The 72,089-nt window shown below is 36.9% G+C and overlaps 1 protein-coding gene across 1 annotated transcript; it reads right to left on the reverse strand.

Moving 5' to 3' along the window:
* Positions 1-9,537: 9,537 nt before the first annotated feature.
* ALB1 (ALBINA 1) lies at positions 9,538-45,551 on the reverse strand. Its single transcript, XM_089136291.1, has 15 exons — positions 45,241-45,551; positions 38,424-38,602; positions 36,138-36,222; positions 35,735-36,051; positions 32,961-33,084; positions 20,701-20,793; positions 17,239-17,334; positions 16,665-16,799; positions 16,349-16,561; positions 15,890-16,045; positions 15,135-15,242; positions 11,343-11,477; positions 11,109-11,270; positions 10,895-11,015; positions 9,538-10,772 (listed from the first exon to the last, which is right to left on the reverse strand). The coding sequence occupies exons 1-15, from the start codon at positions 45,502-45,504 to the stop codon at positions 10,687-10,689; spliced, it is 2,274 nt and encodes a 757-aa protein (XP_088992417.1). The 5' UTR covers positions 45,505-45,551; the 3' UTR covers positions 9,538-10,686.
* Positions 45,552-72,089: the final 26,538 nt, after the last annotated feature.

Here is a 72,089-nt window from a genome sequence, read left to right on the forward strand (position 1 = left end):
CCTAGACAATCAAGAGGGCGCCGCTTTATAAGTTACCCACCATGAACACCCTCCCGAATCTTGTAGAGGAAGCTTCCTAATAGGAAGCAACTATCGTCAGGACAGTGAGGGAATCGTGAGAAGTTCGGTAACTACTGGCACCCCCGAATATTCAAATAAAAACCCTACAATTGGACGGTAACCCGTAAAGATCACAAATTCATCCGACGATCGAGAATCAAGGTAAATCCTATAAAAACAAGTGATTGGTTCAAGCAAGAGGTATCTGAATTGTTTCCCTACTATTTTCATTCAAGTTTATGCTCTACAATTAGCCAGAGCTTTTTGTGATCAGTTCAGCAATTGACTTAAGCTTCGGAGGTAGCCTCCCGACCCCACCGGTAGGACCACATCTAACCCTATTTTGCAGATTATCTTACAAATCCGGAGGCTTAACAATTTCTGGATGCATCACTATGTTTGTATGCCAAGGTCAGGAAATGGTGTGACGGATGCCTTGTTGAGGTCGATCCTTACTCCTTTCATTGGAACTACCATTTATTTGGTCTAATATCAATCCTTGTTTCCTGAATCTATATAATTAACAAGTCATTGCTCAAAACAACATTTTTGTTTCTTGATCAATTTTCTTCTTACCAAAAGAAAAAACTCTTCAAATTATTTTACTTTATCACTTCACAAATTTATTTAGATTGAATTTTAATATGTGAAGTAGAGGATAATTTATTTAATTGAATACAAAATTTGATTCCAAGTAAATTGCTCACATGACAAACAACTGGGTCATTATTAATCCTTTATTGACAATTGTTCTCCTAAAAAGTTAACTCAAGTTGGAAGAACAAACAAATCAAGTTTGAGCTCTTTAATTTTCTTTTCATTGTGGTGGTACAATGAAGAGGTCATGGTCATGGATTCATTTTTTTAAGCCTTATAGAAGTGCTTTCTTTATAAATACTTTTATATGTTTTTCCCCATTGGGATAGTTTACAGGTAGAGCTTGTGAAGAATTTAGTGAGGAAGGTTTATTCAGATTTAGATTTTTCATCCAACCCCATTTGGTTAAAATTTTCTAAAATAGCTCCTTTTTTTTGTCGTTTAAAATTTTAAATTACCTCTTCCCACGGTCCCACCTAAAGAAAGGAGTAACCTTATAAACTACCAGTGAATACCAAAAGCATCTTATGTTTGAGAAAGGGATTGGATGTAATTTTTTTTGTTGGAATGCAATAATTGGAAGTACTTTTAGTCTGTTAGAATGAACATTGAAAGGGTTTGTATCCTCATCTAGTAGTGTTAGTTAACTAGTAATTTTGGATCAAATGACACTATATCGTTTGGGATTGGCCATGATTGATCCCTTGATTTGAAATCTCTGGATTCACGTAACCAAACATGTCCTAAAATCATCATGAAAAAACATCTATCGATTCGTGGTTCAAATGTTTAGCATTTTTATAGTAATGGTCAAAATCTCTGGATTTCACTTCATATCCATAATGAAAGACCATAACGGATCTGTTATGGTTTAAATTTGATTTTTGAATTCAAGTTTTGAATTTAAGTTTTTTAAATTTGAATTCAAGTTTTTAATTTTGAATTCAAATTTGAATATTGTAAACGAATCTTGTACGACAATCATGTTTATTACTCTACTGAAGGGTCCAGTCAAAGATAAATTGTATTCCTTTTCGGCTAATGCTGTGCCTCCTTTGGCTCTTTATGGAAATAAAGCTCCTTCTGATATTTGTCATCGCCGGCTGGGTCATCATTCTTCTGCAGTTTTTATTCATTTGAGAAATAGTGTCTTATTTAATTCTTTTGACACACTTAAATCCAATAAAATTTGTGATGCTTGCCAACTTGGCAAACATCACAAATTACCCTTTACTATTTCAGTTAATAGAACTACTCGACCATTACAGCTTATTCATTGTGATTTGTGGGGTCCCACTAAAACTTTGTCAATTAGTGGATTCAATTCATATATTATTTTTGTTAATGATTTCAGTCGATTTACTTGGTTCTATCCTTTGCGATTTAAATCTGATGCAATTTATTGTTTCAAGCATTTTTAAAATATGGCTGAAAACTTGCTTTCTACTTCTATTAAATTTTTTTCAAAGTGATGGAGCCTTAGAGTTAACAAGGGGAGCTTTCAAAAACTATCTTGATGAATGTGGCATTGTATCCAGGATTTCATGTCCTCATACTCCAAAACAAAACGGAGTTTCAGAAAGAAAACACAGACACATTACAGAGATGGGTTTATCCCTTCTATTCTAAGCTCACATGCCCAAAGAATATTGGTTAGAAGCCTTTACTGTTGTTGTCTATTTAATAAACCGGTTACCTACACCAGTATTGCAGGGAAAATCTCCTCATGAAGCATTGTTTGGTTTCAAACCAGATTATTGTTTATTGAGAGTTTTTGGCTGCCTTTGTTACCCCAACTTGACACCCTACAGAGAAGACAAATTATCGCCAAAGTCCAAGGCTTGTGTCTTTCTTGGTTATAGTCTCTATCACAAGGGTTATAAATGTTTAGATAAGGACACTGGCAAGGTATATTTATCCAAACATGTTATTTTTGAAGAAAAGGAATTTCCCTTTTCAAATCCCCCATCACACCAATCATCAAACAAACCACCAGTTGAACTTATTTTTCTACCTGTTTTCATCCCACACACCCCACCAAATGTGCCTCCACTCACTTCTCATTCTTCTTCACCTATTTCAAACAACCAACCATCACAAACAACCCCTACAACATCATCACTAGCCATATCAATGGCAAATCCAACCCAAGATGTTAATCAATCCCCACCAACAATAGACCAACCACAGCCCCAACCATCTCATCCTATGATTACTAGGAGTAAAACAAATTCCGCCAAACCAAAAACCCCTCTCTCTTTACTCACTATTAGACACCCAATACCTCAAACCTTTCTTACCACCATCTCCAACATCCCAACTGAACCTAAAACCAACAAATCAGCCTCAAAAGACCCAAAGTGGATTGATGCAATGCAAAAAGAATACAAAGCCTTGATAGACAATCAGACTTGGAACTTGGTGCCTTATTCCAAGGGTATGAATATTGTAGGTTGTAAGTGGGTGTACAGGATCAAGACAAAAAGTGATGGTTCCATTGAGAGATATAAGGCACGATTAGTGGCCAAGGGGTTCAACTAGCAGGCAGGAGTGGACTTTCATGAAACATTTAGTCCAGTTGTAAAGCCAGCCACCATTCGGACAGTATTAACCATTGCACTCTCAAAGTCATGGCCAATACATCAATTTGATGTGAAAAATGCTTTCTTGAATGGCAACTTAGCAGAAGATGTTTACATGGAACAACCACAGGGGTTTGTTTCCAGATCTAAATCAACACATATTTGTCATCTACGAAAAGCAATTTATGGTCTCAAGCAAGCTCCACGAGCTTGGTTTCACAGATTCAAAACATACCTACAAGGAGAAGGTTTCAAGCAAAGCGTCACAGATTCTTCCATGTTTACACGCAAAACCCGAGGTACAATGATAGTATTGTTGTTATATGTAGATGATATAATATTGACAGGAGCCAATGAAGCTGCAATTCAAGAGGTTATTCAAAACCTGAGCAAAGAATTTGCAATGACAGATTTGGGACACTTGCATTACTTCTTGGGAATTGAGGCTAATCGAAGTTCAGATGGTCTTTTACTCACTCAAAGTAAATACTCCATTGATTTATTAAAGTCTACAGGAATGGAGACTTCAAAGCCATGCACAACCCCAATTGCAGTTGGAACAAAGTTATCATCAACCATAGGTTATCCTCTACCTGATCCAACACCATACAGACAATTAGTAGGAGCCTTACAATATCTGACGATCACTAGACCAGATATCTCCTATGCATGTCAATCATGTGTGTCAGTTCATGCAATCTCCCACAGAAGATCATCTACAAGTAGCAAAACGTATTTTACGTTATGTCAAGCACACTATTGGTGCTAGTGTTCTCTTGAAACCAACCCAACTTTCTTTAATAGCTGCTTACACTGATGCAGATTGGGCAGGATGTCCAGACACACGCCGATCAACTAGTGGGTTTTGCACTTTTCTTGGGGATAATTTGTTATCATGGTCTTCCAAGAAACAACCTACAGTATCTAGATCAAGTACGGAAGTTGAGTACAAATCCCTTGCTGTCACAGCATTTGAGTTACTATTGCTTTCTTATGTTCTACGTGATTTGCAAGTAGAACTTCCAAGAGGAATGGACATTTATTGTGATAATGTGTCTGCAACACAAATGGCTGCAAATCCAGTGCTACATGCTCGCACAAAACATATAGAAGTGGACTATCATTTTGTCCGAGACTTGATTCAGAACAACACCATAAAAGTGCACTTTGTTCGACCAAATGATCAAATTGCAGATGTGTTTACTAAGGGCTTAACATCACAAGCTTTCTTCAAGCATAGAGACAAACTCTTGCACCTGCCAATGCAGAGTTTGAGGGGGGATGAAAAACCATAACGGATCTTTTATGGTTTGAATTTGATTTTTGAATTCAATTTTTGAATTCAAGTTTTGAATTTAAGTTTTGAATTTAAGTTTTTAATTTTGAATTCAAATTTAAATATTGTAAACGAATCTTGTACAACAGCCATGTTTATTTATAAATACATAAGACTTACCCATCAAGGTAAGCAACCTACTTATCAAAAACAGAGTTTTCTTTGCATTCTTTTACATAAATTTATAGATTCACATTTTTAATGCAAAAAGATAAATCCTTAGATTTCATGAATCTAAGAATTCACACAACCAAATGGGTATAAATCTCCCATTTTAAATCTCTGGATTCATGTAACCAAATAGGCTCTAAAGGAATTTGAAAATTACACTAAATGCTAACCAGACCCCAATGAAATAAACGGCAGAGATATGATTGATATATAACTTGAAACATATATAATGTATACGTAATAGAAAATTTCCAAGGGTATAAACGAATGGTTTATAAACCCAAGGCACATATATCTATTTTGCTTAAATATTTTTAAAATTGATTTGATTTAATCCCAATTTTGATTTTGATTTTATAGCTTCTAAACATGAATTAAGTTTAGGAGATTTGAAAATTTTCAAATCCGCTAGAAAAGAGGGGATATTACCTTCTTTCTTTTCTTCTTCTTCTTCTTCTTCTTCTTCTTCTTCTTCTTCTTCTTCTTTCTTCTTCTTTTTTTTTTTTTTTTTTTTTTTTTTTTTTTCCCTCTTTTTGGTACATATACCTTTTTCTAAGTAGGGAAACTATAAAAGAATACTTAATACTGAAGCCCATTATAACATAAGCAAAACAAAGAAATAAGGATAAGGTGACGATGACAACGGGAAAACATCCTCTGCTTTGCGCATCTCTTTACTGTGCACTGTAGTACACATTTATACCAAATGATTGGCTGAGAACACAAAGTAAATACAAAATTATTGAAGATTTTTAAATTTAAAATTAAATTTTTAATCTCAACCAATCATTTGGTATAAAACTATACTACTATGCAAGGTAGACAGAGGTGCACAACATAGGATTTTTTCCGATGACAACAGGTTTGGATTACCAAATCCAAAACTGCTAAAAAATAGGTATTAGAAATTAGACAAAAAGGCTGCTAATGGAGAATCCACAAACCTCTTATCACTATTTTCTTTTCTTTTTTTATGTATATGTTATTTTTAATAAATTATAGGGATAATTATTGATGTCCTTCGTACTTTAATTTTATTATTACTTTATCCCTTTGTTTTTTTAAATTATTAATCCAACCTTTAACTTTGTCCACAATTACTAGTATGCTCTCTTATCGTTAAGCTGCGTTAATTTACTGATGATGTGAAATTTATATATTTTTTTCAAAATTTTAAAAATAACCTTAGAGTTATCTCTTTACTTATTTACCATTTTGTCAAGTTGTAATACCATCCTTAATTAACTATAGCAAAAAATAAACTTTAATTCCATTTTCTTCTCTAAAAAGAAATCACTAAATAAAAGAAAATTGTTATTTTTCTTTTCTAAAAGGGCGACCACCAAAAAAATGAAAGATGTGATTGAATAAAATTCAAAATAGAAACTAAAGATGAGGAAAAATCAAATTTAATTTAAACTTGAAAATTAAAAATCACCTAATATATGTAAACCATTGTGCATGTTACCAAATTTCCAATCTAGTAACGTCTTATATGGTAGTTTGTTTGTAAAACTTCTATAATTGTGATTGCGAAAAATTTTAAATCAAGTTTGAGAGTTTCAACAACTTAAGCATGTGGTCCCACCATTCTCTGAATTAAATTCTGAGAAGAAACAAAAAGAAAAATTATTTTAAGACAAAGCTACCATTGAAGATGAACTTTACCTGAAAATCCATGTGATTTATTTTTTTTAATGCAACAGTGAGATCTTCATTAACAAGTATCATGCTACGGCATAAATTATTGTTACATTGTTCTTGTGTAAATTCCATGAATTACAAAAAACATACACAGATTCATTCATTCTCTTTCAAATCATTGATCTTGCTGGCCCCTTGGGGAACCTGGCGAACCAGAAAATTTCGCCAATATTTTGGGCGAAATATTGGATAGTTTCGGCCAAATTTCGACTCCCATTTCAGGGGATATTTTAAGTCATTTTAGGCCAAAATTTGGTGTCTAGCTTCATTTGATGCCAACAAACACATTGGAATTATTGGTTTGCCTAAAACCTCACCTAAATTGATGTTCAAATGAAAAAAACCCCCCACAAAACTTCTAGATCTGTGTGAAATCTCGATTGATTATTGCAAACAATGTTATATCTGTCAAGAATGAAGCGAAATCTATTGCTATATGTCAAAGAGCAAGGGAAAATATGGTAATAAGTAGGAGAGAGAAGCTCTGGAGAAGAGAGAAAATTCATGAAAAATAGGTTGGAAACATTTGGCGATTTTTTTTGGTTTATATTGCCAATTTCTCAGGAAATTCGGCAATATTTCACAAATCTATGATTTTTTGCGAGATATCTCCGATATCTCACCAAAACATTGTTAGTTTCGGTTTCGATTTAAAAAAAAATCATAGTTGCCGAAACGAACGAAATTCAACGATTGCATGGTAAAAACTAGATCACATGACCAGAATAACTGGCAAGAGTGGACTAACTAATTCGTGAGTCGAATCCTAATTGAATATATTATTAATTAGAACCATACAAGTGTCTTTGATCAAAGGGAGAAAATTCTTCTTAAGAAATGGAGATCAGTCATAGTTTGAAAACCCCAAACACAAATCTTGAGACCGTTTGTTGATATAATTAGATGAGTTGGACAAAAAGAGGAGGAAAAAAATTAAACTATTCTTAATGATTCCAAAAGTTAAGTGTCTTCGATTTACTGGAGTTGGGAGCCTATTTGTTGATGCAACACTAACTTTTTCCTTACATATCCTGAAACCTTTTGTTTGATTAAATAAAATGGGATAGACAAAAAGGTGTCTAGAAATGTATCATATTTGGGAAAATAAAGATGCCTCAAAATAAATAGCAAAAAGCATAGATAACTCACAAGTATGTCAAATTTACAATTGCTTTCTTTTTACTCACTTTATATTAGACCTGTAAATGGATAGCCGAAATCCGCCTCCGAATTCGCATTCGTATTCGTTTAAGGGTATCCGTATCCGAAAATTTTCTTACCGGAAAATATCCGTATCCGTCCGCTAAGCAACCAGATTCGGATTCGGATAATTGCTTATCGGATCGGATAATATCCGGATAGAGTAAAGTATTTAACATTTTTTCTTTAAAAATAGATGAAAATCGGATTCGGATACCGGTAATCGGATTCGGATAGCGGTATTCGATAATCGGAAATTAGAAATCTATAATAAAAAATGTAAAAAAGTGACAATTATCAATCAATAATCGGATATTTTATCGGATCGGATTATTATAGGATATCCGATAAAGTTTCGGATTCGGATGCCTTCTCTAAATTTTTGCCGGATTCGGATTCGGATTCGGATAGCGGATTTGCTAATCGGATTCGGATTCGGATACTGGTGTATCCGAGCCGAATCCGGTCCGTTTACAGGCCTACTTTATATGGGTCCCACATTTTGGAGGGAAAAAAATCATCTGTTGTGCGCACAGTGCACTTTTAAATTACCAGGTAAAGTTTAATTCTGGAGGCCAAGAGCTTAGCCACCATTATGTGAGAGACATTACATAGACTAATTGGTTTATAATCTGTTAAAAAACAACATTTCTTTTTGGAATGAATGATAACAGGGTAGATTTCTTTAGGACTGCTTCATTACCAATTGGCACTAATAGAAAGAAAACTTCGAAATCATGATTGCGTAACATATTTAAAACTTCTACCATGTTTGTCATTTATACTTTTAAGATTCAAATTTACTTTATTTAAAAAGAAATTTTATTACAAAATAAATAAATAAATTTAACCATATTTGACATGTTTTGAAATAAATAAACCACTTCTTGTGAGGTAATGACTTTTAGAGTTCCCTTTGTCGGGTTATGAAGAACCCACCGAATAGAACAATCAGCAAATAAGAGAAAAGAAGAACACAATAATAACAACTAAGAGAAAAGAAAGACACAATAATATATGGGCAAGAGAGAAAACTCCACTATAAATAAAGAAATATCCAAGAGAGAAGAAACAAACAAACCCCCCAAGGAATTTTCCTTTTCTGATGTGGAAGCTCAGACTATGCTGCAACCACAGAGCATACTTCAGAAAAACCTCGCTCGATACCAACTGTTGGGTTCTTCATAACCCGACACCCTCTTCAATGCAAGTTTGATTCCCCTTCATCAAACAAAGCCTTGTATGTTTATCCAAAAAAGAGCCTTGTAAGATTTAATCTATAAATAAGATGGGTTAAATTGACTTAAAGAAGTCCATTGCAATAAAGTGGAGTCCTTTGCAAATAAAATGTTGGTGTGAACGATGATTGTGATGGAAGGAGACGATATTATTTCAAACTTGAAATTGAATTAAATTGACTCCATCAAGTCTTGAGTTAGATCATTTGTTTTTCAACCAAATTATGATGCAAGAATGATCGCGATAGATTTTTATTTTTCGGTATGAGAGGATATTAGTTCAAATTTAATAATTAAAAGCTTAATTTAATAGACCGAACATCATGATTCAACAAGGTTAATTATTTCGTACCTAGGGCAACTCATGATAACTATTTGTTTCGAATCTAAGACTCATCCAGCCTAGCTTATGAATATCTCGACTACATTCTCAAAGTAACTTTTATATGTAATTTAATATACAGTAGAGCTTCACTTTTGATTTCACGAAGGTTCGAACTTTTAACTCACACCAGGTTCGCCTTTTTGTTTTGATTATGAAGTAACCTCAATGAAATGGTGCAAATTAACTTCAATTTTGTAACTCAACACAGAAAAGGAAAAAAGAACTTCAATTTTGTTTCAAAGGGGCACATCATGGGATGTATTTTTCTAACATAGTGGGTGGAAGATGTTGATTGAACCAAATTTTTTAATCCCACAACCCTTGCAGGATATTAAAGAATTAAACAATACTAGAAAAGGATTCTCTTGATTTATTCATAAAACAGGAGGAGACACTGACTGAATAATAAAATATCCAATTGATTCACTTGCTTAGGTAAACATCATAACATGATGACCTTTTTGTTGGGTTTCTATCTTCCTTTGATGGAATTGTCTAGTCATCAACCCAATCCAACTACGACTTGTAAGGATTGATTAGGTTAGCTGCATGAATCTTGATCTTCCAATTTTATGAGTTGCTCTGTAACTCAACTTTATCTAGGGCAATATCTAATGTAATCTTTTTATTTGACCTTGGACTTTTCTTATGGGACATGCAAAGCACAAAGATTCAAGAGAAGCATTTTAATAATCTTATAACTAAAAAGAAAATTAAAATCTGCTTTAGTAAAATCATTGTGTTTGCCATTTGTCATATGCCTGGACCATTCCATTAAAGTGTCAATATCGAATATTGAATCTATCAGGTGATTTGAAGAGACGTGTTGTCTTGTATCAAATATTGTATTATATTAACCCATACATTTAATACAATTCAAAATATGCCCTGCAAAAAACAAAAAATCAGAAGAAATGTATCGACGTGTATCCTCCCATTTGCATCCAATATAGATGCACGGTGACCAATATCATATCGTATCATAGGACACTTCAAACCTTGCTCAGGAAAGAGTAAATTACAATAAAAAAAATTGAAGAAACCAAGCTACAACCAGGCGACATGGGTTTGGCTTACAAGATCATTAAGTTGGCCCCAACACAAGACCAGGTAAGGGTGGAGAATTGATCTTGAATATCCTCTAGTGTTAACCTACATGCTTGAGGCTTCAGAAATCCAACAGTGTCTGATCTAGTGCTTGATTTAGGTACCAGTGATCAAAAGAGCTAACTCAAAACAGTGACTGTTAGCACATAGACATGGGAAGGGTGAACAGGTAAAATAGAGAATGTGGGGTAATCTGTAAAGAGAAGGCCATGAAAATTTTCTCATATTGTTCATGCACTCTAAGCTCATGACAATAAATATGTAATTCTTCAAGAATATGCTAAGATGACTTGCCTATCTCAAAAATTAAGAGCTCTTTAAGTCTGATAAGGCTGCCTTTGTTGTAGCCGAGATAATCGCATCTGAAGCATTTGGTAAGTAATAATATTTGCCTGCCAAATGAAATTGTTTTGATCAATGCATCTCCTCAACAGTATTTTAGAAACCAGAAAGGAAAGGAAAGTCAAGGGTGGGGAGAGGGGGGGTGTTGCAGAGAGGGCATTGATTAACAGACCTTGAGAAACCCTGGCAATCTCCTTTGCAAACCCCGTTGAGACAAACTTGTTTTCAGTGTCGATGACAAGAAGAGACATCCCTGCTTTATATATTTTTCCTGCTACTTCAAGAATTTCATCCTTCGGTAGATATGGAACAAATCAGAGTCAGTCGGTCACTTTGATTCAAGAAAAGGAAGATGAACGTTTCACATTGCCTTTTTAAGATGTTACCTTCAACTCTTGAGTAGACGGTCGGGGAGCATCAGAAGCAGCAGCAGCCTCAGGATCAGTAGATCTCTTTAGTGATATGTTGGCTCTGCCATCAGTTATTGCAACAATCATTATACGCCCAACATCACCACTCTTCTCTGCATTTAGCCCAACTCTAACAGCCTGGGAACAAGTGAGATGCATCAGAATATGTTGAGGATAAAATAATATAACATACCCTTATTTTAACAGTACCATGCTGAGACCATGAGCCAGTGGGGAACCTCCACCACATGGAAGTCTCTCAAGACGTTTTCTTGCCATTGCAATGGACCTTGAAGGAGGCAGTAGAACCTCTGCAGAATCTCCACGGAAAGGAATAATAGAAACCTGAGTACATTCATCAAAACCTAAATTAGATGGATAAAAAAATATAAAAAAATAATAAAAACAAACAAACACACACAATGGATGCAAGTCAAAAAAAGAACAATGGATCAGGCAACTAGTTGACATGCTAGTTCCTTGACTACACGAACTATAACAAAACCAGTCCTACAGCAGGCCTCCTTCCTCCTCTATTCCTTCAGTGGACTTTTCTAACCATGGGAGAGGATCCTAACATAATTTTAATAGAGAAAAGGTGTTTGGAACAGAAAATCCACTCTTGATCCCCAGCCTAATCCCATTTATTAAACTATGAAATTAGAATATAAAGAACTCCATTCATCTTGTGCTGGCAAACAAGTCAATGCTGAGACTTAAAAACTCAAGGGAGAGGATCGTGATACAATTTCAATAGAGCAAAGGCATTTGGAACAGAAAGCCACTTTCTCAATCCCAGCAATGCAGATGTCGACCTCAAATCAGATAAACCAACATTGAGGCTCTCACTCACAGCTATCTCAGCTGTTTAACATGGATTTCTCCATAAGCAATGGCAACATGGCTGGCAGATTTGATTTCTCTAATTCTGCTTTCTATTGCAATGAAAGGGCCTACTTATAGCTTGCCTAAGAATTTACAAGAACTAGAAACTTTTTAAATTGAAAACAGAAACTCCCTAGTTCTAGTGCAACAGAATCTTATGGAAAATAGAAGATAATTAAAATCAGAAACTACTAGGCTCTATAATTCAGCCAAATGCATAAATAACTAAAATAAAAATTAAACTAAACTTTTGAACTCACAAGAATAATAATCTTCATGTAATCTGATCTTGGGCCCACAAATCCTCTATGAATATTCCTACTATGCCAAATAATGGGTTGTGACACAAAATCACATGAACAATGTGTTGTGCTTTCTTTAGCCCTTCTAAAAGACCATCTAGACTGAATAGGCTGGCTTGTGTTGGCCTGGTCCATTGCCGGTCCACATGGTCCTGGTTCCATGTTTTTCTTCTTTCTAGCCTTTGACTCTCCATCACCCAGCCTCTTCCCATTTATCAAGCTAAGACATAAAGAGTAAAGAGGTCCATTCTAGTCATTGATCTTCCACTGGCACACTAGTTTGTACACAACCCTAAAATCCAGGTATTATTTCAATGATGAACTAATTCCTCTTTCTGACCCCCTCCCCTAATCAGATATGGTGGACAAAGGAAAGACCCATGCAATTACATATGGGGATACATAGGAAATTTTGTCTAAATGACCACCATGAAAGCACGAACAGAAAGAGAAACAAATCGAAAGCAACATAGAGATTTAACATGGCTCACACACCACCAATGTGCTACATTCACGTGCGAAGAAAAGAACTTTCACTATGCGTGAAGAAGATTGTAATATAGATCTCTCAACCAATCGCCAAAACAACATTACAAAAACTCTCACAAAAAACACCAAGGGAAAAATCCCCACACCTCGCAATGACTATATGGGTGTTAAGGTACATATTTATATAGTTCCAATTGGGTAAATGTGTCGACTCATTGGGTTGGGTTAGGTCGTACTGTACTGCGGGGGTCATGGCATGCACCTCCCATCGGAAAGGAAGATCAGTGATGTGCTTTATGCTTGGGCCCGTCTCTGCTTCCATCATAGATCTCAAACAATGGGTCATTCTGGTGGCCCACCAAAATATGTCGGTGCAGAAAAATTCTCAAAGTTGGGTACAAGAATTTGGGTCATACAATATTTATAATTTCCTTTCATTAATTTTATAAATGTTGATTGAGCTCTACGCTGTGTATAGTATGACCTTCCCCAGACCCCACAATGACAAAAGCCTCGTACATTAGGTTATGCACTTGTTTGTTGATTGAGTTGTAGGGAAGGGTTTTCATTCAAATTCTACTTCTATCATTGAGATTGAAAAGGGTTATCCTGTTATAGTCCAAAATATCTATACAATTTATCATAATACTTGAATGGATTGGAAAAGAAATATTGGAACCTACCAGTGTTGTAGCATCATCATCACTCATTTTGGTTTCAGTCCTCTCCTCAACAATTATTTCAAGTGTTTGTTGATTTTATTTAATTAAATTAATTATTAAGGTCCATAAACGATCTCCTTTGTTAGTCGAGCGGAGACTGACTAATCATCCTTTCCCCCCACGATCTAAGGAATGGGGGCCAAGGTCTCATCCATAGCCTGTGGCACATGCCATTGTTCCAACCATCGGGCTTTGAGCTGACCGACTCTCCCTTCCCCAGCTCCGGTTAGGCACAAAGATATCCCTAGCCCTTCAAATATTCATGTGCTTGTTGTGATTATTTGCAATAATGTACAATTTCCTACTTCTACTATAGAAACTGACCTTGTGGTCCTCATTGATTTGTTCTTGTCCTTGCTGGTCAAGGACCAAGGTATCCTTCCCTTTGGCCTGTTTGGCCATAGGGTTAACGGGGATATCCTTCTCTTGTGCTTGTTTTCAATAATATACAAATTCCCACTTCTACTAAAGAAACTAAACTTGTGGTCCTCATTGATTTGTTCTTGTCCTTGCTGGTCAGGGTACCCTTCCCTTTGGCATGTCTGACCATAGGGTTAACGAGGATACCTTCACTTGTATATTTTCTGTTGGGTACATGTCAAGTGCCCCCTTGCACCTTGCATATAACAGCCGTGACCTCTTAATTGGAAAAGGGAACAACTCTCCCCTCTTATGCATAAAATGTGACGAAGTACCCATTCTGCTAAAAAGCTATTAAGGGCACGTTTGGTAACGGGCCAAGGAACAGTTTTTGGCGTTCTTCCGTTCTTAGAATGCCGAAGAACGCCAGAAAACATTTGGTATAACGGGTTGTTTTTTCGTTTTTAGGAAAAGAACCAGTCTAGTTTATTGTCTCAGAAAGCTTTTTGCAAAACAACATTGACTTGTTTCGTCATTCTCAAAAACAAAAAGGACGTCAAAATTACTTCAAAGAGGGACATTCAGCCCAAACTTCATTCACATGCAACTTCTAACTCCTTCCCGCCTTCATATAATTTTTACTTTTTTTTCAAAAAAAAATCTGCATCATCTCAAGTGTTCTCAATGCAGATTTTACCAAACAGTCAAAATTGTGCTCAGACCACCGTTCTTTGATAAAAAAAGCTAGAAAACGATTCTCACAAAGAACGTCATTCTTAGAAAAGACCGTTACCAAACACGCCCTAAGTGATGACATCCCTGTTAATAATAGTTGTCAAGGCGACAAGGCAACACTAGGTCCCCTTGACCTAAAACAGGGCAGGACGCTTAAGCTTGCCTAGGCGACACCTTGACAACTATGGTTAATATTTCTCATTTAAACCCCCGTTGCCCCCATCGGCAAACTCATGGAGGTGGGTGAAGAACAATTCCTTCACTCATCTTCTTCCTTATTCCAAATTAAAAAGATAACCACCCACCCAACCCCCCCCCCTTTTGCAGCTTCACCTGGACCCTGCCACCACCATCACCACCTACCCTGCTCCTACTCCCAAATATATCAGTTATAATGTTCCTTTTACTTGGATGAGCATACTTAATGCAAGAATTTTCTATTTTGCTACACAAAATACTCTAAAAGAAGGATAAGCTCAAGCAAGTCTGGTAAGTAAAGATAATCTCACCTGGTCTCTGCTTGTATAACTCTCTGCAAGTAACTTAAGTGCTGCACCTTTTGCATTTTGCATTCGGTTCAATGCCATGCTCCCACTAGCATCAACTACAAATATTACCTGTCATGAGCCACGTATTCAGAGAACAACTGGTCACACTATGTAGAGTCGCACAGAAACAGACAAAAGGTAGAAACACTACTGGTGCATGAAATATTAAATGATATTTTATCCTATGTTTACATATGAACCATGGGACCTAGAGTATAAACACTTCTTACTATTTAGGTACAGTTATAGCACTTTGGGCTGCCTTTGACTGTTTTCTCATCCAAGGATAATACTCCAATCTCAGTCAGTGGGAAACTGGTGCTTAAAACAAGTGTTTAAGCATTGATATGAACCTGAGGGTGAAACTGCCGCTCATCACAAGTGTTTATGCCTTGATATGAATTTATAAACCATAGAATTATAACAAAAAGGGCAAACCGTACCACAGGCTTTCCGACAAGCAAAGTCCCTAGAAACCGGGGGGGGGGGGGCAATTTTCCTATGAAGTCTTACCCTAACAATTTTTGCTGGGAGACTGTTTCAGTACCTTGACTTGGGGCTACAACTGTAGTCTACCAACCATTGCACCAATGCCCACCCCTCAAAGGATTATAACACTCCTCCCGTAAATTATCAAACTTTAATGAGTGCTTTTATTCTAGATATGCCAGCTTCTAAATAAAAGGCTAATAACTGAAATTATTGAGAATAATTACCAAGGCTCCTGCTTTCCGTGCCATTCTTTTGGCTCTCATGTCAGTTTTCTCCACATATACTTTTCTATTCTTCTGAATGTCCTTCTCTCTACGCAACTTCTGGTATGGTGCAGCTGCCCGAAGGGTTGCATCAACAGCTAATCTCTTTACTGGGCCCTATTTATTTGGTTTTGGAAGGGGGGGGGAGGTAGGAAAATCAGTTGTGCTACAAGAAATAGAGATGATCAAATAAACAAATATCACAATTTAACATCTCCACCACCTTCAGATGATAGAATTTTTCATGCAGTTAGATGTCTAAATAAGTTTAATCTTAGGTCAAACAGCAATCTCATCTAGGACTTCAGCCATTGTGCTGAACAAAAATCAACAATGGACTATGTCAAGAGAGGACATAAAATACAGCTGTTCAGCATAACTGATTCCAGTAGGCATATAAAGGCGAAAAAAATAGAAAACCTTCGGAAGCATAGGCTTGATATATCGGCCCCTATCCTCTGAAAAAATAACATTCTTGGCCCGTCCAGCTTTTCCTTGCCGCCTCTGAGCTTGCTGTGCAAAGAATAAAAGCTTTTCATCCACCAAACCGCCTTCAGCATCAAAGATGAATTCCTCAGGTATTTGTTCCTCTTCTTGTTCATTCTCTTGATCATCGTCCTGATCATCATCCTCCTAATCACAAAGATAGCCTTCTATGACAAGCAAGAAGCAAGGGAAGACTCAAAATAATTCTACCAATTACCCCAGGAGATCTAGATTTCAGCAATTACAATACCTCTTGATCTTCCTCATTCTGATCCTCTGCCGAATCTTGACTTTGTGGAGAGGGTGGTGGGGGTGGAGGTGGCTGGTTTTGCTGTTCCTGTGGTTTCTCATTTATAATTGAGCGAGGAAGAATTACCAACTCAACCTGCAACAAACAGGGCATCAGAATAAAAATGGTGGTTTAAGCAGGTTTAACTCTTTCCCCCACCAAAAGAAATTAATATCTGCACTCGTTAGCAAAAGAATGAAAAGTAGAAGACTAAGAAGAAACAAAATAATAAGGAAAAGTAATTCTAAAAGAACTACTTCACTTCAATCCAATAGCAGCAGGAAACTACAAGGATAGCTACCTCCATTCAGTCAAAGTTTTCTATGCTTCCATTCAGGTAGGAAACTATACTAGGACAGCCACAATATCTTCTGGGATTCAAATATAACTTGCAAAATGCATCAAAAGTTTCCCCCATGAATAGGACATTAGGTAATAGGTTTGTTCAATACAATAATTCATCAAACAACAGAGGCATATTGCTATTCCCCAAAATAATAATAATAGTAATAAAAAATAATAAATAAAACTTAACAGCTTTCTTGAGATCATCCACATTGACTTTTTCCCGTCCCTCTACAGCAGCTAAGCATTGCGCAACACGGGTGGCATAAAGTTCAGCTCTGTGCCCCTGTGAATCACAATAAAGGTTCAATACAGTTGTAAAAGATGTCAGATATTATAACTTGTAAACTACCAGATCCTATAACCAGAAAGATTCAGCACAAACTGTTTTCCTAAATTAAATCGTTATTTAAGTATAGAATGAAAAAAGAATTCTTCTCTCCAATTTAAATTTCTTTGAAGGTCACACAAATCGAAAACATCTTTGTGTGAAAAGAAGAAAAAAAATCCTGAATCAACTCATGAGGGTTAGTTCTGCTAGATGCAAAGTACTTTAAAAATTAAATATTTTAATAAGAAAAGATAAATAGTATATATAGAGAATAACATTACCAAATATCAGTTTGTGAGAAAACTACTACCATTTTAATACTCAGAAGATATCATATAGTAGCTATGTTTAGTTAGTTTCAGAGGTAGTCAAAAAATTATTGATAACCCATCTAACAAATTTTACCTTGGTACTGTGTAAAATTTAGATGATTTTTAAGACATTTTCCATCCAGATGGAGCCAAAGCCTTATAAAAGTCCAGCTCCACCATCCACCTTACTAAAGGAATCATCTACATGCGACTCATGAGCATTTGTATAGTTTCTCGTCACTTAAAACCCGAAGTCAGTTTTTCAGCCTTCAACTTACTTTTAGCACCAATTTGCTACATCTTACTCAGTGGTTGCAATTTTTCCATGCACACGAAAAACCAACACATCCAACAAGTGCTCGTCAATATTTTATCTTGTTTTTTCTGTTCTCTGTTGGTCCATGACTTCAACTGCTGTATGAATCTTGTTCTTCCAGTATAGATGGGAGTATCGGACTAAGTTCAAGATTTTTAGTGGAGACATTATTGGCACACTAAATATAATGGTTGATAGCACAACTATAAGAAATAAAAAGAGATTGAGTTTTTACAGAACAAATGAAGCAGGTGATTATAAAAGCCACCTTCCAGAAATTATTTAGATGTTTACAAGTTATGATTCAACACATGCTGATGTAGGGCTGAAGACATATTCTTGAAAGAAGACCAAGGAGTCAAGCCAAGACCTAAGAATATGACCCAGATCAGTCCATGGCTTTTATGGGCCAGGACTATTCAAGTGGGTTAGAATCAGTCCTCATATTAGGTTCTTCATGGGCTAGACCTGTGCTCAAGTGTAGTCTAATATGAAAGTAAATTTGAAGAAACGTTTCAATGTCAGAAAAAGGGACTGTAGCATGAATATAAGAAACTCTATTACCAAAGGAACTTTCTTTTGTCAAGAGTTGGGCAGTAATTGAATCAACGTTACCTATGAGTACTTTTGTTGGTGGGTCTTAGCTAGATGTCGGTTGATGATTTGATTTATATTTGTAGATCGGCTATATAAAGAAGCTTATCTGAGAGAATTCATCATATCACTCATGAAATCCGACACTGCTATTTGTGAGCTTGTAAATATGGATATCCTTGTGTTTGATCAAGATAGGTAATGTCGTATTGTATTTGATTGATCGACACAGTAGCCAAATAGGATCTTTCACAAGAAACAATTTCAGATTTAATAGACTTAAGATAAACAGAATTCAGATATGAAAGTAGGCTGAAAACCATGGTGGGAGACCTCGCGAGATCTCGCCATATCTCGTTTTTTCACCTTGGCGAGACGAGATGGAGGGCGAGAACAGAGAGTTGGGATATCTTGCTCGAGATCTCGCCATATCTTGCCCTGGATCTCGCTGGAACTCTCAATTTTTAACTTTTTTGTGGATTTTGGCTGAATTTTCCCTTGCAACTACTCTTAGCACATCTACAACAAGGAAGATCAATCATTCTCTATTTTTCTTATGAATTTATGATTTAATAACTTATATAAAACTTCTAATGGTTGTATAATTATTTTATTCTTGAAAATTGAGGTTGTGATACTCATATGGATGGAATTTTGATAACATTTAAGTTAGTTGATGCATTTGATATACTTGCTTTTCATTTATATGCCTTAAAGGCTCCATATTACATGTTGTATAACATTGCATTCCCTAATCCTACTACATTTCGGTTTCACACTATGGGTAGACTTAGAAATCATACATAGGGTTGTTTCTAACAAATCCAAGGCCACCAACGTGTTCAAAAGGCCTTAAATAAGCTAAATACCAAGTCAACCCAATTGAGACCCTAAAACCCACCGAGATGGGCCACCGAGTTGACGCCAAAAAATTGTATATCTCGATCGAGTTCTCACCGAGATGATCGAGATCTCTCTTTTTCAAGGTGGCGAGATCTCTCAAGAGAGCGAGATCTTCTACCATGGGTAGTACAAGGATATTAGCTTAACAACATGGACTGAATAGAACTTCAAAACAGGGGCAGAAATATGAAGAAGACATGGAAGGAACAATATAAGAGAATTGAGAGAAAAAATAAGAACAACAAAGTACACCCGGGCTTCACACCGCAAGGTGGATCGATTGGATCTAACACCAATCTTCCTTGATCAAACATAAGGATTCTTCAAAGAAAAAATAGCTAACAATCAATTTGATTTCAAAGTTGAGTATTGAGTTGTGTCCTCACCCTCTTACATAAGTCTATTTATATAGTTTTCTGAAGACATCCAACCATTAGCTAATATCACCTACCTATTAATAACTCAACTACTATCTAACTCTTGACAAAGGAAAACTCCCTTGACAATGAGTTCTTTTATTTTCAAAGCACAGTCTCTTTTATTGACTTTTCAAAAACTAGACTTGGACTTAGGTCTAAATCATGGAGATCAAAATATGTGGGCTAACTTTCACCCAGTAGGTTTAGGCCTTTGATGGGCCTAACCCAATAGGCTTCTTCTTTCTTGAATATGTCTTCAATTCTGCATCAATAGGTCGGTGCTCAATTGAATTGATCCACCTTATAGTCTGAAGCCTGGTTGCCATTTGGTTGTTTGTATTGGTCCCTCACTTTTACCATCCATTAGAAAATCTAATTTAGTAATTTATTTATGTAGTCATTTACTAATCAAATCCGCTAATACGATTGATATCAGAATTTCAGGGTATCTTTCTCATCTCTATCTAGTAAGCTTCACTTCAGCCAACTTCAATTCTGCCCTGTAGATCTGCTCCTATGGAGAATTTAAAATTCTGCCATATCATTATACTGTTCGCCTGAAGTTATCACTAAGATGTCCGTTTCAGTTCTATACACCATCTGATTTTGTTGATATATTTCCAGACCTGGAAATCATTATCTGTAATAAGATCTATTCTGGCTACTGTTTTAATCACTAAAATACAGTACTAAATTACGTATCTATAGACAATAGGGAATATTCAGCAACTTCCGCAGGGTGCATAGGAAAAAGATTAAAGAGTTCCAAAAATTCAACCTGGCAACCACCTCGTAGTGCTTCCATGACTAGATATTTCAATTGATCTCTGCTGATACTGACGTCCTTCAAATACTCCCTTGCCAAAATGATCTGCATCACCAGAAGATGTGAAAATGAATTAACGAAATACCCAAATGACTGTGAATTGCTCAAAGCCAATATTACTCTTTTGAATATAGTTACATTTGCATGTAGCTGTGGATCTACAATAAAGTCTAGTTCAACTAATATATTCACCTAATTCAAAGCTTAAATTCTAAAATGAAGTAAACAATTCGAACTTACACTTTCAATTTGTGATATAATTTTCACATGAAGTAAAATTAGGGCCAGTCTTCTGGATCAATTCTAAAATGAAGTAAACAATTCGAACTTACACTTTCAATCTGTGATATAACTTTCAATATAGTTACATTTGCATGTAGCTGTGGATCTACAATAAAGTCTAGTTCAACTAATATATGAACCTAATTCAAAGCTTAAATTCTAAAATGAAGTAAACAATTCGATCTTACACTTTCAAAAACTTCATTTTACAAGAAAAAGTCATCAACATTTTAACTCGCATCAAGTGACGTAACCCCCAAATTGAGGGCCAGTCTTCAGGATCAATTGAATCACCAGTAAAATTAGGCTTCTTTAAACCCTGTGGTTATGGTGTAGGGGTTGATTAGGGTAGTTAGGGATTAGGGGTTCCTTTGTGATATAGGTTGTAAAGGGATGATTTCTTAGGCAGAAAGGTTAGGACTGTTAGGTTAATGTTTTGTGGTCAAATATGTCCTAAGGATCTCAAGGATACATAACTCATCCATAGGAGAAATGGGATAAATTCATTGAGATGAAAAACTGGGGTTCCGCGAAGTACGAAAATTCAAGAAAATAATTATATTTTGAAATCAAGAGGTCAAAATGAGGTCAAACTGGGACCTAAGGTCACCAAGGTTGGGGAATGAGGTTCCTAAAGTTTGGGACAGATCTAATGGCTAGATTCGCGTAAATCTGACCTTAAAATCTGGGGTTCTAGAAAAGCCCAAAAAATTCAAGAAAATAAAATAGAAGGGTGCAATGGAAGGTGAAGGAGAGGAAAGGCTAGGGATATTTTCTTACTAGCTTAGGAGGCTGTTAGGGATGATAACTTCTTGGGGACTAGAATGCTGAATTTGCTGAAAGAATGCCAAAGCCAAAGTTGCCGCAGGCTTCCTTCCTTGGAAACCACGACTCCACAAGATATTTCCTTCAATTAAGTTTTATTTATTATCCAATCTGATTTGTTAACAAGTGAATGGCTCTATTTATAGCCTTTACATGAAGGATTTTCTGATAGGACTCAACAAACAAGGAGTTCTATTTGCAATAGAAGTCAAACTCACAGTGTGACTCAACTAGGAAATTACTTAAAGAAAGAATTCTGTTGTGAGGACTCCTAAACAAATAATAATTGCAGAATTTAAAGAAACTGCTAACTTCAGAACAACTTCAGAACAAAGCTGACTTGGAATAGGATGCCAACGTGACACTCCTATTACTGGGAATTTTTTGACAAACAAGGACTCAAATAACAAATTAAAAGTACATATGGATCTGGTTACATCATCAAGGATCAATTGTAAGCCACATCAAATCATCAAAAATCAATGTGGAACTAGAAGACAACAGAAATGAAGAAGCAAGCTATTGGAAGCTTGAAAAAATCAAACAATACACTTGGATTGGTTATACAGTTTTGGGATTGGTTACTGGGATATACCTAGTCACATTTTCCTTGTACTACTATTTCCCTCAGTCATTTCAATGTTACATCAGTGCTCTTAGAAAATATGATCTATCATTTGTAATTAAACTGGCTCTACATGTTCTTGTCCTCTAGAAAACTTGACTGGTCAAACGTTAAGAGAACCAGTAAAGGCTGCAATACTTGATTGATCAATATGAGCAATCAAGCTTTTCATTTATATAAAAGATCATGAAAAAGGATTACATATATATCCCTCTCTGCTCAAACCTACTAGTTATACTTAGTGGGAGAACAAAATTCCCCATTTCCTCATTCTTTATTGTTAAAAATTTAATACTCCACTTCAAGTTGGAGTTTACATGGCAGTGTGTCACACATACTCAATTTAGGCAAAAAGGATGAAAATACTTTCTTCTTAATCCTTTAGTGAATATCTGAGCCAATTGGTCACTAAACTTCACAAAGGGTACAAAAATCAATCCACTTGCAAACTTTTCATTGATAAGTGTCAATCCAATTCCATATGCTTCGATCGATCAGACTCCACTGGATTATGGCAATGCAGATTGCAGCCTTATTTTCACAATATAACATCTGCAGTACAGGAGTAGGTGATCTGTGTCCATCTTATCAATTCTTATTGTCACTAAACGTATATGTTCTTTGGTCCAATATATTGATATTATCATTCAATTGTTAAGAGCAAAATGAGCCAATACGTTAACACTAAACTTGTAAGTCATGACCAGTGTTTGGGTATATGAAGTCCTTATCTTACAGTCATCCCATTTAGTATGCCTGGTCATAGTGGAGGCAGGGTACAAATATGAGTACACATATATCTATGCATTGATAAAGAATCTAATTATATTTACTCCTACAAATAGTACTACCAGTTTCTGTTTTGAAGGAATAAATGTGGCACCATGACCTTATACATAAGAAGACACTTGTCAATGTAGTACTGATTCTAATTATTTGGATTATCAACTACAAAGTTTGAGTAAACCAAGGCTGATATTCAGGGAATAGAAAATGGTATACAACCGTGTGATTCAACAAAGTAATTACTTATTATATGTTTAACTGCATTCTCCAGAAATTGATATATGCACTTGAGCTTCCTAATGAGCCTAAAATGGATCTTAAGGGGTCAGCACTAACTAATTACGCACCCCAGTGTTTTTTCTATACAGACTAGAAAGTGGAGGATCTTGTATATAATTATATAAAGTTGTAGGAGGATTATCTGTAGACACATGATCATATTGGATCTAATGGGGATATTGTAATGCCCACCTTTCAATATCAGAAATAAGGCCATTAATCGGTCTAAGAATCAGTTTCACTTATGTAGCTTTCAGTTGAGACAAAATGGATCAGTAAAATTCATAATACGAAACCAACTTATCTAGAATATTAACCAGCAAAAGCCTTTTTCATTTTAAATATAATAAATTAAAACATTTTAATTGTTCTAGAATTTTCAAAAACAAATTAACAGTTAAAGTATTACATTTTCTCAAATAAAAACATTTTATAAACGATTACATATTATTTGACAATGAAAATGAAACATTCTATAAATTCTTAATACACAATAAATGATGAGGTTCATCATTAAGAGTGGGTTTCTTCCATTTCACGATCCAATTCCTCAAAAGTCATGCTCTTAACATTCATCATCTAGGGGGAAAATATTAGGGATAATTTTCGACAAATTCAGCAAGATCAAATCCAACAAGATGTCATACAAGTTTGAAACAAGGTCTCAAGAGATATCATTAGATATAGAAAATATTGAACAATAATACTTATGCAAAAACTGATTCTTTATTTATTTGGACCCAATGCAATGCCCCTGATATTACATGGCCTATGCGTGTCACATAGCTTTTATTATACTAAAGTTAATTAATTATTATACTAATTTTCTTAATAAAACCTTCATTTAATAATTCACTTCTTACTTTTCTCTTTTTCCTATACTAATAAAGGAGAATTTGATCTCATACGAATAAATTAAAAAAATGTATCAATAAGATTCCTCTCGATTTAATTCCTTTAAATTAATCATATTATTTTGAGATTGTTCATCTTGAACCATCCATGTTTGTGGTGTACCCGATTGCTCAAGACATTCTGATTCTAAATTTATCTTGAAAGCAAGTGAAACTCTTACGATTCTTACTTATCCACACATTTGAATCACGTGTTGTTTTTTTTTTTTTTTTTAAGATGGAATTTTATTAAAAAATTTGTCAAATGTTATGCATGTACAATTGAGGAATTTTGACATGGAATATGTGACATATATACATGAACAAAGATAACCTTATTTCTTTACCATGGTTATTTGATATTTATGAATTTCCTATACGAAGATCACGCCTTAACATGAAATGACATGAAATTTCATACTTTATGCTATGATGTATTTTCCATGTATCATGGATTCATGGGTCAATGATGAATAGGATGGGTTGATAAGGCTATTTAAAGCATGTACGCCACGTAATGGCATGGATCAACCTACATCCCCTCACATTGGAAAGGAAAAACCCATTCCATAATATTAGAGGGACTAATAAACATATCAGGGCTATGTAACGCACATATGCCATGTAATGACATGGGGTATGGTGTATAGAACACAAAGAAATTGATGAAATATACATTGAGTAATATGTAGGTCAAGGCCATATAACAGCATAGGGCATCATATTGACTCCAAGAAAATAAAAGAACAAATTTTTGCATGAACATTATTGTTCATTACTTTTTGTATATGATTGCACCTCTGGTATTATCTTAAGACCTTGTTTCAAACTCATATGATATCTTCTTGGGTTTGATCTTGCTAAGATTGTCCAAACTTACCCGTAATATTCTTTTCCCATATGATAAGTTAAGAGTATGACTTTGAAGGATTGCATTGTGAGATGGAGGAAACCCACTCTAGTGATGAACCTCTCATCTTTAAGAATTTAGAAAATGTTTCTTATTTACTTTCAGATTATGTATAATAGCTTATTAAATGTTTTTATTACAAAATGCAATACTCAACTTTTAGTTCGTTTTGAAAATTCTAGAACAGTGACAATGTTTTAGTTTAGGGATAATTACTATTGCCTCCCTATACTATAGCTTAATTACTAAAATGACCATGCTCTTTATAAAATTACTATTCCCCCCCCTCACTTCTAACGGTGTTAAGAAACCGTTATGATTGAATGTTTAGTGTTTGTTTAGCCCTTCTAGAATTAATAAGCCAAAAGACAATATCATATGAAACACCAATTATAATCCTTGTTTTTTGTCATTTTAGATTCCAAAAAGTCAGATTCTGATGAGATAAAAAAATAACAAATAAAATAAAAAAAAAGAAAGAAAAGAGAAAAAGGTGTTCCTTTGTTTAATTCATGGCGGGGTAAGAGAAGAAAACAAAATTTTCTTTTCCGTTTATTATTATTATTATTATTATTATTATGATAACAGAATGACGTGAACACAAAGATCCCCCCGGTCGAGCCCCAATGTGAGCCCCAAGACCCACCTAAACATGCTAGCCGAACCCCATTCTAGGGATATTTTGGTCATTTTCAGCCCTTTTAAGGCTCAAGAAGGGTTTGGTTGGAACCAATGTACCCTATGTCGGCGATTTATCGTGGACACACGTCGATTTTTCGTCATGTCATTGGGGGGCTACACGAAACCCCCCAGCGACACGATAGGTACATTTTATCAGCGATATATTGCCGAAAGTCAACTTTTCGGGGAGATCTGCCATTAAATGTCCATGATTCCGAGGATATGGTGGTCTACCGTCAGCATTGGAGAGATTCTTTCACTCTCTCAAGATCAATCATCACATAATAGCAGCAGCAGAAGTCCGGTTGGTGAAGTTAAACTAGAACCACAGGAGACGAAGATGGCATCAACTCCATCAGCATCGCCAGAGGAGGATTCAACTACATTGATGGCTCCGGCTGCAGAACCGTCGAAGAAGCATCACAGAGGTGTAAGGCAACGTCCATGGGGGAAATTTGTGGCGGAGATCAAAGATCCGGCAAAGAACAGCGCAAAAGTCCGGCTTGGGACGTTTGAGACGGCTAAAGACGCTGCGAGAGCTTACGATAGAGCTGCTTATAGGATTCCAAGGTCTCGAGCTCTGTTAAATCGCCCACCTCTTCGACCTAGTTCACCTGATTGTTCTAAACAGCTTTCATCAGTACACTCGAAGAACGCATCCTCTTTGTCACTCATAATTGATAGCAAACCTTGTAACTTGTAAGAGAAGAAAAAGAGACGTACCTTGTAACTTGTAAGAGAAGAAAAAGAGATGTACCTTGTAACTTGTAAGAGAAGAAATAACTTGTAAGAGAAGAAAAAGAGATGTATCTTGCAACTTGTAAGAGAAGAAAAATAGATGTTATTAAATATAATTGATAATTGTTAAGAAAAAATCGGGCAACATGTTGTCTGTGTCGCCCATGTTGCCCGTGTCACCAGGCACCAACATGACGACACCAGGCGACATGTCAGACATTGGAACCCACTCAATCCAAGGGTAATGGATCTATCTTTATTTTTTTATTTTGGTTAGTATTTTTTTAGTTATAAAAGAGTATTCCATTTTAAATTCTTATTTGAGTTGTGTTTGGGTGGGTTTCTACTAGTTAAGTTGTGGATAAGATAAGACTCTTTTACAAGAAGAGTTTCTATCTTTCCGGAGTTTGATTTTTATTAGAATTTGTCTTCATTAGTGGTTGAGTTACTTAGGTAGGGAGTCTTTTCCTAAAGAAGACTCTAATAGATAAGCCAGTCTTTTATTTAGGTGGTAGTTAAGTTGGTCTCTATGTCTTAGTTGAATTTGCGTCAAGTTCTTCTTTCTTTGTAAAGGCTATAAACAAGTCCAATTACTTATTGTAATTTGTAATGGTTAAGTTGGATTGTGTAAGACTCTCAGCACCTGTAATCAACTTAGGGACTGAAAGGAAATTTAGAAAGAAGAAGAACAGAAGAAGACTGAAGAAGAAGAAGAAGAAGAGAAGAAGGGAGAGAGCTCGAACGTGTGTTTTGGCTCTCCCCTAGTACTTTATTTATAATGTATAATCAAATTTTAGTTTGGGAAAACTTTCTAAACTGAATTACAGCGAAAAAGGAAAATTATCATAGGGAGATTACTTGGAAAAATTAGAAACTAACCAAAATAAAAACTAAAATAAAAAGTAACCAAAATAGAAACATAAGCTAAAATAGAAAGTGATATTTTAACAGATTGAATGAAGAGTTATTAAGGACCGGGATTCCTGTTTTGAGGGGGCCGGCAGATTTTAGAAAAACTTCTTCAATATTCAGCATCATTCAAGTTTCCAGCAGGTTTCTTCAAGCTTTTGAATCATGCTCTGCAATTTCCAGCAAGTTTCCACAACCTACAGCCATCAAACAACAGCTCTAGATCAACCCCAAGTTACTCCAGTCCCCTCCCAACCCCCTCCTCCCTCTCTCGCAAGCCCCCCCCCCCCACCTCTCCCCTTACATCCGCAGGTTCCCCCCCCCCCCTCTTTCTTTCTACCCTGCAATAGCAGCAGACCACCCATCTGCCAGTCCCTCTTTCCCAACCCCTTTAACCTCCTTTTTCCTCCCATTAGGATTGCACCAACCCCTAGAGGAAAGTCCTACTGTTATTCCCTTGATTAAACCCTGTTTCCCTAACTTTAAGAAAATTCTGCACTTCATCTTCTTACTCTAATTTCTGCAACTTTTCTCAAACTTCTGAAAACCTAAAGCTTATGCAACTCAGGCCTTCCCCAAGTCCCAGAATCATTAAAGACAAGTTCTAATATTGCAGAAACAGCAAGGGCACCCCCTGTCCAACCCTAGCTGAAAACCACCCCACCCCACCCCCCCCCCACAAAAAAAAAAAAAAAAAAAAACCCTAGTTTTCTGATTTTGTTAAAATTTCAGATCTGATTTCACATTACAACAGGGTTTTAGAGTAATTAAATACCCTATAAACCTAGAATAAAAATTCTCTTTTGCTGGAAATTCCTGGCCAACCCTTGAATTTGAGAAAATTCCAATACTAACCTTGACCCTAAATCTAGGCTTATATTAGAGAAGAAGACTGTTTAGCACTTTAGGTTTAGGAATTATTAAGGGTAGTAATATAATTTAATATAAAGTGTAAATGAGTAATAAAAAATTTTAGGGTTATTTTGGGGTTCTTGAATAAATTAAAGATGCCATGTCATCACTTAACTAACGAAAATTAAAAGCAGAGGGATATCAGTAATTACAAGCACAGTCAAAGTTTAGACTAGTAATTTCAAATAGTATAGGGGATAAAGCAGTAATTAAGCTATAGTACAAGGGGACAACAGTAATTATCCCTTTAGTTTATTAATATAATTAAAAAAGGCTTCCAATGATTAATACTCTAGATAATTTAGGTTTAATCTTATTGACTAACCATTATGTTTCAATTGTTTTGCTAACTAAGTGAAATTGATCCTTGGACCAAAAAATGAACTTATTTCCAATAGTGGAAGGTGGGCGTTACAAATGTGTATAAATGATTAAGTAATTAACTAGGTACATTGATTAATTATTAATTATCAGTTCCCGTTCAGATTTTGCTTCTCCATTATATAGGTCAAAGGACTTGTAAATCGAACCAAGCAAGGGAAAATCTGTCATGCTCAAACTTGTACTAGGGAGCCCACCATAGTTGTTAAGGTGTAGACTAGGCGTCCGGGCGCCTTCCGGGGTCGTAAGGTGACCGTCGCCTTATTGTTAGGTCATAAGGCAATTGCCTCAGTGTTTGAGGCATTGCCTTGGGCGCCTTGGACACCTTGGACCCCAAGGCTATTGCCTTTTTGAATTTTTTATTTTATTTTATTTTTTTATTCTTTTATTTTTTTTAAAACCAAATCAATGATGCCAAATTGAAGACTGAGAATCAATTGGCAGTTAGAACCTAATTATTCGTAATTAGTAACCTATTCCAATTTAAAAAATAGCATGTTGAAGCCTAATGATCTCTACCTAGGACCTTGTTTGCTGAAAAACCAATTTTCTTCATTATTGTTTTGTCTTTTTCAGAATAGAAGGTTCATTTGCTACCCCAAAAAAAAAAACAATAAAAGCTTCATTATCATCAAGATAGATGAATGCATCAATATATGCCATATAGGATGACTAGAATATGATCTTTTTCTTTTCCATAATACATGTTCATTTACAATCACAGCCAAAATTTCACTTAAAATGCCTCGAAACGCCTCGACCGCCTCAAAAGCACCTCGGAGGGCACCTTGTCTACTCATCACCTCAACTAGCCTAAACCACCTCACATCGCCGCGACAACTATGGAGCCCACAGCACTCCCTCCATAAGGATAACACCCACACCCCCCCCCAAAAAAAAAAAAAAAAAAAAAACACCATCCCTCTTTCTTGGTGTTTTTCAAGATCCCATACATGATGGATCTATGGTTTCATTTCGAGGTCGGATTTGAACACAAGGGACTGCAAGAGGAACTAGTGCAACTCTGTAGAGGAAGAATCATTAATAGGATGAGGACCAAAACTTAAGGCCTTTTAGGCATGCATCAATTCCCAATTTAAAAGAATGCATGTTTTTCCTTTTGATTGACTAATGGAAAAGGTATTTGAGTGATGTGAACACAGACTAACCCCCTCACCCCTGGCCAAATCCTAGAGAAGGCCCCCTAGGTCCCTCCAAACTAGCTGGCCAGACCCTTATGGAGGGTATTTTGGGCATTTTCATCCCTAATTAGTTGTTGGAATTACGTCTAGGAATTCAGTTTTAATTTAGAGTACAATTTTCTTAAGAAGTTTTAATTTGAGTTAGTAGTTGAGTAAGAGTCCTTAATCCAACACATGTCAATTAGAGTTTTAATTAAATAAAAATTAACATGTGCTAACGAGAGTTTTAAGTTACTTGGAGCATTTCAGCATGTGTCAATTAGGGTCCATTAGATCTTTTAATTTTTATTTAAGTTTCCTGGAGTTTTATTTCAGCATGTTCCAATTAGGGTCTGTTAGGTCTTTTAATTTTTGTTTCAATGGTTGTGATTAATGTGGTGGGATCCTAATCTATAAAGGAATCCCACTTAGAGTAAGATCTTTTAGTAGGCTATAAATAAGAAGCTACTTTTTCTTTGTAAATTAAGTCTGATTATGTAATTAAGAATATTGAGTTTGAGAACCGCAGTTCCTGTTTGAGGGGGCCACAGAAGATTTTCAGTAAAGTTCTTCAAGATCAGAAGCCTACTCAGTCTAGCACCCTTATTCAAAAATTCCAGCAAGCTCTCAAGGTTTTCAAGTAACTTTCAGCCCCTTCCCCCTTCTCTCCCATCACAAAGGTCCCCCACCCCTTCCCCTTCAATTGCAGCCCCTCCCTAACCCTCCCTCCTCTCCTCTAAGCCCCACAAACCCTACCCCTCCTCTCCCCTGTTCTGTGCAGGTATCCCCACCCCCTTCCCCTGCTGCCACAGCTTGCCAGAAAGAATCCCAGAACCCACAACAACCCCAGACCCCTCCCCAACCCCACAGTACCTCTTGGCCCCTCTCTCTGTTTTTTCTTCCTTGCGGCAGAACAAGAAAAAGGGGGGGGGGGAGAAGAAGAGGAAAGAAAAGGAAAGAAAAGAAAAAAGAAAGATTTGAAAAGATTCCCAAGGTTAAAGGTTTCTCTTCAAAGATCTCCAAGAACCAACCCATCTTGATCCAAATTATCTCATTCTTCTTTCCTATCAACCCTAGGATAAATTTTCCTATCATTTTCATTCAGTTTTGTTAAACCAAATCTTGCCCAAACCCTACACAATTTTATCTCCTTGTTCATCCTACAATAATTAAAAATATTATCCTTCCTACCAAGATTTGACAATTACTTTGCTGGAAGATTCTGGCCAAACCCTCAACTTTAGGGAATCAATCCAAGAAACCCTAACCTAAAATTGGGTTTACACTTTACATCACTGGGTCAATTATTTTTTCCTGACACATTCAAACTATAGAATGTCGAGAGTGGAAATCTTTAATATTACCCCAATAGGATATCCCACACGGAAAAATGATGAAATTATCTTAAGGGGTCACTAATACACTCCCTAAAAGAGGACAATTAAATTTTATAGATAAACCAATGGGGATGACACTGTGATGTAGCCTCAATTGACCTAGATACCATATTTTGCTTTTTGCTGCACCATGTGATAAGATTCCCACCCACAAATTCAATATCTCATAATAGACTCACAATCTGGAGAAACAGCGAAACCAGATCAGTAAAAATAAATAGTAAATAAAAATTCCACTTGATCATGAGCTAAAAGTATTCCCTTCTTGGGGCTGACTTCAACTCTTCAAGTAATGAAGAATAAGGACAACATTCATATGGATAGAAAAAGGGTCATGCATAAACTGGTTGACCAAGCTCAAAAAAAAAGGCAATGTCCAGTCTCATATGAGAGAGAGAATCAGCTACCCACCAATCATTGGTGGCCTTCATCAACTGGTTCACCATCACATTCCTGTAACCGAGTTTTATGCTCCAAACGCATCTCAATGAGATGACAACCTAACTAACCTAGTCTCCAACAGAAGATATCAGAAGTATTTACTTTGTGAAGGAATACACCTCTAGATCATCAGGCAACTTCTATACAGAAAATACCTTAGTTCTCAAATTCCCTTTTTTTTCCTTTTTTTTTCTCTAAATTTTCATCCTAGAAATCCATTGAGGCAAGTAATTTCATAATTTTCATTTCCAGTGACTGCTATGCTGTTAACATATACAATGAAATGTTAACCTTATCACCAGTTCATTTGATGAATAAGGTATGGTCAACATTACTCATTTAAATCCTACAAAGATAATATCATTGTGAAATATGTTGAACCAAGCTCGAGGGAACTATTTCAAACTGTTCAAGACATGAGATATGATGTAAAACAGTAAGGGGGTTCCCCCATTTTCTTTTCCTTATTGCTTCAGTTCTCTTGTTATTAGTGCACTTTTCTAAGTGAGTTCCTACTAGATTCTTAAGCTTAATTAGGTAGGAGTTATAATCCAATTGTAGTTTAATATGAATAGATGTGTTGTCTGGTGCAAATAAACACGCAATCTATCACACAAATTTAAATTCACCAACTTCAAGGAAGCATTAGAAGTTTAGAACATTTATGACATGAGTCATAGGTCAGGTTATTGTCTTATCTGCATTCTCATTTTATAGACAAGTAATCTCAACCATATCTCATTCATATTATAAGCTATAAGTTGAAGCAACATTACTATGATTTTTCATCTCAGTCTTGGAAGTGTGTTTCCTTGTTCAATACACTGCCTGACTTCTATGGTATCCACTAGACTGACAATGAGTGAAAAATGAAGGCCTAAGATTTACTCCAAGCCCTCAGGATGCTATCAAATGAAACGCATATAAAAGATAACTGACAACATACAAAACCAAACTTATGGCAAAAATTACCTGAGTCTTTGCCAAATCTGTTTCTTCTTGAACCATCTTAAGGACTTCATTACCCTGTTCCTGAAACTGTGTCGCAATCCCAACAGCAGCAACACGGTCATCAAAACTCATTGGAAGATCTGCACTGCAGAACAAGTATTGTAGCAATTAGAATATGACCAATCAAACACAAGTTTTGAACTTCTTACATCCTCTCTGGAGTCTGCGAATTAACCAATGCACCTTTAAAGCTTTTCAAACAAGTTAGATTCTAACCATCTCGGGACTTGATTCATTGGACTTTGTGAGAAAGCAAAAGCATGAAGGCATAAGCAAGCAAACTTACTAGTTCAAAGGGTTTATGTAGTGAGAAAGCAAAAGCATGAAGGCATAAGCAAGCAAACTTACTAGTTCAAAGGGTTTATGTAGTAGGGGGGTAGTTTAGGAACTTGATTGTTGACTCGTTGTCTCATATTGTAATTTCTAGTTCCTTGAATAATATTAACGTTGTAATATAGGTTCACTGGAGAATATACTCTAACATATAGCATAGCACCATCATCTCTTCTTCTTCTTCAACCTTCCATCTTGACTTTTCTCATTCTCATGCACTTCTTTACTTCCAACTTGGTGTCACAACACTCACTGCTGGTTCAGGAGTCTGGTAACCTTTTTGTTCTTTTTCTTTCCTCTATTCGAAACCAGGTAATAAAGGGGTTCCCAGGAAGGAGCTGCCAACAGAAAACTTTGAAGAAATTTGACAAGGTTATGGAAGAACCAAGGTAGGTCTTCATATGAAGATTTTACTGCTTGAAGCTCAATCACAGAAGAACAGCACATAATACTGTTCCATGACCAGTGATCTAATAAAATACAGTATGAATAGTGGTTTCTTGAGGTCCTCCCTCCCCCTTCCCCCACCCCCCAGCGTTTTGTCTCCCCCAAAACCCCCTCTGAAACAGCCCTTGTTCTCCCCTGATCTTGGCTTTCTTTACAGTTGGAGCATCTGAGTCACCATAGATCTCCTTTGAAAAGCCCAAAACCTTTTTGCATAGGACAAAAGCCCAGGTTGCCATCTGACTTTTTGTGCTTCTGCTACAGTAAATCCACCAGTTATGAAAGGTTCTAGTTTTTCCCAATTCAAGGTCAGTCGCGGATGAAATCATGTCAAGTGGAGTTGCCCTGGAGTCTACTTTCAAGCCTATACAGGCTCTGCTGTTGATATCCTGCACTTTCTCTGCAACTCCAGATTGTGATGCTCTACAGTGCTCCCAGTTGCCAGGATAATGCTTGTTTGTTCAATATACACACCGTATTGTACCTGTTTAAGGGGTATTCTTTCTGAGTTATAATGTTTTCAATATTATGGGTTGTCTTTCAAGAACAGTTTCACTGTCAACCTCTACTTCAGTCTGTTTTGCTTGTGAAGATGGTCTATGCTAGTTTCCGATACTTGGTTTTGGTTACTTGGGCTGTTTGAGCCTCTCATGTTACTGTACGATGCCATTATACCTTAAAGTTTATGGTGGAGTAGACTTATTGAAGTATTTGCCTGATTTGTTTGCTGGACTGTGTTTAAAAACGCTAGACTTTTATTGAAGTATTCGCCTGATTTGCTTGCTTGACTTTGTTTACCAACACTCGAACAGGTTTGAAAACTCACCTTAACCAGGTTAATATTCTTGAAGTCTTGAGGCCTCATGGAGATCAACAAGATGGTGACCCTTTTTTTTTTTTTTTTTTTTTTTTTTTGGGGGGGGGGGGGGTTTGTGTGTGTGTGGAGGGAATAGAATAGAAAATGATAAACCTTATTTAGTATGTTTATATTTGCACCCTCAGTTGGCAATAAAGGCCAAAACTCTTATTGTAAAAATGCAATATCATATATTCTGCACACAACTTGGAACTTCAAATAATACTACAACCACCACCTTAACCCTATCCCGAATTCCCAACTCAATGGGGTTGGCTACATTGATTCTATAGAGTTAAACAAAAGAGACAAGAGAAGTGACGGTAGTAAATTTAAGCAAAAAAGAACATTGGTTAAAGACGAAGTCAAAGTAGCACCCAGGAACACCCATTCACATGGGGTCAGCCACAATCTGAGCCTTCTAGTTAATTCTCTCAACAGATATACTAGTATCTAGTCTCAGGCTCCCAGCACATGCATATCCTTTCTTATTTCTTCAATAGTCATTTTATGCCTGCCTTTACCTTTTTTAGCTCCATCTAACTGGGTTTGATCACTCTTCCTTACAGGTGGCTCTAAAGGTCTCCCTTGGACATGACTGTACCACCTCAAGTAGCTATCTCTTGGCTAGTCCTGAATTGCGTTGTAGAGCTAGTTTAGATAGATGCTTGTGGACGAGTTGCCATATATATTATAGTTTCCCTTACTAAGCTTATACCTCCCTAGGGATTTGTATGTAAGTTTTTGTATAGTGTATGAAGTAACACAAGTGTATTGGAGAATATACTCCAACCCATGGCATTGAACCAACATTTGTTTTCTTCTTCAACCTTCCACCTTCACGTTTCTTGTTCTCTTGCACTTCTTAACTTCCAAGTCTAAGTTCTACGAGTGGTCTGTCTTTTGTTAAGCGCCCTGTTTTGTTATACTATTGGTCTATTTCTGCAGCTGCCTTGTAGACTTCAGCCCTCCCCTCTTCAGTACTTTCTTCTCAGATTGGGTTAGGAAGTTATTGCAGTCCTAGTGTTAATTTTTAAAGTCCAAAATGAAGAAAAAAGGAGTGAGTGGGAATAGCAAAATGGGATTAGAAGGTGCCCTTTACCTCAAATTGATTGCAATGCGATCAAGTAAGTGTTCACGTACAGAACCTTCCTCTGGGTTATAAGTTGCAATAAGAAGTGGTTTACATGGATGGCGGAAGCTGATTCCTTCTCTTTCCACAGTATTAACTCCTTCAGTCAAAACATTAAGAAGCAAATTGCTGATCCCCTCATCCAAAAGGTTGATTTCATCTATATATAAGACACCTCGATGAGCTTCAGCTAGAAGTCCTGGCTGGAAAACTGTTGTTCCAGTCTTAACAGACTCCTCAACGTCAACAGATCCAATCACCCTATCTTCTGTGACACCAAGTGGAATCTACAGATGAGAATGATTAACTTAAGGTCAGCTAGGAAGAGGGAAAAAAGAGCTTAAACAGACAAACTCATCTTCATGAATAGCACCTGAACAAAAGGAGTCCGGACAATCTCCTTCTTAACATTACCAGCAGCATCATATTGTACTCTGTTGACTAGTCCATCTTCCCATCTACAAGATTAAATAATCAGAACTATATGTCAGCAAGGGAAGAATCTAAAAAGCAATGCTAGCAGGCATTACAAAATAAATTACAGACTCCAAATTTTGTGTCCTACATTTCAGAGATCTCACTGTTTACTTTGTCGTACAAAATGTCACAATGGTGACTTTGATTTTGTTACTTTCCATAACAATTCCTAACCTAACACTCCGTATAACATCCTTTTCCTGACAGTGTTCTGTAAACTCAATGTACAGGGACTTTTTTTTAACAGCATGCACATAATAAATATAATCTAGGGTATCTTTCATCAGGTTTTCCTCTTCCTCCTTTTTTTTTTTTTTTTTTTAATCAACCCAATTTGGTGAATATATATATTTTATTGAAGAGGAAATGGCAGTACACCACAAGATAACAAGCTTTACTCACTCACACCCCATTCTAAGTTTCATAAGCACAAACACCCGAAGTTGGACATGCTTTGGACACATTAGTCCAAGCTGCTTGTGATTTACATTAAATCATAGTTTTATTTTTTTTAATTCCTAAATTAACCTTATTTTAAAACTCCCAGCCTTGTAATGCTTTCTTCCTCTTGGTGTTTTCTCCTTCAGGTTCTCCCATTATGAACGGAGAACCCCAAGAGACCTCTCATCAAGATTTAAGAAGTTCTATTCTTGAACCCGATTGATATAGTAGCGGTGATTGAGAATGAATGAATAATAACTGAATAGGAAAGGGCAACAGAAAAGAGAAGGATTTTTGGATGTTTTCATGTTGCTGCAAATCTGGAAAACCCTTTTGCAAAAAATGATGTAGATGAGAACAAACAAGACCAAAGGGACATCAGCCCTGAACAGCAACTTGGCTGCAGGAATCAGTAGATCAGAGGTTTCAGATTGCGAAATAAAACCAAGTGAAATGCTGGAACAGAAGCAGAATAAAGATTACCAAAGAGCTGCACCCGGAATTAGAGTGAAGGTCATATACCTCACCTCTTACCACAAAATTTCTATCAATTTTCAAGCCAGCTTCCATCAGTAGTACAGATTTCCATTCCCAAGATTCCCCCCTCCTTCCTTCTTCTTCTTCCCATTTCATAAGTGAGGGAGGAATAAAGGTACCTTTGGATTGCATAGGTGGAGACGGCCCTCAAAATCCATTTTGGAAATCAGCTTGGAAATTGACAATCTCACAGACCAGATAACATTGTTTGCCTTCTATAGCTAGACTAGTAATGTCTCTGATACTGTTACTCCCTCTTCTGCCTTCAAAGCCGAATCAGACTATAGCTTCTAGTTGAAAGCATTTTTGTAATTGAAATCTGAGCAGGTATCTGCTCTCAAATCCGTTAATTGAAAGGTGGGAAAGTTGCAGAACTAATGCATTGAATCTGATTGAATAGTTGATGAACCAACTGATTAAGTTGCACAGCATAGTTGCTTATGGGGATGTGAAAATGCAGAGGAGAATGCAGGTATCTCAAATCTGTTTAGTGTTGCATTCTGTAATTTCTTTTAAAATATTATGTTGCAGGTTTCTCACTAAAAAAGGTCACTGGAGAAGGAGGGGTATAATAGTCTTTCCATCTTCAGCACTAACAGATCTATCAGAAAAGAAACCGTATGTTTTTTGGATTAAAATTCGGGTGTCAGTGAATATAGTGTGACGATTTGGGATGTCCTTATCATTTCCTCTTTATTGAACCATACAGAATAATATGTAAACATGTTATTGGCTGTATACTGTCCACACCAAAATTTATGAACTATGATTCTACAGTCTATCCAGGGAAAGGCATCATGGCATACCCTTCCCCCAAAAAGCAAAATCTTATAAAATCCCCCCACCCAAAACAAGATGCAAACACACCTTCAACACAAGAAAAACCAGTAGATAAGATTCCCGGCAGATCCATAGGTGCATAAAGGAATTTGAAGGAATTAGCTATCATGGAATCATGCAATTAAAATATTTTGAACCAAGTACAACAAAATACACTAGATGTTGCCATTGAAACATTTTGAACTAAGTACAACAAAATGCACTTGATGCTTTTCTTTTTCTACTCTTTGTGCATAACCAGGTTTATGTTCATAAAGGTTATTTAAATTATTTAAAGTATTTTATTTTATGACTAAAAGAAAAGTATCACATATATCAATAAAAGTTTTACAGTGGCAATAAAGTTAACAGCTCAACAACATACTCTTCAGGGCATGCTGGATCAGCATTTGATATTGAACCTACAACCACTTCAATTGGTGGAAGAACAGCATGTAGCCCCCGAGCCATTACAGTTTTTGCTGTTCCTCGCTTTCCAGATATGGCTATTCCTCCAATCTCACGATCAACTGCTCCAAGCAACAAAGCTGTTTTAATTGCATCCTGTAACAGATTTGGTTTTCCCATAGGTATGTAAATTGTCAGTACTGACTAGGAGCCTCTTTGATTTAATATTCACAATATTATCATATTAGAAGAAAGAAAATGAGTGAGAGGAGAAGCAACTGATACAACTTCTCAAGTTGAAAAGGAAAAGAAATTCATAAAAAAACATCCCAGTCTAGATATAAGCTTCAAGTAAAAATGCAAAATGATAGGAGCAATGTATATAAGCTATGTGACAAATTGGACCCCTTGACACTTAGTTTTGACAACATGAATCTCATGAAAGTTAGAAGAACAGAAGTTGAAACCTTCAAAATAGTCCTACCCTACCATACCTTTCAGTCTGACAGACAAGCCAAGCTTGTTAGCATTCCTTTTATCTATTGATAAGCAGAACCTCACTACAATTTTACAAGATTCTAAGGAGGGAAATGTAAATTTAAGATATCTAAAACAATTTTAAAAGAGTACATGGATGGACAACTTGAACCACAACCTAGCAGGCACACGTCTTAAAAAATCAAAAATGGAGGCACAATACTATGTATTTAAAAAGAAAAGGGGGGGGGAGAAAAAAGCAGCCACCAGCAAGCATCCTTGCCGCAACATCAGCAAACATCTTCATTACAGATTATCATTTAACTTGGAATCAAAACAGAAGATTAACCCACCTAAACAATTTATCTTTCAAATAGAAGCAATGATTTATAAGAATGGCATCAGATAGAGTAAGAAGACTGAATAAGTGATGCAAATTATAAGAATGGCATCAGATAAGAGTAAGAAAAGTGACTATCTCTCCTTCGAATCAGCATATATTGGTCCACCCTATGAAATGAGGATCGGAAATGCACGGAAAGAACAACTCAGATGATCTATCCAAAGACAAGGAATAGATGGGAATCTTAGATTACTCAAGATTATCCATGGAAGGAATTTTCTAAACCTTCTACAACTCTTGGTCATATGGAGCACCACACCTACACAATTTCTTGGGTTTGGGTGTCTTGTATTTTGTGGGTCCATAAAATTATGGTTTGATTGTATTTGTAATTGGAACAAGGTTTTGGGTCAATTACTTATACAAGGGTAAAATTGTAATTATATGGGGAATAGGATTTTAGGTTTCCCTATAAATAGTCTCTGTGGGATAACCTAGATTGAGTCCATCCGAAGGGATGAGGCCAAGCAAAGGTAGCACTTCGTAAGGTAAGAGAGTGGTAGGGTTTTTCAGGATTATTGGAATCTCTTTTTCTCTCGGGATAGACATAGGCAATCTTGTCGAACCACGTTAAATTCCTTGCGTTGTGAGAGTGTCTTGCATGTGTTCTCCATGGTTGTGCATCCATCCCCAACAAGTGGTGTCAAAAGAACATTCAGTAGATCGTCGCTAGATATGAGTGAAGATCCAAGAAGGAGAGGAATGGTGTAAGGAGAACGAAGAAGGCTTCAATGGATTAATCAAAGGTATGAACCTCTGGTATTAGAGATCATGGATTGTTTTTCTTCCTATTTTTCAATTGTTTGAAAAACTGAAGAGAACGTTTGAACAAGAAAAAGGGAGAGAAGGTCTTGGTTTAAGATCGTGGAGAGACGATCAAGAAAAGAAAAAGGAAGAGGACATTTGATTGATCATCGCAAAAAAGGGGCATCAGTTGGACGATTGGTGATCGTCAAAAACAAAAGAAAAAAATGGCCAAATCAAGAAGAAAGAAAGAAAAAAGGATGATTGGCTATGGTTTTTGTTTGAAGGGTTTTTTTAACTTCTTTTTTTTCTTTTTCTTTTTTTCCTTTAAACATGAGAAGTTCATTGAGTGGTGGGAACATGTTGCAAGAAGAGGGGGAAAAGAAAGGATTTTGGTAGGAGGAAAATATATATATATATATATATACACACACATATCTTTTCATTTTTTTTTATTGGATCAATATCGTACAAGTTGTTTTCCACGTGTTTCCATGTGAAGGTTTTCCATACAAGGTTAATTTTTAAAAATTTTTGGATGTTTTGATCTTAATGGAGGTGAGGGATCAAGGAGATTTCGTTTTGAGGGTATTGAACTCGTGGGTTCATCATAGGAGATCAACAGTCAGGTAATTTAAGTTGATGACAGGTACGAAGGGCATAGATCAGGTAAATTGTATAAGCTTACAGGGAGTGTTGAAACAAGTGGAGCTCCAATTGGCATTCGAGCAAGGGGTACAAATAGACAAAAGCTGCAGATTGTTCAAGCACCGAACAAGTGCAAATTTTGAAAGAAGCGTGTGACTTGCGCTTTGGAAAAGCAAGCTGCAGCAGTAGGAGAGGTGGAGTCATGTCACATCATATGGCGGTGATGAGCTACACGGGACACCCCAGGTGGGGGGTATGCACCACACTGGTTTAGGTGATAGCAGTCAGGAAAGGCATCTCTGGAGGGGATGTGGGTCATGCAATAAGGTGTGGTAGATACACAAAGATGGGCAATTGCAGGGAGACATCAACAACAGTTTTCTTTAAGGTGGTTTGTAGAATTCAAGTTAGGGTGGAGATTGTTGAGTTTGTGTGTCTTGTATTCTATGGGTCCATAGAATTATGGTTTTATTGTATTTGTAATTGGAACAAGTTTTGGTCAATTACTTGTACAAGGGTAAAATTGTAATTATAGGGGGACTAGGGTATTAGGTTTCCTATAAATAATCTGTGTGGGATAACCTAGATTGAATCCATCCCTGGAGGGGATGGGGGGGGCAAGAGGATAGCACTTTGTAAGGCATGAGAGTGGTGAGGCTTTTTAGGATTATTGGAATGTCTTTTTTCTCTCGGGATGGACATAGGCAATCTTGCCAAACCACCTTAAATTCCTTGCGGTCGTGAGTGTATTTTGCTTATGTTCTTCTTCGTGGTTGTGCATCTGTCCCCAACACAACTTACAAACAAATTTGACAACACTGCGGATTACTACCTTTTCAAATGGAGCATAAGAGAGCACATCTAAGTGAGGGCATTAAGAGAATCACTAAATGTATAGAAAAACAACAGCCAACACTGAATTCCCTTTCTTCCTGTTTAAATGCAAAAGGAAAGCCAAGAGCTTGGCACTAATAGATAAAGGATATATCTATAGGTATCTAGTCATGCCTTTACCTATAGGCGAATCGGGTTCCAATCATGCAACAATTCCAGAGGATCATTCTAGAACTTCCTTTTCTCAATAGGATTCAAGTATATTATAAAGTATATATGTTCTACCTTGCTGGTGATAGTAATAATTGCATCGTGAAATGGCGACATATAGAATTTAAAAAAATAACCTGCCTCCAATTGTCAGTCCTCTGCTGCCAACAAATAAAGAGAAAAAACAGTGTGAAGGTTATGCCTTGTGAGTATAGTTGGTGCAATAATTAAGTTGCACCATTGCAACCTGTTGGTTGTGGGCTCAAAAACTTAGAAATAATCTCTCCTGCAAAACTGGGGCTTAGGCTGCATACATTTTCCTCCCAGACCCCTTTTTTTTTTTTTTTTTTTTTTCCTTTTTATGCCTTATGGGGTACCCAATATGCATTTCAAAAAGCATTGATATATACATGAAGGTGCAATATCCTCTATATTCACATCAAAGAAACGACTTCTAATATTCCATATGAACCCCAAAAAAATAAGTGATTAGAAGCTTTGAGGTCTCTCTTTACTAATATTTTTACTAAACTGAGAGTTTGTGAATTTAGGTAGGGCCAGTGGCATAAGGATTTTATTATGTAATCGCAGCATAATTTACGACGATTTAAATAGCCAAAACCAAAATAAAGGACTGAGCAACAAGTGAATACTTCAAGAAAACAAAGCATACAGAATATACATAAAATATTAACAATTATTCGCCAACAAGAAGTTACTATCCCCTTAAAATAGAGGGGAGAATAGCATTAAATATCAAATATGATTAATAGATTACAAGAATCATGTGAAAGAAATTCAAATCATGATATTAGAATGATGACAGCAGCACCTGACATAAGAAGCACTTCAAAAAAGTAATAGAATATTAACCCTAGATCAAAATAATATATAATAAGGTTGATTTTCAGCACTAGCTAGGAAGCAGTACCAGTAATAAAAATATAAAATTTAAATCCCACTGTGAAACACTCACTGTAAGAGTACCTAATAGGACCTGGTGTACTCTGGCACAACCCAATGGATCCTGGTCCTTCTGGTAGCAATTTACCCCTCAACAAATCATCCACTTATTCCCAAAATGAATCAATTAACACAGCATCAGTTAAATTACAAGAAATTAATGGAAATGGACTCTGATTGGTATTAATAATAAAAGACCAGGCTCACACTACATTCAACACCTTCACCACGGCTACCACCATTAAAAGAGCTTACCCTCACCCACGAGCTATCCTCACCTTCTTCCTTGCATAATTTTTCACCTCTCCATATCCCAGCCCTTCCCCCTAATATAACCACACCAAAAATCCTAACCAACTACTTTAAGGCCCTCTAAAAGTCCCAGCATGAATGTGGCTGCCCCCAGTGAGCTCCTGCCTCCATATCCCAGCCCTTCCCGCTAATATAACCGCACCAAAAATCTTAACCAACTACTTTCAGGCCATACCCTCTAAAAAAGTCCCAACATGAATGTGGCTACCCCCCCCCCCAAATGAGCGCCTGCCACCTGTCCCCGTCCCCCCACGTTGGTGGATCTTGGAATAGGGCATGTCACAGCAAAAACACAAATGCTTTTCCAACTTCGCCTTAATTTCCTCCTATGTTAACCACCGCGCGCAATTGTTCCTTCCGATAGGGGATATCACTGCTTCGGTAGGTGAAGGAGAGGCCAATGAGTATATTGTTGTCAGGCCTGAATGGGATTGGACCGTTCGGGTTGAACTACCTGAGTCAACCCCGCTCTGTGTAGTTGCCAGATGTTGGGTTGGGCTTTGGCCCACCTGAAGTGATTGCATTGATATTTAAATATTGCTGGGGAGCCCATGGTTTATACAGTCTATGGGCTGAGTGCTGATGGGTTTCCTAGGCGCACGAACAGCTTGTTTTTGTTATTCGACGGACTGGTCCAGGTCCATAATTTGGGGCAAGCTACCCAGGTCAAATATTCAAATCTCAGCCTTAATCTCCTCCAATAAGCCTGACATGAACACACACTTCAGCCAAGTCTCTCCTCCCTCTCCGGTGACAGCTTCTAGAGTTTCAAATTGAGCCCATAGTTCGCAACTGAACCCCATTAATGAAGGTTGATTGGTGCCTCTTGTGGCAACCTCAGCTGCAGTGAGCTAAACCAATGCCTTATCTCCTCCTTTAATCATGACCATGTTTCAATAGGGCTCTGCAAATTCTGAATTGTAACCAACCCAAATCTGGTCCCTCAAAGCATACGGTGGCTGCCCTCAACTTCTCATCAGCATTGAGCCCACCCAAAGAAAAATATCACCCTGCTCTTGCCACCCACCCAATGGGATTATCTCCAAAGAAAACCGGCACTTCCAGCTGTCGTGGGAGACATTCATGATGCTCCTCTGCTTTTACCACATTGTGCTATTGCCCAAGCAGCTGCTCCACTGACGTGCAATGGACTAACCACCGCCCTTCCTCTATTACTTTCAGCGAGGGTGAATCTACCTCTACGGCCTTATCCCGCATAAACTCGCAGTTCATCTCTAAACTCTTTATTTTTTCTTCCTTCTCCATACGTTGAGCGAGTGAACCCAACTTCGAGTCCAGAGCAAACAACTGCCCCTAAGCTTCCTCACAATAGTCTCAAGATCTTCTACCCTTTCATCCATTCTAATCCCAACCATCCCTTGGGATCAGACCAGCTCTAATACCACATAGATAGGACCCTGTGTTCTCCAGCACAACCCAATGGATCTCCAGTTCCTCGGGGGGCAATTTTCACCTCAACAAATCAATCACTCACTTCCAAAATGAATCAATTACAGAACATCAAGTAAATAACAAGAAATTAGTGGAATTGAGCTCTATTGGTATTAATAATAAAAGACCAGGTTCCACTACATTCAACCCCTTCATCATGGCCGCCATTACAAGAGCTCCCCAACCAAGGGTCTTCCCCTCACCCATGAGCTATGCTCGCTCTCTTTCTTACACAATTTTTTGCCCCTCCATATCCAAGCCCTTCCCCTAATAATCACAACAAAAATCCTAAACAACTACTTTCCACCTAGACCATACCCTCTGAAGAAGTCCCAGCATGAATGTGGCTGCTCCCATGAGCCCCTCCTACCTGTTCCTGTCCCCCACATGGTTATTTGGGTTTGATCCCTCCGGTCCCTCTATTCCTATGGTGTGCACCCTCACTACTAGTCTCTTATCAGTACCCAAAACATTTAAGACAGAAAACAATAAATTATAAGCCTACCCACTTTAATGAGGCCTTCAACCACAAAAACTAGCACAGATTTATCATTTAATCATGAACACTTAAATTTAGCTAAATAGACACATTTCAGCAACACACGTCCACTAGGACTTTCGATTGCCAACACTCATAGAAATTATTGGATTCAATTATCTAAATTTATCTATATTCAGTACAATTCAAGCCTTGAATCACAAGGTACACGAGTCCTTTAGGGTCATGAGTAACGGAAACAAAGTTTCTCACCTGTCCAACAACAGCAGCTAAAGGGAAGTACTGCCTGCCATAGGAAGTGCTCTCCGGCTTCGTTGGAGCAATCACTGCACCGTTTCCTGACTCTAGAGTGGCAGCTGCGAGCGGACGAAGTAGAGCGACTCGACCACGGAAACAATGGTGGAAGCGGTTGGGTTTTGAAGAGGTGAAATGAGGGTGAAGTCTGAATGAAGGGAAGAGGAATGATTGGAGGGAAGAGAGCGAATTGCACGTTGGAACTCCAGGGGAAAGAGCCATTAGAGGGTAAAGAGAGCAACTGACATACTATCTCATTTTATCCGTTAAGAGTAGGCCATCTTATAGCATTCCGTTAATCGAAATTCCAACGATTTTAGAATATTACCATTAACGTCCTCTGTACCACTAGACGATAAGACGGGTCTATCAATAGCACCAGGTATGGACGGATGGACTTTGCTTCTGCTAAGCGATATTCCGAATCTGATTCTCAGTCGAAATTGAAATCTTGACCACTTGTTTTTCAACATTCTAGATCAAAATCTCAACCAAGATCTTGATCCAACGATCAATTTCTTCTCACTGAACAGTTTCCCCGAAGCAATTTCGGATATGGAAGGGGCATTCAAGGGCGTCTCACATCTTGTCAAGTTTCATAAGTAGAAGTGTACGACAAAAAGGGGAAACGACTTTTCTTCTCCATCTACTCAAGAAAGGAACTTTTCATTGAGGCCACTCAGTTTCCGGCCGTTTGAGGCGGAGAGACTCGCCGCTATAGTCGCCGCTATAGTCTCTCCGCCTCCTCTGTTTTGTCTTCTTCTCTCCCAGCTCCGGCTCTCTCATCTCCCTCTCTCTCATCACCTGCCTCAGTCTCAGTCTTTTCTTCTCCGTCTCTGTCTCACATCTCCCGTCTACCGCCTCCCATCTCCCACTTCCCATCTTTGTCTCTCCCGCTCCTTCTCCCTCTCTCCCTTCTCGGTTTTGTTAACCAGATCTCGGGTTTTTTTTCCCTTAGATCTGTGTGTTGTTCTTGCCGATCTTTCTCCTCTATTCCAGATCTTGCCGTCTCCTTCTCCCTCTCTCCTCTCCGGTCTCCGCCTCTTTCCTCTCCGGTCTCTTCCACCACACGTTTCTTTGTCTCCGCCTCCCGCCTCTACTCTCCGTCTCCTCTTCCGCCCTCCCGACCTACTTCTCCTCTTCCCCCTCTCCCTCACCGATCTCCTTCTCCGCCTCTTGCATTTTTGCTCGGACACCCAGATTTGTAGTTTTTTGCTTCAATCTGTTTGTTTTTCCGGCCAATCTCTCTCCCTGGTTGCAGTACTTCTCTTTCCCTTCCTTCAGTCTTAAATAACGAATAATTTCTCTAGTTGCAGCGATCATTGGTGCACACCGCCGATAAACTCTAAATCTGGATACAAGTTTTTCTACGGGCAAGCTTGAACCCCTTTACGGCAGCGCCGGATGGCAGGTCTGACCCTCCTCCGCACTTTTGATGTTACCACTGCGACAACCGAACGATTTTTGTGTCCGCCCTTGAGGCGTGTATTTTTGTTCCCCTTTGTGGGTGCCTGTGCTTTTTTGGTGCTGTATTTGTTGCAGCTTTATTTCTAAGGGTATATTGAGCTTGATCCATCCCTTACTCAGGATGACCCTGTCTATTGCATGTATGACAGTTTGGTCGCTTTCCGCTCCTTGGTTCGGTGTGAATTTTGTGTTTTCATGCAGCTATGTGTTTATACTCTTGTGAGCAATATGTTATTTCCTAACGCTTTTCTACCATTAATTCAAGTAGGACTCAACCATAAATAATAATAATAATAAATAAATAAATCTTGATGGCCAAATTTTAAAAAAGATTTACCTAACAAAATATTTTTGAAAAAAAAATTACTTTGATGGATCATATTTTTGAAAATAATTAGCAAATCCAAAATTTTGTAATAATTTTTTTCTGCCCAGATAATATTTGATCATGAACTACCCAAATTATCATCAATTCTTTTATATAAAAAACTGTGAGAAGCTCTTACTAATTCTTTCAATCTCTTGGCAATTTTAAGGCCGACAACATTTTGTCTTTCGTAGCTCTCAGCAGTGGCGAAGCCCCATTGGGGCCGGAGCCACATTGGGGCCGGGGGCCCTCGGATTTTTTAAAAATTTGATTAGTCCAATAGTTTTAAAATATCACTATTTGCCCCCACCCCCACCCCCAAAATTAAAAATAAACGTTTAAGATAAAGATGATGGGTATAGATGTCATTCTTAATTATTATCTGATGGTTATCATTAAACTCCTAGTTTTCAAGATAATCCAAACTCATTGTTTGGCTCTTCCCAATATTCAATCATGGCTCCGCCCTTGGCTCTCAGTCCTCCTAGCATTCTTCAGTTTCATCATTTGCAATGAAAGACTTGAGGGTAATTTTGGTAGTTTATGATAGAATATTAGTCGAGCGGGAAAAATTATCACAAAACTTGGGATTTGATGATTATTTTCAAAAATAAAATATATTTGTGTAAAACATTTTTAAAAATATGTTAGAGTAAATCCTTTTTAAAATTTGACCATCTAGGAAATTTTACCTAAAACAATATTAAAAATAAGACCTAGGGGGAGGGCACCCAGATTTTTGATGAAAGAAGTATCAAGGGGGCAGTATAAGGGAGGTAATCCAAACTCAAATTATGAACCCCAAGGTGTGATATGGGTTTTAAGAATTTCCATTTTCATCGAGTTCTTTACTTCTATATATCTTGAAAAATGCCACCAAATACTAATAGTTGTACTTCTAATAGGATGGTGGTTGCTTTTTATGTATAGGCAGTAAGATGAAGGAAGTTTCAGGTTCAAGCCGCTGTCTCTTGACATCTTCCTTCTCTCCCTCACCTCCTTTGAAGCTAGTGGCCCTGATCTTTGTGACCGGGTTGATGATAACCAAAGAAAAAGAAAATGAAAATGAAAAATGCCACATTAACCCTCTCTCCTAATAAGCTACCTTTTGTTAAAGAACTATTTGACACTGTCGCAATTCAAGGGGATTCTATTGCAAGTGATCAACAAGGGATTAGTACCTCTCTTTTATTGGGGGGGGGGGTTCAAAGTGATGATTGCATTGAAAATAACCAAATAGGGAGAGAACCCAAAAATACAACCTAAGAAGATGAAACCTCAGGTGGAGATTACCACCATACAATAGAAAGATCTCTTCTTTCTTCCTTTTTTTTTCTTCTTCTTCTTCTTTCTATATTATATAATAGAAAGATCTCATGTCTTTGAAAGTTTAGCTAGTTTGTTAGCTTCATAATTAAGAGACCTAGGCACATACATCGCCAAAAAATTATCAAACAATACAACGATTGATTTAATGAAATCAGCCAGCAAAGAACTGTTGGAAAATGCCATGTTAGCATTGCCACATCAGCCTCCATTAGTTTTGATGATAATAAATATGAATTACTAATGGTTATACTGAGTTGTATTTATCTAGTTCAATATGAGAGCAAGTGGACCAAATCCAACTCAATGCCAAATGCCTAAGCCCACGTCAAGGTCAAGACCAAACCAAGATGAACATGAAGTCTAAGTCAAGATGAGCATGAAGAATGGAGTACAAGAAGACTCAGAGAACATCAATAATCATCAACTCAAGCTCAAGTAAGACTTAGCAAAATAGGACTTAATTCACTTCATGTACACTCATATGTAATTGCACTCAATTATATGCATATCATGTCACTAGATTGACCTATGACATATTAGGAGAGTGTATGATGCTTAGGGTTGGCTAGAAATACCAAAAATCCAATCAAGTTTGTGCTTCAGACGGACCGTCTGATCCAAACGGTCATCCCTCTGGTCACAAAGCTCAAATGAAATTTCCATTTATTAAGATGGAGCTCTTTCTTAGACGGACTGCCATCTAGTTAGACAGCGCTTCGTCTAGTTAAGAATCTGCAACGGCTAAATTTATAATGTCTACTTTTTAAATGAGACAGATGTCTGTCTAAGTCAGAGGCAATCCGTTTATGCTAAAATTTGTTCGTTTTCTATCCGTTGGGGGTTGGACTAAAGCACTTGAAGGCCATCTATATAAGCCAAATTCACCCCATTTGAGAGCCTGAACCATGACAATTGATCAACTACTCCCCAAACACTCTTAAGCTCTCAAATTACAAGAAAACACTTGCTTTGCCTCTCACCTTTACTCCACCCTTGAAGAACATATCAAAGTGTCTAAGCAAGTTCATTGGAAGCAAAGCTTGAGACGATTGAAGGTTTTTTTATTGGAAGGTTATTGGTGGTGCAAATCATATCATTTTGAGCATACAACTCTCATTGCATCACATTCACATAAGGGGTAAAGTGTCACACCCCTTGTTAGGTAATCTCTAATAATTTATTATAATTAATTTCTTCAATTCTAGTCTAGGTAGATTAGAATTAATTTTGGGTGCTCTTGCCCATGAACAAAGATTGGTTGGGTGTTCTTGCCCATGAACAAAGATTGAAGAGGGTGCTCTTGCCCTAAGATAAGCAAATATTGTAAAGGGTTTTATCTCTACCCATTATATTGAAAGAGAATCACTAGTGGAATACTCTTTTGAGGCCAAGAGAGGAGTGAACGTAGACTTGTAAAGTCGAATCACTATAAATTATTGTGTTGTGGATGTTTGTTATTGTTTAATTTCATTTGAATTTTCAATTTACCTTATATTTTCAATCAAACAAAATTTTTTTTTGAGACAATCCACTAATTGCAACCTAATCACCCCCTAGGTTGCACCAACAAGAACAACTCCAAACTGAAGTGTTCCAATGACTCAACTGATAATACACCACAGGGAGACAATCCGAACGAAGGATGATCTTCTTGATTCCCACTATAGTATTCACATGAAAGTTAATAGCCACATGGGATTAGTACCAAAGCAACATATGGTAAAAATTTTCTCACCGATTTTTTGTTTTTGTTTTTTTTTTTTTTAAATTTGTGTGGGTCTTCTTAGTCAAGCCTAAGTAATGTGCGAGGTCCTCTTAGAGGGAAAAATTACATCTAAATATAGGGGTCTCTAATATAGTTCAATTTGTTATAAATAATATTTATTATGAATGTCCATTACCCCAAAGGGATTGTACTTCCAATTGAAGATCTCAACTACCTCAGGATGCAATATTGGTGAAAATCACAACCATCTCATTACACAATGTTGGCAATCAATATTTCCATTCTATGCACCTCCATCTTGGATGGCAATCTATCCTTCCATATCAAGATTATCTTATTGTGTGTGAGAATCACATATTATATTTCTTTGTAAACTTTGATATTACCATATTAGAGAAGATGCTAGTTCCATTATAAAGATGTAATGGCTAACTCAATAGAAGAGCTGAACTGATCTTATCTTTCTTCTTTGTATTCTATATTTTCTCTTTATTTTATAACACGTTATCAGCACGATTCTGCTCGAAGTAATTGTGAATGACTCCACTCAAAGCATTACGTTTTGAGAAGAAAGACAGCATACTGTGTATCATCATGTTTTCTATTCAAAAGTGAAAAGAATGATCGACCTCCTTGCGCATTTTTATAAACAATGGAGTTTACCTTGTCCATCTTGTAATGTAAGTGCATCGTGATAAAAAGATATGTATTTTATTGAATCTAAGAATCAATTAAGATATTAGATTACCTTAACAATTGAGGTTTGTCATTAACCATTAATGATTTTATTTATTTATATAATGGTTGTTAGACTTGCATAAAAAATATTGTTAAATGCACCTGAAGTTGCAAGATTTGAAAATGTAAATGAGTACAGTTCTGCAGATGCACATGATATTGCAAGATTTGGAACTGTAAATGATACAATTCTTCAAATGCACATAAAGTTGCAAGATTTGAAACTGTAAGTGAGTACAGTTCTACAGATGCACATGAAGTTGCAAGATTTGAAACTGTAAATAAATACAGTTTTGTAGTTTTTAAATTTAATTCTCTATTGAAATTATGTGGAGAAAATATTATTGATGAAGACTTGTCAGTAAATTTTCAAGCTTCAAATTTGTTATTACAATAGTAATATTGTAAAAGGAGTTTTAAGAAATATTCTAAATGATATTATGCATATTCGTGGCTGAATATAATAATGGACTATTAATGAAAAGTCATGAAGCTTGTTTTATTAGTTATGCACCATTCCCTGAAGTGAATCCAGCAATTCATGATATGCCTGAAAGAAGGTTAAATTATAATTATGGTCACGACTCTGGAAGAGGATGAGACAAAAGACGAAATAATTACCGTCATTATTATGGAAATGAATAACAGAATAATAATGATTGTCAATATAACTATTAAAGGTGTGAATATAATATTTGTTATCAATGTGGTATGAAAGCCATTTGACATGTATCGGTCGTACTCCACAATATTTAATTAAGCTTTGTAAAACCTTGATTAAATAAATAAAAATAATGTGGAGATAAATTGAATTTTTCAAAATCATGATACTTGAGCAATTTTTGCTTATAAAAGGGATGATTTTGATGGCCTCAGAGATACTACACATCTACATGCTGCAACTTCTTTGAAAATAATAATTAAAGATTTGGTTATGTTACTAGAGTTCAAATAAAAATACAATTGATATTATGTTACTCTTGTAATTTTTTTCCACTTAAATCGCATCTCATATGTTAGTTTATTTTAAATTTAATCTTTTTCCTTTCTAATTTTTTTGTATTGATTTTCGTATATATTTCAATATATTTTTTTACTTTGATGAAGAATGTGAATATTCTTTTATATGCTATGCCGCATATTATACTAAGAGAAAAAATATATATTTATCTTATTTGATGATGGGGAAGCCCATGTTCATATAATAATTGATAATACAATATTGATTGGAAGCTCCGGAAAAGCTAATCTATTATTATCTCGGAGATAAAAAATTGGCTATAAATAATTCATTATTTTGTAGTTAGTCTCAAAGAAACTTGTTAAGTTTCGAAACTATTTGCCAAAATGATTATCAGATTGAGACTACAAATAATGGTAAAAATGAGTAACTATGTATTACTACAAAAGTGTTAGACATTTACTCCTAGTTTGTACTACACAAATATTCGTATGGTTGAAACACATGCTTGGATAAATCAAAAGAACATTGATTCTGATAGTTTTATTATTTGACATGATCGGTTAGACCATCCCGGATCAAGTATGATGCAAAAAAATTATTGAAAATTCAATTGTCATCTATTGAATAACCAGTAAATTATTCAATTGAATGAATTTTCTTATTCTGCTTGTTCTCAAGGAAAATCTATTATTAGATATTCACCAGCTAAAGGTGAGATTGAACATTTTACGTTTTTTAAACGTATAGAGGGTGAAATATATGGCCCATTCATCCATCATGTGGACCATTCAGATAATATATGATTTTAGTAGATGCATCTATAAAATGGTCACATATATATTCATTATGAACTTGCATTTGGTATTTACGAAATTGTTTACTCAAATAATTAGATTAATAACCCAATTTATGGATTATAAAATAAAGATAGTTTGTCTTGATAATGCTGGTGAATTTACATCTCAGGCTTTATAATTATTGTATAATAACTGAGATCACAGTTGAATAGTCTGTTGCTCATGTTTATATCCAAAATGGTTTGGTAAAATTATTTATTAAATATCTCCAATTAATAGCTAAACCATTGTTTATAAAAACAAAACATCATTTATACGCATCAGGCCAAAAGGTTGTCATAAATTCCTCCTATTACAATTGGCTTATGGTCATAAGCAAAATATTTCTCATCTTAAAATTTTTTGAATATGTGGCTTATGTTCTAATTGCTCCACCACAGCGCACAAAGATGAGTTCCTAAATAAAGTTGGGAATATATGTTGGATATGAATCTCCTTATATAATTCAATATCTAGCAAATGATAGGGGATTTATTTAAAGCAATACTTGTTGAGTATTATTTTGATGAATTAGTTTTTCCAACATGAGGGGGAGAGAATAAACAGTTGAAAAAAATAAATTGATTGTATGCATTATCATTATCTCATTAGATCCTCGCATTAAGCACTGTGAACTTGAAATTCAAAGGATAATGCAATAATTATGAATTAACTGCCATATTTGCTAACCTGTTAAGAGTTACTAAATCTCATATTCCAGCTGTAAATGTTCCTATTAGAATTAATGTCCCAGCAGGACAATCTATCAGTGCAAAAGAAATTAAACCACGTTTAAAACGTGGAAGATCAATCGGTTCCAAGGATAAAATCCTAGAAAAGGAAATGAGCAAATGATCAAGATGATCATAATATGGAAACAATTGATTATGAAGATCCTGAAGGCATGACTTTTTATAAAACTCCAGAAGAGGTTCAGGTACCTGAAAATAATGAAGAGATCTCGATTAGTTATGTCATTGCAGGAAAAAGATGGAACCGAAAATATAAAGTTGTCGACAACATTTTTGTATATTATATTATTGTTGAAATAATGCAATAAGACGAAGATCTTGAACACAAATTTGTTGATGAATGAAAAATAAAGAAATGATTGGCCAAAATGTAAAGACGCAATTCAAGCAGTATTAAATTCGCTTGAAAAATTAAAGTTTTTGGACTTGTAGTCCAACATTTGAAAGTATAAAGCCAGTGGGGTACAAATGAGTTTTCATGCAAAAAATGAAATGAGAAAAAGAATGAAATTAGGATATATAAATCATGAATTATGGTACAAGAATTTTCGCAGAGGCCTGGCAATGATTACATGGAAATATGTTCTCTTGTGGTGGATGCAATTATCTTCAGATATCTTATTAGTCTGACAATATATGAAAATTTTGACATGCGTCTAATGGATATTATTACAATTTATTTATATGGCTCACTCGAGTATGAAATTTATATGAAAATCTCTGAAAAATTCAAAATGTCTGAAGCATATAAAAATTCCTAGGAAGTTTGTTAATAAGACTTCAGAGATGATCATGACATATATGGTATAATCTCCTTAGTGGATATTTACTAAATGAATAATATATGATCCAATTTATTATTGTGCATTTATTAAATGATATGAATCTAACTTTGTTATAATAAGTGTATATATTGATATCATTGAAAAACCTGAAGAATTTTCAAAAGCATTAGATTATTTGAAGAAAGTTGAAATGAAAATCTTGAAAAGACAATGTTTTGTCTTGACTTGTAAATTGAGCATTTGACGAATGAAATATTCATTCATCAATCAACTTATATAGATAATATTTTGAAGGGATTTTTCATAGAAAAAGTACATCCATTGAATACCCTAATGGTTGTGAGATCGCTCAATATAAAGAAAGATTCATTTCGACCCCAAGAAAATAGTGGAGAATTTCTTGGTCATGAAGTACCATACTTAGTGCAATTGGAATATTAATGTATTTTGCTAATAGTATAAGACCAGATATAACATTTTCTATAAGTGTATTAGCAATATTTATCTCTTCTCCAATACGAAGACACTGAAATGTTATAAAACATATATTTCAATATATTCGAGAAATTATTGACATGATATTATTTTATGAATATGGACATCAATTTACTTGTTATGCAGATGCATAATTTTTATTTGATCTGTATAAAACTAGATCTCAAACAGACTATTTATTCACAAGTGAATGTTAGCTATTTTATATTTTGTTAAGATCAATGATACAACATATTCAGGAAGCATGCGGTCTTCTACTAGAAGAAGGAGTTTCAACCATATTATATGAAGATAATGCTGCATGCATATTTCAATTGAAGAAATGATATATCAAAGGAGATAAAACAAAACATATTTCACCAAAATTCTTCTTCATTCATGATCTTGAATGAAATGGTGAAATCGATGTTCAACAAATTCGTTTAAGTAATAATTTGATAAATTTATCTACTAAAAAGTTGCATACTTCAAATCTTGAGAAACTGATATATTAATTGGAGTGTACGTACTTAAAGATACTCAATGATATTATCATCAGGGGTAGTAAGATATGTGCTGCACTCTTTTTCCCTTAACCAAGGTTTTGTCCCACTGGGTTTTCCTTGTAAAGTTTTTAATGAGGCAGCTATAAATACATATTATTTAGATATGTATACTCTTTTTCCTTCACTAATATTTTTTTCCCACAGGGTTTTTCTTAGTAAGGTTTAAACGAGGTACATTATCTATTGATGGACATCTAAGGGGGAGTGTTATAAATAATATTTGTTATGGATGTCCATTACCCCCAAAGAGATTGTATTTCCAATTGAAGATCACAACCATCTCATTACACAATGTTGGCAGTCAATATTTCCATTCTATGCACCTTCTATCAAGATTATCTTATTGTGTGTGAGAATCATATATTGTATTTCTTTGTAGACTCTGATATTACTATACCAGAGAATATGCTAGTTCCATTATAAATATGTAATGGCTAACTCAATAGAATAGCTGAATTGATCTTATCTTTCTTCTTTGTATTATATATTTTCTCTTTATTTTATAACACAATTCAAATATTAAAAGTTAAAGGCTTAATAGTTAATAAATGTAATTTTACAAAAGTACCCCCATTTGCATGATTACTTGTGTTGGAAAGCGTACCTTGGGTCATGTTTCTTTTTAGATGCCATAGAAGTTAGTATTCTCGCGTTACAATAGTACACTTGGTTGCCACAAGAAATAGAGACCCTTGTTAATTGTAGTGTTTGTGTGTCAATTGCCCTTATGGACATTTGATCTAACTTATTTAATTCCATCACCATAACTTATTTAATTGCATCACCACCATGCAATAATGCTTTGAATGTAATAAGACGGTAGGAAACACCCTGATAGTTAGTTTGTGAGATTTTTTTTTAGAAGAAAAAAAAATGATTATGGATTACGCAATTTAATTATTCTTCCGCCGCTATGATTATCGGACTCGCTATATCCCATTGATATTGAGATATATGTTGTGTATCTGAGGCATGGCCCTTATGCTATGCGATTCTTGATTGCATCGAGTGTCAGTATAGCATATACCAGTCATACCTTAAACCTAATAGTGAGGAGCATGCATATCGAAACCAACAAACAAAATTCTAAGGGGTGTCTTATTTTTGAACTTGTGGTTTATGATGAATGGTATTTGTAAAGGGGGAAGTAAGATATATTAATTTCAGTTGATTCAAGGCAAAATATTGGTTTCCTTTTTCTTTTCTTTTTTTAATTTTTTTTTGGTACATTAATTTTTATTATTTATTTAAGAAAAAATATGGAGTTCATGAAAACTCGAACTAACTCCGACCTAGTTCGGATATTTCTTAAACCTGCGTGAGTTACATGACTTCTACTAGGCTTATGTTTCTTTCACTTGACTTGTACACTAAGTCAAAAAAAAAAAAAAAAAAGGGTTTAAATTAAAAACTAATTATTTCCATTTAATATTAAAAATTTGTTATATATATATATATATATTTGTTTTTTATACCAAGCAATTAACCAATTAGATAAGCTTGAACAAAAATTACCACAAAAAAAATGTTATTTTTTTATAATTGAAAATAAATGATTATTTATTACAATTAAGTTTTGCCCTATATGATATATCTAGCTAGATCTGTGTGACATGTATAACTTTAGTGTTAAACCCAAAGAAAGAAAACTCAATAGAAAACTGAGTGGAGATGATGGTTTCCAGCAACCCATCCATTGTTGGCCTTCACAGGGTGATTGTTGGATTCTAGTTTCCAACCACCATCATGTGTCCTCATAGATCTATAAGTATCATATTACAGATCTAACAATGAAATCGCCTGTAAATTAATTGTTCATGTTGCAGGGTTGTGAAGAACATAAGTGTTCCATGTTCTTGCAGTGAACTTATCAACAAAGATAACAAAGAGTAAGATAGAGGGAGATATGACTCAAGAATATTATACCGGCGTCAGTTCCATTCGATGGGGGGGGGAGAATGTGGAAGTAAAAATCCATTGATTCATTATTGTGTTTATTGTTCGTTGTCGGTGAAGACAAATTTCACAGGCCATAGTGCTTTAAGGTCCATCTGGGAGTCCAAATGCACAAGAATTGTTGAAAAACAGTGGCCTGGAAAGCCACTCATTAATAGTTGAAATTTTGAGATCTAAAAAAATGACTGATTATGGATCCAAACCATTTAAATGTGCTAGCTTCTACTCTTTTTTTAGTACATTTTGGGCTTTCCCGAGGTTAGGGTTATTCAACTTTCTTTCTTTTTAATAACTTTGTCTAGTGAAACCATCATAGAGCTTGGCCATGAACTCTGTATTTAGGTGAATCACCTAAATCTTGTCCTGTGCAACTTTGCTTTAACATTATCTTCTGTCATTGCTAACCACTGAGATTGTCATAGAATGCTAGCTCGTTAAGTACTCATTGATCGATTTCTCAATATCAGAAGAGATCCAAATCTTGTCCTGTGCAATTTTCTTATTAATCATGGTTTTACTTATAAAAAAAATCCAAATCTTGAAGGGGTTGCTTCTTATTTATAATTTAGTCAACCATTTATTAACCCATCTCTCTCTAGGATGGCTTGACCCTGATTTGTTCCATTTCCTTAATTCTCTTCATTGTATGTTTTCTCATGAAGCGTGTCTCCGTCTTGTCACAGTTTATGCTTATACCGTCTTACAGTAGGACATCCTTGCATTAATTAATTATGGGAGAAGCTCATCGAGGAATTGCATCATGGTCCCCGGCCAAGGTAACAATTCTTCCATATTTTGATTCATGATGAAATATATGATTAAAAGTATTAACTGTTCACTCTAATATCAAAATGTCACACGCATCAGACAGCATTTATATAATTCTTTTAGCTCATCATCAAACTAGTCACAATGAATGGAAGCCCACAGGCCTATGAGATGAAGGGGGAACGGAAGGTGCTGAGAGGAGGTGGGTTCTTGGTCTTACTTCCTCCATATAAGAAGCTGTCACGACTACTGTACCAGCGACAGTGCCAAAACTTGTTGATAGGATCACGTAATTCACCCCTTTTTTTTTCCTTCTTTCAAGTTAATAGAAACAAAAAAGTACAAAGCTGCATGTTTAGAGCTAATTTAAGCTGGTTAGTTACATAACTATATAACTGAGGTAGCAAGTTCCATCAATGGACATTCTTAAAATTAGGTATTATCCAAAGAAGACATGGGACCAAGTAAAGTGGCCGGGCATGTTGTTTTGTGTTCAAGTATCTATTGGTGTCAATCAAAATCTGAAGAGACAATGTGAAACTGTAACTGCAACATTCTAGCCATAATCCATCATTCCTTGTTCTTGTCTACCTTTAAAATGTCTTCTTTTTTTTCTTCTTCTTTTTTACTAGTATCCATCTTAAAGTTTCTACGTTGCTCATGCTGTACAAAACATAAAGCCCACCCACCATTTAATGCACCTTTCTTTGGAATTCCTACAATTACCAGAGTGGTGTCATCAGGTAAGTAGTTCCAGAAAGGGGACAAAGGACTTAATCGATCCAAGAGGGGAGAACTACTGAGAGGTTTTCCTCGTTGTGATCCTCGGAACTAGAGATAGAAATGAAGAGAGGGGCCACAAAACCTTCAAGAGGACCCTGAACTCATTTGATTTTAATGGAAGTAAACCCCGCTGGATTGTTGATGAAGAGAGGTGAAGTTGAAAGCATGTTGTTTTTGTTTGCCCTGCTTCCGAGCCTTTGCCTTCTTAGCTTCCTTGGGCATGCATCCTGGATTTTCTTATTTTCATAAATGCGCTTTGAGTACTGGATAGGAACGGCTTTTAAAGATAGAAGGTTCGCTGCTATAGAGGAATTGCAAGGGATCACCGGGGACACATACTCTTCTGCTTGGTCGGGGAATTGAAGCTCAGGACATCCTCACTGTAGAAGCTTTGGCAATCAGACAGGCTATCTTGTGGCTATTGACTTTAAATTGCCTAAGATTGACGTAGAGTTTAACAACCAAGCTCTCATTTGTATCCTGAAAAATCATCAACATGTAGTCCCTGGAAGGTCTTCCCAATTATAGCAGATATCTTACATCTCTCGGCCTCATTTGAATCTATATCCTTCCGTCATGTTCTTCGTGAGGCTAACATGGTGGCAGATGCTCTGGCTAAAGATAGTGCTCTCTCCCAAGATGCCTTCCTAACTATCTCTTCCCCTCCCTCTCATCTTTCCTGGTTTCTTTTGTTTGATATATTAAGACTAGGTTGTAATAGAGGTTTTATCCTATAATAATTTAATCTCTTTCTTGCAAAAAAAGAAGAAGATAAGAGTGGCTTGTTACCTGAGAGGTGAATTACTGGTTGCATAGAATGCTATGTCCATGGCAAAACATTTTATGATTTTTACTATAAAAATGAAAAATGAGTACTATAGAAAAAAGAGCCCTTAAAAAAACTCAAAAATCTATTACTGGGAAGAGGGGAAAAAAGAGCCCCTATATACCTACCCATGGAAGAATAAAAAGAAGGCCCAAAATAATTAAATTTGACCCACCGATATCATGAAACGAAGAAGATTAGAGACATTCTACATGACACAATTGTCTTCATCATGGCATGATGCCCTTAAAGCTTGTATGACTTATGACTGAGCATATGAGATAGGCATTTTCACAACAAACTATAACCTAGGATACTTCTAGGTCATACTCTCACTTCCTCCTCTAGCTCATAGGATTTCCATTACATACGAAACCCTTTCTTGATTGACAAGAACAATTTCAACCAAAGTCTTGTTAAAATTTATTTATTTTGTTTGGATTGATCTCATTCTAGGCCAATTATGATGGTCTCAATTACATCCTTAAGGTACCTTTTATACATAATTTTATTATACCATCAGGAAGAATCGAGTCCTGGCCCCTAGTCATTGGTCATTGCCAATTATTTGGTGGTATAACTTTGTTAATGTTGATTTGTAATAAAAATTTTACAGGAATTTTTTGATCTCTCATGTGTTCTTACTCTCTATTTACTCTTACTCACTTCGCAAAAGTTTCACCCCTTATTCCCCTAAAATAGTGAATTCTTACCTCTTCTTCTCCCCTAGTATTTTAAAATGATTAAATTACCATATATTTTTGTCCCTTTAGTCTATTAAAACAATTTCTTTCTCCTTTTTTATTTATTTATTTATTCTACTACTTCTTTTTTTCCCACATAAGCATCCATTATATGTATTTTTGATTTTTTTTTTCTTCTACTACTGCTTTTTCCCAAAATAAGAAAAAAAGAAAAAAGTATAAAAGTATAAAATACATAAGAAGAAAACATAAAATAAATACTTCCGAATATAGATTCCTACAAATTGGGTGAATAGGAAGAAAAAGAATAATGGAAAACAATTGAATGTCTATCTAAGTGAAGGTTTTGAGGTCTTGAGCCCTCTCTCTCTCTTTTCTCTCCTGTGTGTCATTTGTCTTCAGTAAAAGAAACCCAGATGGTGTACTAAAGTAAGCCTTTATGAGTTCTCCCAACCAAGTAGCAGTTTTTCAAACTCCTTTAACTTCTTAGTCGGCTTCCTCAAGGATTGCCTGGTTGAAAATCAGGGGAGATCTGTGTGAGGATGTAACAATATTAGTGGAGGAGAAGGGATGCAGCAATGTTTACCTACAAAATCTATTTACTCAATGGTCCTCTTTCATTTATTTCTTCACCAAAACAATACTTCCATGTATGCCTCCATTTCTATCTGCTTGCTCTTTTTAAGGGTTAAAGCCCTTATTCTTCCTTACAATTGGATGAGACTCTCCTAAACTCTCCTCTCGTACCTACCCTCAAATTCTTCTTTCACATGAAAATGACTTCTCCTTTCTATTCTATGCAACCAAAAACTCTCGTTGTCTGAGCATCCCCTTTACAGTAAAATCACTAATGGTGCTCTGAGCTCTCTTTTCTTTATCTTCCTTTTCTTCCTACCCGAAGTCATTCGCTGCAGTTCGGGTTCTTCCTCTTCCGTGTGGCGTTGCGGGTGTGTGATGGGGCATCCTGGCTCTTCGGTATCCTCTCGAGGCCACTCTCAAAAAGCGTCATCTTCAGGAATTCTCGGGCACCAACAAAGGTCGCTTACAAATGACGGGTGCTGCTGTTGAGACTGAAGAAAGGGCTGCTTACTGACGATTCTCTGGGCATGGTGTGACGATGATTGAAGGGTATGTGACTAGGCACCTCCCTCACAAGCGCAGCAAAAAAGTCTATTTTGGCAAAATGTTGTGCAACAAAGCTTTGCCGGCAGTAAAGATGGTGAAGCGATTGGTGTGACTGTGAGAAAATGGTGGGGCTACGTACATCATCTGTTATAATGTGACGTTGCTGGCTGTGGAATTTGTGATGGAGGATCATCAGAACAGAGCACTCTCTTTTGCTCCTTGGTGGATCGAATCTTGCTTACTACACCTTCCTATTACTCCTTTTCCTGAGAATGTTGTTGTTGGCGATCTTGCACCCCCCTTGGCATTATGGATTCAAAACCATAACATACATGAAGACTGCTACAAGGAGCCTCTCATATTAGAAGCGGCTTCTATATTTGGAAAGGTGGTCGATGTTCAAATCAACCTGAAAGCTTTGGGTCTACCCTCGAACGCAGCCCGGGTGAAAGTAATGTATGACCTTAGTCTACCGGTGGAGCAGCAGGTGTCAGTTCGTAATCTCAAAGGTGAAGTGTATCAAGCTAAGTGTCTCTTCGAGCTAAAAATGATTTGCTCACGTTGTGGAAGGGTGTCTCATGGAGACCAATCCTGCCCTTACCGAAAGCAAACGGAGGAGATTCCAAATATTGACTCCCCTCTCTCGGGATCCTTCATGAAGGCTATGACCCGCCCTATTCCTTCGGGCTCTTCAAAAATTTATTCAACCAAAACGCTAGAGAAGTTTCTTGAACTAAAAACTATGAAATTATCAAACCTAAGAGATGGCCAATGTAAACCGGCAATGCAATCGGTGGTTGTGGATGAAACAAATCTGATGGCAATGGAGTGTGATGAGGTCAGAGAGGAGTTGCCAAACAAAGAAATTAAAAAGGATGAAGTGTATTCTGAAGGATACAATTTACAAGCTCTTTTTGATGAGGAATCTAAAGAAGGTGAAAAATACAAATCTAAGGGCAAGGAAGTTTGTGTTGACAACTCTACCCAAACCTGTGAACCAATAAAATGTGGTGCGTTCATGGAGAAAGAATTGATTGAAGGGGCCCAAACTGTGAACATTTATCATGTATATTGCAACAACGAGTTGGCGAAGGGGGGTTGCCAAGGCATTGAGCAAGGGGAGAGCAAGAAGAGGGGCCATCGGTGACTGATGAGAATTGGAGGGAAGAGGCAAGACTCCTGACTTGCAAAAGGAAGAGGCCCTTAAACAACAATATCCTGCCCTTTGACCCAATGGACTCTTTCCAGTCTTTTGTCAATTCCCTCCTATCTAACTCGGGTAAACCGGGAAACACTTAAAAATTGAGAAAGGGAAAAATTTGGGTAAAACAACCGGGGGGGGGTGGATTTGGTTGAATACCCGGGATGTGATCCACAGTCCAAGGATCAATGATCTGAGGTCCATGCCTCCCACATACACGGTAACATAATCATGAACAGTAATAATCAATGGTAAAAACAATTAATACTAAGTATCATGAATAAGATAAGATTAAATAAATCAGAGTGCGGAAGACCATAACAGTAAGTATGAACATAATCATAAAGGTGAGAGAAGGTATGATAACCACTCTCTCAGAGCAGCGGAAAAGAAGTGTGATAACGTTAATTACATGTCCAAGTATCAAAAAATAATCCCAAAGATAAGTTAGTTACAAGACCAAAGGTTCCATAAATACACCAGAGAAATGGGGCACTAAGATAGTACTAATGGTAGTCTCCTTAACAATACGGATGAAGTAAACCCAACGCTGCTGCTCCCGCACAACTGTGGGGCTAACCCTAGTGCGGATAGTAATCCTCCTTGGCTCCAATATACGGATCCTCACCGACGCCACTACCCGGAGGGTAGTATGTGGAATCATAGTCCGTCTCAAAGGAGGTACCATCGTAGTCCTCGGTACCTGGAATATAATCTAAAAACATTTGCACAAAAAGGAATGAGTTTGAAGAACTCAACAAGGCAGTTATTCCATAATTAGAAATCATACACATTCAGAACATAGTATAATGCAATGCGATATGGAACATAAGATGCAAATATGAGTCTAACTCTATGAATGCTAGTCTCTAGGGTAGACATGCTTTAAGTCATAGCACCGTACTTCTCTGGGTCGTCAGTCACTCTCCCATTTCCATATCTTGGGAATGCCCGGGGAAGATCAGTAAAGTCATCAAAAAACCATGGTAAGGGGATCGGTCACCGCTCTCTCACATCACCATTTGGTCAAGTACTGGCGCATGTCACAGTAAAGCCTAGCCCAATGCAAGTCAATCTACTCAGTTGGTCAAGTCAGATTCAGATACGTCCATTCCTCGCCCCCGGCGATCCTTTCCGGTATCCTTCACACTAGAGTCAGCGAAATCCCAGATTCCGGACTCATCAACCCTATTGGTCATCCACATATAGTAAACGGGAAGCTCTCACGTCCTCTCACGGACTTGAGCGCCCGTGAGCCCAAGTTTATCCATATGCAACTCTACCAATAAATGGCCCCTTTCAGGTATCTGTAGCATGGTTTATGTCCCCTACCGGATTGGTTACCGGCCTAGAGCGCCCATCCAACCATACACTACCACGGGTTGTTCGGTCTCAATGCCCTTCCGATTCAGGTCTGACACGACAAGGATAAACCTAGCCAACCAACTAGACAGTCCTATGTATGTCATCCAATAACCCGGGAGAGTGTCGATAGGCACCATCGGAGAACATCCCATACTATTCCCTCCGATGCCTAAGGACAGAAGTGTCAATAGAACACTCCACAATCCCAAGTCAATACGTAAGCAATCACATATTCAAGTTCATCATCTTTCATGCATCCAATACATCTTATCATGAAAGTTAAAACATGATATTGAAAGAATAATAATGTAATCATGACAAGAGTATAAAGATGTCAATACTACTGTTCTAACACATATATAACAGTCTTATAAAGATTTAAAAGTAGTCAAAAGGTTCCATTCATAAACAAGAACATAAATCATAAGTTGGTGATCTATATGTTTATGGAGATAACCATCCTTACCTTGGGTTGGATTGATGATGAATTGAGAGTACCAAGAAATAGTCCAAAATAATTGTTAAGGCCCTAAACAAACATCAATAATAAGTTAGAGAAGAAACTAGGAAGATTGGATATCAATTGGATCAAAACTGGCCAAGGTTGTTGTCAGCAACAACTTTGGTCGATGGTTTTGGTCGATGGTATCGACCAAAAGGATCGACCAAAATTTCCTTCGGGACAGAATGATGGATTTTGGGTGTTTTCATCCTAACTTGGTTTTCCGGTGTTCGGATCAATCTGAAACTTGGGGAAACACTTAAAAACAGTAGTAGGACACTATAAGTCAAGAAAATTACCCAATCCAATGGTCCAAACAAAAAGCCCCAATTTGAGATAACAAGTTCAAGTGATAAACATCATGGCATGAGTTGGAATTGATTGCATTGATGAGGAATGGCATGTAATAGTTAGAGGAACTAATAGAAATCCAATTGGAATCATATAGAAGTGATAATCATGAACATAGCATGCCCTACAACTCAGTTTGGTATAAAATGACATGATGTTAATAGAAAAATAGAGGAATACATAAGCTAGGCATGAGGTGGAGGCATAGCATCAATGGATGGCTAAGAAACTCATAGGTTAATCATGTGTAGACACTTGGAGTGGTGGTTGCAAGGTTGCAGCACCATTTCCAATGTCTCACCAGCAAGAAAGGAAAAGAAAAGAGTAGAAAATGGTAGGGTAGAGAGTGGAATGGTGATTCATACCTTAGTGTGGAAGAAGTAGACAAGAATCAATAGTAAACAATGAGTTTTTGATGAGGTGCCCTTCACATTAGCGAAGGAGGTGCCTTGGGAAGCTCTCCCCACGATTTCAGGTGAGAAAAATGATTGCACAAGGCTCAAGGCTCAAGGTCATAATAAATAGAATAGGAATATTCCATGGAATCTTTAACTTGGCAGACTGGGAAACTTTGGTCGATGGTTTTGGTCGATGGTATCGACCAAAATATTTCTCAGCAGAAAAACAGGTTTAGTTCAACAACTTCAAGTAGGGATTTGAAAGGCTATACAAGGTCAATTTGAGTGAGGTTTTCTTCCACAATTCAATCAAGAAGTCTAGTTTCGGGGAATACCTTCAGATTGTGCACAGGAGGTCAATAGGTACATCAACAAGATTAATCTTCTCCGATGCGCAGACTTTCCTTAAACACTGATAATGCATTTAAGCAAGGGGTATCATCATTAATGTCCATAGGCTCAGTCTCCGAATCATGATCATCAATCAGAATAGTCCATAGGTCTCTTCTACCACCGCTTCGGGTCTTCGGACCTGAATACAACAGTGGATCCGGGTTAGAATAGGGCTGGATATTACAATTATGATGTGGATTTTTGATAGCGCAAATCAGAACATGCTGCACCCCTTCACCAATACTTTCTATCAAGCACCTCCACATGATCAACCTCTGATGGACAACCAGGTGACCCCTATCTCTCATTTCTTGTGTTTCCTTGACAACTTTGCTTTGTTTATTCTAGATTGTTGTTCTTATTTATTCTACTTTTTCTACAAAATTGCTAAACACTTCTCCTAATGTCTGATTGGTCCCTATGATTTCTAACTTTGTTGGTGGTTGGTTGTATGTGACTCCAAGTCTTCAACGGTAGCTTTCATGCGTTCTATCCTTAGTCTAGTAATCTTTGTGGGCGGGCCCCCCCCCGGGGGGCGGGGGGGGGGGGGGGGGAAGAAAAAAAAAAAAAAAACGTTGTGGTGGATATTACATTATGAGATTCGAAATTATGCAAAAGTAACTTGATATTTGTGGTGCAACCTGAGGGGGGAGGGGCACAGGGAGCCCAACGGGGGGAAAACAAAGAAAGAAAAAAGAAAAAACAACACACCCAAGAAAGAAAGGGGAGAGGCCCCCCTCGGCCTAAAGAGACACAGGACCTCATACAAGGGAGAGACAAACCCCAAGCGGGGCAAGAGACCAAGACAGGGCAAGAGCACCAAGCACGGGGGCACCCAACAAGCGCAAGAGCCAAACAAAACACCAAACAGAAGAAAACGACAGAGAAGGAGACCAACGAGGGGACACCGGGGGGAGAAAAGAGGAGCCAAGAAGAAAGGCCCACCAAAGCACCCCAGGACAAGACACCCGGAGCCGGGGGAGAAGGAAGGCAAACACAAGGGAAGAGAGCAGGACGGGAGGGGGGGGGGGAAGAGGGAAGGGAGAGACGCAAACAACAGGAGAAGGACAAGGGGGGAGGGAGGAGAAAGACGGAAGGAGAAAACAGCAAAGAAGGGGAGGAAGGGGGGGGGGGCAGGGGAGGAGGGAAAGGCGAGAAACAAGAGGAGGAGGAGGGGAAAGACTAAGTGGGAATGGGGTGGATTGGAAAAGAGCACAACAGCAGGACAGAATATGAATTACATATAATTGAGCATTAATGAAGGATGCGAGAGGCAAGCCAATTCAACCAAGTCGACACGATCGACGATGGCAAGAGACGGAGGAGACGCGCACGGAGGCACGAAGAGCCGAGGAGAGGGACGAGAGGGGGCCACGAAAAAAAAGCCAAGAAAAAAACAAAGAGGGGAAGGACAGGAAAAAGAGAAAAACACAGAAGATTGGAAAATATGAATGATAATTAATGCAAAAAAGTTCAATGCATGATTTTCGTTTTCCATGGTGAAAGGCCAAAAGGGTGGGAGGGGGGGGGGGCACCAACAAATTCTTTTCCTTTGTGAGCCAAAATGTAAGAACTCAGAGACTGTGCTTAAGCATTTTCATGGGACTTTGGCCTCTTATCAATCCTTACATTTTGCTCATAGTAAAGGTTTAAAAGGTTTCCAAGGAGGATTCTGGGTTCTATCAAACCAAACTTCCCCTCCCTCTGTAATTTTCTCCAATGATCACATTATTGTGCTTAAATTTTGTGACTCCAGTATTCATTGGGTGGTCATTTTTATTTATGACCCCCCCTCAATACAAACCTCGGAAAATGGTGTTGATTGAACTGTCTTCTCTAATCTCCTCGCTCTCTGATCCATTTATGATTTGTGGAGATTTTAATGAGTTGTTGTCTCCAAATGATAAATGTGGGGGGGGGGGGGTGTTCAAACCCTCACCTGCCCTGCCTCAGTTGAAGGAACTCCTCTCCAACTTCCATCCGCATGAGTTGCTTGGGGAAGGCCCCAAATACACTTGGTCTAATCATAAGAAACATCCCCACCTCACACTTGAAACTCTAGACAGAGCTTTTGCTTCTCCGGATTGCCTTGTGAATTTCTGAAACCTCAAATTATCAGTGTTACCTGCTATAGGGTCTGATCATTCACCTCTTCTTGTTAATACCTGCTTCTCTGTTCATTCAAGCATAAAACTTTTTCACTTCCAGCTAGCTTGGCAGAGCCATCTTGATTTTCATTTTGATGTGTGCACTGCTTGGAGTAATCTAGGATCTAAGGAGCTCAACCCCAAACTAGCTTCGGTCTCTAATTTTCTTCGTTGCTGGAACACTAAAAAATATGGTAACATTAACTCTTTGTGTGAAAGGATAAAACTGGAACTGGCTGCTATAGAAAATTGTTATCCCCCGATTGGGACTTATACCACCAAAAGTTGAAGTGGCTGCACTGGATTTATGATGGTCAGGAATCATTTTGGTTCCAAAAATCCAGAGCTACGTATATCTCGGATGGGGATAGGAATACCAAGTTTTATCATAGAGCAGCTAAAATTCATTTGAAACACAAGAAAATTGATTTTATCAAAAGAGGGGATGAGTTCATTTCGACCCTTGCAAAGATTGCTAGTTGTTTTGCTACTTTTCTGAAGGATCTCTACACTTCTAGTAATCCTTCAATCCCACCACTTGTTGATATGCTTTTTCCAGCTGTCGAGTCTATTTCAGAAAATTTCTCATTCTCCTCTTGTCCTAATTTGGAGGAAATTCATCATGTTGTTTTCTTGATCAGAGCTTCAAAGGCTCCAAGGTTTGATGGCTTCCAAGCATGTTTTTTTTTCCAGTTTTTCTGGGACTAGATCAAACTAGACATTGTAAATTATGCCAATAACTTCTTTAACTCTGCTTCCCTTCCCCCTGGAGTCAATCATACTCTTTTGTGTTTTATTCCCACAAATGACAAAGTTGTGGTGGTTACTTGTGAAATCCCACCTAATCCTAACCTTTCTGTTGTGCCAAATGCAAACCTACCATATACATTGTTCAATTTATTCTCTGTTGTATGAGTTGCCTAGTTTCATTTGGTAGAAGTTTACTCCGAAGCTGATCTATTCTCTCTACGAATTCTTCTTGTACCTTCTATTTCCTTTGATAGGAGGGTGATTTTAAGACATTCCCATGACTGATCCTTCTATCCCTGTTGTTCTAGAGTGGATCTCCATACACTCTATAACCTTGTGTTTTCCCCACATGATGATTTCGAAGGGAAATCAAGTGTGATCTTCATATTGTTATTCCTTCTAACTGTTTCAAGACTTCAAGCTTTTCATCTCCTATTCTTCAATCAAAGGTTAGTAATCTCTCTTGTGTTGTATTGATCTGCTCTTACTATGTTTTATTCCTTGTGATTGAGATTTAGAAGAAGATGATGCATCCTTGCAACCATCTCTTCTACAAATCTCCTTTCATTCTTAAGGTTTTATGATCTTCATATTGATCTTCGCCATGATCCTTGTGAAATCTTTATGAAGCCATGATCATACTTTCGATTTGATTTCAAAACATGTTACATTTATTCCTTGTTTTCTTACAAAAGACTTTTGTTATTTGTTTTCCATAGACTTTGGGAGAAGAAAGTCAAGGTAAAAACGATGTATCACCATCTCTTTCGAAAGCCTAGTACTCTCCCAATTTCGAGGACAAAATTATTTTAAGGGGGAAGAATGTGAAATCCAGCCCAAACCTAGCTAGGACACCCTATTTGTTTTGGGATAAAGAAAAACTCGTTTGATGTTAGACCTTAAAGTTGGACCTTGATTTCAGTGTTATTATATTTGAAAGCCTTAGGAAGTCATGTCGGACCTTTCCCTTAGGGTAGATCTGTAATATCCGACCTTATCCTAACCTTGACCCAGCAATAGTTTGTGAAGAAGGGTATTTTGGTAAATTTTGCTATTATTATAGGATGGAAGATGCGATTTGGACTTGTTAGCATGGGTACAAGAGTTGGTTTAACATGCTAAGAAGGTCGTTTGGAGAAGATCCATCGAAACCCTTGGATTTTTGGAAAATTTTAGCAAGGATGAAAGTTGTGGAAGATCCCTCCTATAGAACTACTAGCCATAGAACGTGTCCCCGACCTCTATCAGCCCTCCTACCTACTCTAGGTATAGTGAACCTGTTGAGTCAAGAGAAGTTTGCATTTGGATTAGTTCTTTTGCTTGTTTGAATGAAAGAGTGGCATTTTCGTAATTTTTTTGAAAAAAATTGATTTTGGAAAAATTGTGATTCGAACATACTAGCATGTGTAGAAGACTTGGACGAACATGCTGGGATGGTTTATTTGAAGAAAATCTATCAGTTTTGCAATGTGGACATGAAAATTCAGCAACTTTAGAAGAAGAAATCTTCTTTATTTCTTCTTTTGGGCAAGGTTTTGTGATTTTTGGAAAGTTGAATTTTGGCCAAACGAAGTGTGTAAGCACCTTCCTCATGTTGAAACAGTTATGTAGGAATTGGTTTGGTGTCAAAATTCCTTTTGGTTTGAAAATGGGACAAGTGGTTGTGAAGTTGGGATTTTGGTAAAGTGAATAGTGAAATTGGTGCAAAGTGTGGGAAATCTTTTTTGGTTGAAGCTTGGCTTGTGTGGAAATTGGTTGGAGCATGTTTCTAAACACCCCTAAACATGTTTCTAACCAAGAACAACAAGCAATTCTCAGTTTTGAAGAAAATCATGTTGTTGGTAATGAAATTAAAAAAAAAAGAAAGGTAAGAGTGAAGATTACCTTGTGTTGTTGACCTAAATAGTTTGTGTGAAGTTGTTGAAGCCTCGTGAGAGCCTTGGAACCTTAGGAACCCTAGAGAACCTTTTCCCCGGAACCAAAATCGAAGTTGGAAGTGTTTGAAGTGTGTTTTTCAGGCAGGGCAGATTTTGTTGTTTTTGGCAGTTTTGTGAAAATTTTGATTTTGATGCATTGTTTGGATTTTAATGACCTGTATAGTTGATTTAAGTGTGGTTGACATGTTGGAAGTGTGATGTTTGTGGAAGACCTTTGAAACCCTTGAACCTTTTGAGAAGCCTAGAAAACTTTTCTTTAAGTTCATTATTCCTAGCCTTTGTTCATATCTTCGTTCGATTTGTCACCTGTACATATCTTGTATTCTTAACGTCAGCTTTTTGTTTTGAGTTCCTCTCAGCGGTTAAAGGAGTCAGCCAAGAGTCAAGTGTTTTGTACCTATCAGATCTGTTTTTTTTCCCGTTGTACCTTCCATCCCCTTGGTAAAGATTCGGTGGAACAATCACACCCCTGAAGAAGTTTCCTCATCTTATTGGAAGCCCAGGTATGCTTTCAATTTCGAGGACGAAATTATTTTAAGTGGGGGAGATTGTGAAATCCCACCTAATCCTAACCTTCCTGCTGTGCCAAATGCATACCTACCATATACATTGTTCAATTTATTCTCTGTCGTATGAGTTGCCTAGTTTCATTTGGTAAAAGTTTACCCCGAAACTAATCTATTCTCTCTACGAATTCTTCTTGTATCTTCTATTTCCTTTGATAAGAGGGTGATCTTAAGACATTCCCATGACAGATCCTTCTATCCCTGCTGTTCTAGAGTGGATCTCCATACACTCTATAACCTTGTGTTTTCCCCACATGATGATTTCGAAGGGAAATCAAGTGTGATCTTCATATTGTTATTCCTTCTAACTGTTTCAAGACTTCAAGCTTTTCATCTCCTATTCTTCAATCAAAGGTTAGTAATCTCTCTTGTGTTGTATTGATCTGCTCTTACTATGTTTTATTCCTTGTGATTGAGATTTAGAAGAAGATGATGCATCCTTGCAACCATCTCTTCTACAAATCTCCTTTCATTCTTAAGGTTTTATGATCTTCATATTGATCTTCGCCATGATCCTTGTGAAATCTTTATGAAGCCATGATCATACTTTCGATTTGATTTCAAAACATGTTACATTTATTCCTTGTTTTCTTACAAAAGACTTTTGTTATTTGTTTTCCATAGACTTTGGGAGAAGAAAGTCAAGGTAAAAACGATGTATCACCATCTCTTTCGAAAGCCTAGTACTCTCCCAATTTGGAGGACGAAATTATTTTAAGGGGGAAGAATGTAAAATGCAGCCCAAACCTAGCCAAGACACCCTATTTGTTTTGGGATAAAGAAAAACTCGTTTGATGTTAGACCTTAAAGTTGGACCTTGATTTCAGTGTTATTATCTTTGAAAGCCTTAGGAAGTCATGTCAAACCTTTCCCTTAGGGTAGATCTGTAATATCCGGCCTTATCCTAACCTTGACCTGGCCCAGAATCTGTTATGTTTGTAGGTCCGAAGACCCAAAGTGGGAGAAAAGAGACTTGTGGACCCTTTTGGTTGATGATTTGGTGTCGGAGCCCAAGCCCATGGACATTGACG

This window comes from Hakea prostrata, chromosome 10 (genome assembly GCF_041222555.1).
Source record: "Hakea prostrata isolate BN-2017 chromosome 10, UWA_Hpros_2, whole genome shotgun sequence".
NCBI classification, from domain to species: domain Eukaryota; kingdom Viridiplantae; phylum Streptophyta; class Magnoliopsida; order Proteales; family Proteaceae; genus Hakea; species Hakea prostrata.

Bases quoted from the DNA above. Each gene is read 5' to 3' on its own strand.
- ALB1 (XM_089136291.1), bottom strand. From the start codon at position 45,504: ATGGCTCTTTCCCCTGGAGTTCCAACGTGCAATTCGCTCTCTTCCCTC. The intron at 15,243-15,889 runs GTAATTATTCTC...GGCTCATGACAG, and splicing joins CACGGAAAGCAGGAGCCTTG to GTAATATTTGTAGTTGATGC. The intron at 11,478-15,134 runs GTGAGATTATCT...GAATGTACTCAG, and splicing joins GTTATACAAGCAGAGACCAG to GTTTCTATTATTCCTTTCCG.